Raw genomic sequence first — 62,217 nt, 5'->3', positions numbered from 1 at the left:
GTCCGAGCATTTTGAACACTCGACCAGCCGGACGGACACAAAGGGAGTAAAGATTATAGTGGGTTTCTCGCCGGCACGGATGCGGATACCGTGAAGCCGGGAAGAGGGACGAGGAACGAGCTGGCGGGATTTCTTGTCGCCGTTTCGAAAAATTCAATAAAAACGATTGGAAATTCTGTGGCCTTTGTTGTTGCTTCGCCCTTTTACCTTTATCTTTTTCTTTTCCTGCTTTCGGCCGATTTTCTTGTTGCGAAAGTTTCTGATTTCACAAATAGGCAATTTTCACGAATGTGTCCCAAAAGAAAACCAATCCGACGTCTCGGACCTAATTCGTGTAATGAATGTGATTTGATCGGCATCGGGCTGAAAGGGATGAACTGAAGATATCCAGAATGGGGCTGAGATTGGGTGAAAATTGCTCTCCGCCTTCGAGATTTATGCTGCACATGCGGTGGCATGTGTGGCATGTGTGGCATGCGGTAACGACGCTCGAAGGCGGTCTCCACTTTGCTACGAAAACAATTAACATATGATTCCGAAAAGGAAAGCTATCTGGGGGATCATCATCTGGCCTCCATAATTTATACGATTGTGCGGTTTGAGCCGAAAACTCCAATTACAATAATTAAAGCCCTGGCGCACCGTTTACCTTTTCTCGCCTCACAAAAAATGAGGAAACCACACGCATGTGCCCCCCATTTCCACCAGCTCCATTTTCACTTTTCCGCATCTGAAGGTCCCAAATGGGCGGAGCCCATATGAATACCAGTACCAGCTTAATACGCCGGCTTTTAGCGCATTAAATGAGCATTTATAAATCATTTGGGCCCATGTGAGTACTCGCCAAAGATGCGAAAGTGGGCAGCTCAGTGGCAATTAGACATGCAGCATTTCCCCCAGGTAGAAAGGCCCCCCTCACATGTGGCATGCTTCCCATGTGATGTTCGGAACAATAATAATGAATATTACATTTCAGGTGCTGCGCAAGTTACAACTTCCTCGACGAGGAAGTCCACCCGCTGGTGAACAAATAAAACAGACATAACACAATATTTACCAATTTTACGAGATGGTTCCCCAAAGTATGATTATTATTCAGCAGTAGGACAATATGTAGCTTAGCACATCATTTTCTTATAAATAATTCAGTACTTGTTTCGAATAAAAACATTTACCGGAACGTCCTACAAAACAATTTCTCCTTTCAGTTGAAACTAATAAAATGATAATATATTTCCATATAATAGGATCTACAGTTGGTTTTGTTTTAATGTTTACAGCTCTGTTTTTATTGGGCAGTAATCACAAAAAGTTATCTTATTGATAAAGTTGCTTCAAAATTCATTTACAAGTTTATATTGTTGTCCTGCTTGTTCTAGCTTAAAATACAGTCAGGAAAGTGAAATATTTTTAAGTGTTTCAGTGCTGCACAATTGGATCTTCGCGAACCTTCCCCAGAGATATTTGTAGAATCGTCGTCATGGAATCTTTAACTTCCTATCAAGGTCATTGATATGTTTTGAAATGACCACCAAACTATGAGCTTCGTTTTATGATGATCTACATTTTTATTCACTGACAACCCCTAAAAACTTTATGAACAGAAACAATACTTAAAGTAAATCAAAATGTATCTCGTGGGTTGCATGGTGTTTTTATTCAAGTACTCGAATCTCAAAAACCATCCACAGTATGTCGATTTCCAATCAAATTGTGCTGGAAAAAATGCCATTCATTTGCGATTAATAAAAGCTTTAGAATTAAACGAAGCCAATAAATCTAGCGGACACATGGAAGGCCTCACACCACAGAATTCCGCTCCCTTCAACTTGTTGAAGTTAACTTGAATCTTTTGCTGGTGTATTTGAATGAATTAATCCAGTTCAGTCGGCTGCATCTAAAGTGTCTCACCGGGCAATTTGTCGTTGACATCGAAAAAGTGGCGCAATTCATTGACAGCCTGGCCTTACTTTGTGGTTCCTGAATGTTTTTCCTGGCCCAGGGGCATAATTAAATTTACACTTGGATAGATTAATGGCATAGGGTACTTTAAGCGGTGGCGGAATATTGATTATGTGCTCAAAGGATTTTCCTAAACCACCGGGCTGAGGTTATTGCGAACACTAAGTGGGTTAATATGAACTTTTGCTTTTAATACTTTCATTTTCAGGTGACTGTTTTGGATGTTGAAGCTGGTACAAGTAATCCATAGTACTTTAACACTAGCTAGTAAGTGTAATATGGTAAATGTAATATGGAAACCATATATGGTTTAATAATATAATATTATAATATGGAGAACTGGTAGGAAAAGCATGAATAACCAACTAAAACTGCATGTTCTGCTTATGAAAACTGAGTATCTTGTGGAATTGATGGTGACTTGTTATAGGAATTAGTTTAAGATACGAAAGGTGGAAGCAAAGGTGCTACTAAGGACTCTTCCCACCTACAAAGTCACATAAATTCCAATCGCATTCACCAAACTGGTATGATTAGAAACTTGAGCTAATTAAAATAAGCCTGGAAATGTATAGAAATGTTCGCAGTAATGAGTTCGTAATGCTGTTTTCTTCGAGCAGTACGATTTTGCTCCACCATAGAACCTGACTTAGGAACTTGGGAACTCAATCAACTGGTTAAGTGGCACATCGATCATCCATCAGTCACTCGTAGCACTCGCAATGGACGGACAGCCGTGTGATTGCTAATTAAATTTCATCTGGCGGCCACTTGAACTTGTCGTTGTCGGTGGGCTAATTTATTGTTATTATGTAACAAATGGTAAGCACGTAAATGGCTGTTTAAGAGCATCCAAAACAAATTGCCCGAAGGACGTGCCCAGTTTTTCGACCTGCCGGGCCAAACTTCCAAGTCGAAACTTTTGGTTCCAATTAAAGGCAGTTATGGCCAAGTTTTCCCCCTCGGCTCATTTCCATGTGTGGACCTTTGGCACAGGTTGTACCGTGTAATCAATCTGAATTCATTAATCACCAACAGTTGGCGGAACCATATGCATCCGATCAAAGCAACTGCAGCGAATGGGAAAATTATAGAAATGAGTAAATTGTAAGTTTAGATTCATACTCATTTACGCAACAGTTGGCCGCTTCCGGCTGAGAACTTAGGCGTCAAGAAAACAAAGATATCAATTACCAGATGCTAACTTCGGCACTTCCCCCGTTTTGCATTTCCAGGCCATAATTTCGCAAATTTGCTTAGCAAGTGTCAATGGCGGTAACACTTTTGGCGATCTAATTGAATTCATCAGACTTAATTCGGTCGTGTAATCAAATGAAATGCCGGAATTAAGATCCAATTAGTGTGGCATTATGAATATGGATGGCATCCGCAGTGCGCAGCCCGAGTCTCAAGTTGTACCGCTCCCCAGTTGCCTTATTTTTTGCGTGCCTGACAAAAAATGCGAAGTCCCAGAGACCGAAAAAAAGTATCAATTTACCAAAGGTGGAGGGCAGAAGGAGCGCTGCGTCAAGGAGACGCCGGAGTTCTTCGACGGACTCAAGACGAGCGAAATCATCGAGAATCCTGAACCGGAAACAGGAATAATAACTGCGAGATTGCACTGTGGGAACAGGGGTTGCCGAAAACGAAGTTCTTGATTGAAGGATTCACTTTTATGAAACCTTCATTAAAACGGCTGTTCTTCAATGTCGCACTTTGCATCTTAATAATCCCAGTCGAATGAGTTATTTACTTCCATTTATGATTCCTATTGCAGTGGTGTCTTACTATCGGAAGACTCTACATGTAAGGTATCCTAATTGTTTATAGTTCTCCTTGGCAGGACTCCCCCGCACTTGCTACAGTTTTAATGGTGATTGATGGCTCCACTGCAATAATTGCAGCTGGTGTTTCAAAAAACATATACAAAAGGGTTTTATAATGTAAAATCCGAAAGCAAAGGTATCATAAATGGTAACAAGTGATGTTTATTATGGCTTGAATGTTACATGAAGTATAATTACACATACTAATGATAGCTGTTAATGGGTTGTTCTTACACAACAGAGATCTAATTTTTGAATCTTTTCAGTGCGCAATTCTCGCAGTGTAGCAGTTCGGCATTAGGAGGGGGAGTCCTGGAGGGGTTTGCCATTGAGTGGATCTGAGGACTGCGGAGAATTGATTGATTCGAGTGGCAGGGCTACTCAATTGTCTCAAACTGGCGGGGATTTGGCTTTCGCCTTCGCTCTCGCTCGGCAAAATGCTCGTCAATGCTTAAAAGTCACTTTGGCAAGACAAATGAGTGGGGTTTTGGCCATGCGGCTGGGCTGCCCTGATGATGCCTAATGGCGCCAGCTTCGGTGGCTGTTGTAATTAGTTGATTACACAACTGAACTGAAGCGAAGCTCCTCTCTGCGATGGGTTTTTCTGTTTGCATTGCAAATGAAGTTGCCACCGTTCTGTCCGCAGTCCGTAGTCCGTAGTCCGTAGTCCGTGTGGCGCTCTCAGTGGGTCGAGGGGTTCTGGGTGGCAGTTGGGTGGTTGGGTGGTTGGGTGGCTTGTGGTGCCCCTTGTGTGGTGGTGTGGTGCGGTGTGGATCGATGTGGAGTGATGCAGAAGCTGATGCTGAGACAGCTGCATGACATTGCTATTTGCAGGCTGCTCAGCCGACTGAACGAGTGAGTTTTTTCCCGCTCCCTGGCCATAATGATGTCGAGTGTTGGTTGGGTCGAGAGTCCACACAAGCGCAAGGAATACGCCAAACGACCACACAAAGCACTTGGGCTTTTTCTTGTGGTTATGTTTTTACCTTACAAACTCTATAACCCGAACTTTATCAGCTCGATGGCCTGAAATGTGCACTTCAAAGATTTGGGTTCTGAAGTTTTTCCATTTTGAAAGTTTTCAAATTCAAATTATACAAGAAAAAATATAAAATTTGATCATTGTTCAGTACGGGCTTTTCAGGGTTTAATTTATGCAGGCCACAGTCTTACTAATAATAAAAGCTCATGCCTTAAAAAGAACTTATCTCTATGGTTAAAAAAAAGTTTTGAAAAAATGGTATAGAGCCTAAAAAAATTGTAATTATATGTAAAATTCAAATTGTACCCTGGACAATGCCGTAAATAAACAATGCTTAATCCTTAGAAATGCTTTCCAATTTTATTTTTTGTCATAATAATAATGTCCCTAATAAGTAACGGTTAAACAGAACACGTTTTGCTACTTATTGTTTCAAAGTTTTTGCTTTTTTTTCATATAAAAAAAGCGACAGCAGGAATGGTCACCCTATGTCAATCCTTTTTTTTTCTTTAAAAAAGTTTTTTCTCGTCTTACATTTTTTTTTACTGAGTAAAGAAAAAATTGAAAAAGGTCCTCATTTTGTTGCCAACTTTGGAAGTAGGACTGTATTTACGCAGGAGCGACTCATCAACTGAGTTGGGCCTGAGTTTTTTTTTTTTGTGGGCCTGCTTATTGAATTATCAGCATGCCGCAGCGTTTTGAAGGGCTGTTTTTGCCAGTTGGAGAGGGGCTGTGGAGAGGGAGGGAGGGGGTTCTTCATTGACGACTATGTGAACCACTCAGGCGATGCCTTTCTATGTACACTGTATGTACAAAAAAGCCAGAAACCGCAGTGACGAAGGCAGTAACGAAAGCAACGCGCAGCCAGTGAGCCGTGCGGTTTACATAGGCGATAAGTACGCTCATGTACACACACACACACACACACAGTCACATTCGCCCGCCCACTTGACGTCCAAGAACAACAAGGCTGGGGAAGAGGAGTCGCTGAGCAGTTGCACGAAGGGTGCTTTTGGCCACTGGCGCGACGGAAAGTGTATAAGGCGAGTGAGTGGCAATGAAGCGGCAGCAGCGGTACTGCCAAAGGCAGCAAATGAACCTAATTTGATAGCGCACACAGACAGCTGTACCTATGCAAGCACATAAGCTCGTATGTGTGTGTGCACACACACATATACACTTGGAGGCAACAACAAAGGCCACGAATATATCACGTTGTTCTGGCAACGCGCTCATTAAATACTCTTTCGGCCGACGATTTCGTTACGTTACGTGCGGACATTGGATGGGAATTTAAATTGGTAATGCGACCGTTGCCGAACTCTGGGCTCTTGTTGTTATTGTCGCTGTTGCTGGTATTTTCCAACGTTAACGTCCTCGACACTATCGCCGCACACTTGAGCACATAGCACACACAGCGTACATGCAGCCACATATGCACATACCTACCTACCAAATGCTGTACATGGCACTTTGTACATACAAAGTCGCATGTGCCTGTGTATGCACAGCGAACTGCAAGATACAAGATACTCGGCCAGCGGCGCTGTGGCAAGGGGTTTCGAGGTTAACAGGGTGCTGGCTGCCGAATCGATTTTGAATGGCATTTGCGGTTTTGTGAACACATATTGTAGTGGAGTTATCTAATAGTTATAATAAAAAAGTTTTTTCTCATATAAATACTGTTTAAAATCTAATTCAAATGAATTATATACACCCAACAAATCCGACAGAACTGCTTTTATATTTATTTATTATATTATATCATATATATTTATTTATTATTTATTATATATTTTATTATATATATTTACTTTATTTATTTATTACATATTTATTATTTAAAGAAAATAATTTTGCATTAGGGAAATGTATTCAAAATAGGTTGAGAATGGTGAATCACGTTTCAAGGGATAAGGACCACAACCCTCTGAGGAGATCCCCTCTGGTCGGCGCCCCTGTGCCGCACTCAGTGTCCCATGCCCATGCTACATGCTGAAATATGTATTTTCGAGGCGCACAAGCTGCGCACATAGTGCCCCCGACCCCCGTTACCCCTGCCCATCAGCCTCTGTGCGTTCCACTCTGCAGCGCCCCCACCGCTTGCCCCTTGCCCCATCCCCGGCACAGGCACAGGGTATTTGCGTCTGCCTCTCCGCCTCTGCTTTTGCTCTGCCTCTGCCTCTGCTTCTGGCTGTGGCTCTGCTGTCGCTCTGCTGGCGTCGTGGCTGCCTCGACCGCTATTTTTATGTACCAGCACAAATACATGCACATAAATTGTTGCCGTGGCAAAGGCAGCAGCAGCAGCAGCAGCGGCAACACAGCACAGGCAACAACAACTTTCTGTTCCTGCCACATCCAGGTTGGAAAAAAGCAAAGCAGGGTTGCATGCAACATGGAATGGACATGGACATGGATGGTTTTTCTTTCCGTCTTCCCACTCTCTCTCTCCTTGTCTCCCTCTCTCTCTCTCTCTCTCACTTTCTGCGGCCCCTCTCCTCACGCATATTCCGCTTTACTCTGGCCTTTCTATTGAGCAAAGACACTTTTCCTTCTTCCCTCTCCTCCTCTTCCTCTTCCCTTCCCCCCTCGCTTGCTTTCCTCCCTCTTTCGCCTGCACTTCCGCTGCAACGCTGCTGCAGCTCTGTTTGTTGTTGTTGCCGATTCACACATTCCTAATTGAATTATCACGCAGCAGATGAGAAACATGTACCATATCACGCTAACCCTCATCCGCACCCGCTGCCCCGCAGATCCACTAAAACTTATTTATAGACTCCGAAAACTAATTAGAAGAAGCGCAGTCGAAGTCTTCGCTTGGCGTCTACACTTGGAATTAGAAAACTTTTTCTCACTTGGATCGTTCATGACCGAGATACATCCTTCATTTTGAGTGGATCACGTAACAAAGAAGGCAATTTCTGAAAGGATTCGAGACTAATTTTCATAATTGCCTGCCATGCACTGGCAAAAATTTCATGTATGTAGTTCTTGGACCCACAATGATCTGTTTTTAAAAGCCATACAATCGCCAGTTAAAATTGAACAATATGACAAGGGAGCATTTATATTTGTCGCCTAACATGCCTTGAATAGGTCGAGCAATTTGTCTGAGTGTACAGTTTAATGCGCTGCCTGCGCTGGCGTCGCTGCTCGCATCGACGTAGGCGTCGAGTGTCGGGGTTTTAAATTCGAGAAAGGTTTTCGGTTTGGGTTTCGGTGTCGATTTATATACCGAAACGCCCATCGAAACGCACAGCGTTCAACAAAAGCCTCTCATTTCCATTTTATGTACATTTTTCAGTGCTTCGTTTTGCCCCGTTGTTCGCTAACGAAACAGGATGAAGACCCCGCACTGCTGGTCCAAAAAGTAATACCCTCCCGGCAGCGACGTCGGCAGAGCAACCCTCCCTATCACACAGAACACACGCACACACACAGATATAACGACATCGAATCGCACTTGGGCTTTTCAACTAATTGTATCGCCTTTGTTGTATATAGGAATTTTCACCTATGTACCGTAGTATGTAACCTATGTACATATATGTTGGCAGTGCCCGTTTCCAAAACGGCTTCATTCGTTGCCAGCTAACCGCTGTGCGCTGCGAAAAGATACAGACACTGAGATACGGATACACATATACGGGCACGGATACGGATACGCATAGAAGACGAGGCTCAGATACTGCGACAGCCCAGAGGCGAAATTTTGTCATTCCACTCGTCTGTAGAAACTGATAGTCGTCCCGTCCCCGTTTGTTATTGTTGCTTGGGCCCCGGAATGTCGAGCATTTTCACAGTTATTCCGAGGGTTGGCGGTAAAAAAAGCAAAAGGAAGCTGGGCTGGGCATCGGCTTCAATGGGATGTGGTCTCCGATAGCATCAGAGTTGCCGTTTAATATCTCTTCTCCGTTCCAATAAATGCGAGATTTCATGTGGCACTGCTGCCGCTGTGTGTCCGGATTACGAGTGTGTGAGTGCGCTTCCTTTGCAATAGCGAAATTAAATTACAAGAATTTATATTGGCCGAGGGTTGTACGCCCGGGGGGTGGGTCTTGCCATGTCCCACAACCCATGCTCCTTGTATGGCTTTAAAGTTATGACTCTGTCGTTGCACAGTCTGAAATTGACAGTCGCTTGGAAAGCTGGTGCTTACACTTTGGGGTGTCTGACATTCAAATACAAACGGGTTTATTAAAAGGGGTAATGTACATGGTCAGGTAGAATTATTAAATTGGATGGCTTTCTTTAATCTACAAAGCTATTGAAGATCTCATCTTTGGGATTATTGCCTCTTTCCTTGCTGTCGTAGATGTTGGTTGTAGAGATTTTCTGTTGGTACTGATGTCTTAATTAGAACCATGCATTAGAACCATATAAAATTTCCAACTTTCAGCTGCATATGTACATATTGTACATGTTGCAATGCACTCAATGAACTTAAGAGTTGTTTTTAAAAAGAAAACAACGAAAATGTTTGGACAAAAAGAATTGTAGAGCGCGTTTCGCCTTAAACACTTGCTTAAACTTTAAAAGAAAATTTGTTACTTCAAAATATTGTGTGAATAAAAATATATGTTTAATTTTGTATAGAATTGGACTTTATTTAACGTAAAACTCCTCCTTAGATAACGCAGTATTCAACCCGAGTTCGCCCTTTTATCATGGGTAGACGTTAAGCTAAAATAGTAAGTATTTTCCTAAATCATAGTTCCCAAGACCTATATTTAATACTCCTAATAGTATCTAGTAGTATATGTAAGTAGTACAGTGCCTTCGTCACTACTTGAGATCCCGTCCACAATGATTAAAGTCTAAAAAGACCTCCGAGTGTTAAAGCTAAATTTGTTTACAAATATTCTGCCTATGCTGTTTTGACTTTCGTTGGATCCAGTTTAGATGGAAGTGTGTAAGAAGCGACGGCATTTTGGTGAGCGGCCTACCAAAACCAGTTTGGAGCGGCAAGATTCCTCTTTGAGATTCATTCACATGAAAGCCAGTAAAAAATGATTTTAATCTCTGAAATACAGCTTGGACAATAGCGAAATCATCAAGTCCTTGAGGCCTCTCGGGGAAAATGAACTGGTAAATGAAAAGCGATAGAAAACGCCTTGTCTTGGCCACTTGCCACTTTCAGTTGGCCACGTCCACAGGCTGGAATCTGGCCACAGAAGACCAATAGAGTTCGCGGTCGGGAGCGGCTTCATTTCCAGTTAGCCAATGAGAACAGAGCACTGCCGACGACGGCAACAAACGACCAATGGCAAACGAGCAGTGAGGGCGAGCGCGAGCGAGAGCAAGCGAGTGCGGCCGGGAGGAAAAAAAGAATAAGATATTCGACCCTGGGGGTGTATCTCTACATTAAGTCTACACACCATGTAGAGAGTCAATCGAAAGCTCTGGAAAAGCTTGCAAAACGAAGCATAACTTAAGGTGTAAAGAATTTTTCGTTGTATGAGCGCAGTGTCCTTTCTTGTCGAGATCTTTTAAGTAGTATACATAGGAAATCAGCCTGGTTATAACTTCTCACTAGAATAAATCGCGCTAAAGATAAGCTGAGATCCACGTTAACCAGCATAACCAACAATATACGGGGATCTAGAGACTTTAAAGTTGTCTGCAAACCAGTTTACCAACTTCCTCAACACTGAGCTTAACTACATACATGAAACGCAAGCTATTGATGGAATAAAACATCAGTACTAATAATTATTAGAAACATACTTTATTTCTACCCCTTACTCTATTGATGGCTAAGCCCTGCTGTTGCTGGCTCAACCCTCAAATCCAATTTCTCATTTCTCATTTTTCAATTGCCATGACGAGTCCGAGGAGCTTTTGCGAAGGCAGATATTCCAGCAAAATGCGATTCATATTAACAACCATGACCAGCGATTGGCCGAAGCCTTGGAGACCTTTAAAGTGGCGGTGACCCTTCCTTAGCTTTGAGTCTAAAGGACTTGATCAATCTACAATCAGGAGTTAAGGTAAGCGGATTAAGCATTACAGTAGTAAGCATTACATTGGACCAGGATGTATTGTTCGTAACTGTTGTCTCTTGACTATTGGACTTGCCGAAATCGGTCGACTGGAAGTCGTAAGACGTAGTGACCCCGGTCCATCATCAACTGACGTGTCCTTGGGAGTCCTTGCAGGTCTGACTATGGAAAACAGGGTTGTAGCGTAGGATGGAAAGATCCTTTGCTTACAAAAGGACAATGGTGGCACGTCACTAGCTCAGGGCTCATGAAAATCCTGTGAAAATCGTGGTTACGGGCGGAAACTGGCCGAAACAGTCGCATTCACGTGGTCACCGATCAAACCCACAGCTCTGATTACCTCAAATTCGCTCTAAAGCAAATATTATTTTCCTAAATAGTTGTATTTACCAAGCAAAAATAAGAAGCTGTCTTTCCATTTTAGCGGGGGACGTTTTAATGATACAAGATGATTTATAAATTAGCAGGCAGCGGAATCGAAGGACTACAAAGTTGTCGAGTAGCAGCAGCAGCTTAGCCCTTGACCAGGACCTCATAGTGGTCGATGCGGACCTCCTCGCCGCCGAAAGGTATGTAGAGGCAGTGATGGGACTGGTGAATCTTGCCGGGAGTGAGGCTGCCGTGGTGGTGGGCACGGCCGATGAACAGGGGCTCTCCATCGGAAGTGCGACCGCAGAGTACGGCATTGCCGGGCACATTGCCATGGCTGTCGTGCACCCATCCGTATCCGTATCCGGCCAGCAGTTCGTAGTCGTGCTTGACCACCTCACCGCCTCCGTAGGGCACATAGGCACAGCCCTTGTTGGGGATCACCTGGTGGATAGGTGGAGAAATTTAGTGAGTTGCCATACAGTAGCTATAGAATTGCAGGTCCTCACCTTGGCTGGCAGCAAGTCGCCTTCGTGGTAGGCGCGACCCACATAGATCTGATCGCCATCGGCGTCGTGTCCGCCAACCACGGTTCCGGGAACAATGCCGCATCCGCTAGAGGCTACCCATGTTTCCGGCTGGACTAGCACTTCATAGGCCTCCAGACGGTGCTGCAATGACATGAGAATTTGGTAGGTCAGAGATTAAAGTGATGTTTTAGAAATTGTCGTATCGCAGGCACTCCTGGTGCGATTCGTCACTACGTGGACTTTGGACGCTATTATGGAGGGGATGAAGGGCATCCATCACCATAGCAGCAAAGTGAGGGTTAGACCTACCTCGTGTCCGCCGTAGGGGATGTACAAGCACTGGTGCGAGGGATGGATCTTGCCGGGGGTGAGGCTGCCCTGGAAGTAACCACGGCCCACGTAGAGGGGCTCACCCTCGCCAGTCTGGCCCACTTGGATGGCGTGCGGCGGTACAGATCCACCGCTGGACGGGATCCAGGAGAAGTGATCACCGACAAGGACCTCGAAGTCGTGCTTGCTAATCTCCTGGCCGCCCCATGGAACATAGGCCTGCTGCTTGCCGGGCACCACCTTCGCCGGCAGCATCTCTCCATTGTGGTAGGCGCGGCCCACATAGATGGTGTCCTGGTCGGAGTCGTGGCCGCCAATGACAGCTCCTGGGGGCAGGGATCCGTAAACGTTGCTGCTAATCCACGTGTAGTCTGCGAACAAAAATATATACATACATATATATATAGAGCAGGGTCAGAGGCGATAAGTTAACGTGGCTGCGAGGGCCAACTGTACCCCATTAATCAGGCACAGTGGGGTAAAATCGCTGGATCTGTGGAAAGCTACCAAAGCTCCAAGGGATTTCGGCTGTCACCTGCGCGGAGTATCGATGACACTTGGCCACTTGGCCACTTGTCACGACTAATTGCGGCACTTTGCTTTCGTTTTTGCCGAAATTATCTTAGTCACTAGCTTTGCACTTCAGTTCTCACCTCCCATGTTGTGTTTGTGTGGGTTTTATGTGTTGATTTAGGTCTGGAACGTGGTGCTATATACTATACTCGCTGGCTCCGCTGTGTTGGGGCTGACTTCAACGACTGGTCTCTACTAGCGCATCGGTTGCGCCTTAAAAGCTGTGGTGCTCTCTTATCAGTAAGGGTAGTTAGCCGGCATTGATAAGATATCTAGTCACACTGCTTGGAACCGTTGTGTGTGCTCCAAAAACGGATCCTCATTTCATGGACGGTATTCGTCATTGCGACCAACTGTCAGGTGTATCTGAAACAAACGTTTGGAAAAAACAATTAAAATTTTTTGTTAAACAGGAAGGGCAACGTCAAATACACACACAATCGATCTTTTCGCTGCATATGTAATTTTGTACTTGCGGCTTTTATCTATAGCAGTTGCCTAGGAATCTTATCGCCGGTATTCAAAAATAAACTTCATCAATAAGTTCGCAAAAGAGTAAAGGTACACGTATGTGTATTGCTTCCATGGATCAACTATAAGCGCTGGAACGCTTTTCTAGAACAAAAATAATACCTAGCATGTTGTGGATTATTTGAGAATCCTTTGAAAAACGTCTCGTAAATAAGTAACTATGTAATATGTAATTGTAAAGTCTGAACATGAGTCAATTGCGGTATAGATATTTTATATCTTTATCGCGTAGCCGAGTCACACTTATTTATACTCTTTAACACAGATATATTCTTTACATACATGTTTATGTCTTTTACTATCATTTAGATTATTTTTAAAAAAGGGGTTATTGCCCATGAGTTCCTAGAAATATAATTATTATTAATTGAGAAATATACTATCAACAAATAGATAACTATAAAATATAGTAGTATAATTGCTAAATAATAAATATTTCAGATTATTTATGTAGGGAATGATCCTATTTCGAAAATAACTCTTATTTTTGGGTATGCCTTATAGCCTCTTCAACGGGGGATTTTTTAGAGCATGGGCGCTTCAAGTAGGCGTCATATTATTTATGGGTTCACTAAATTGGGGTTCCACCTGTTGAGAGGGCAGAACAATGTCATTTAAAAACAATGCACACAGTTCATTTACTAAAAAAAAGTACCTCCTGTTTGGCACAATGATTCATCGTTGATCGATAAAGGGAATGTTTTCTGGAAATGGAGCTTTCGAGACTGGAATTTAAACCTATTGATATCACAGGTCCAATATCAAATGCATAAAAGCTTTTGCGATAAGGGACAGTGACAAATCGGTCTGGTTCGGCTTTTAAACGTCAGGCTATTGCGCACATGTGGTTTAGTGAAAAGGCAAACATCAGACTGTTCGGACGCTTTTTGGAGTCAGGAAAACGGCAGTAAATATAAGATACAACTTTCCAAAGGAATATCTGTTATCATCAATTGACACACAATGGGTAAGTACAATGAGTAACCGCAGATAAGTGTAGAGAAAGTATTGTTCATAATTTTTGCATGTAATTTGACCTGAAAGATTTCAAACAATATCGACATAAAAAATATATTATTGATTCGGTTAAGACATCAATATATTTTTGTCAGATTCATAAATTGTGTGGCATATAAGTCCCCAATTACGGACGAAAAAATCCGCAAGCGCTGACCAATTCGGTTGGCAACGTGATTTTTTCTCTGTGCACATTGGCCGGGAAAAAAGCAAAGTGCATTGAGTGACTTCCACAGTTCTCCGCCTTTCTTTGCTCCTTCCAGGCGCCGTGCAGCCAGGAGCAGTTGTGACCATTGGTAGGACGAGTGCAGTGAGCCCAGGGTGACATCCCTACGCCTCTGTGAAACCCCCAATCCCCGCCCTTGATAAGAGACCACCCAAGCCCATAAGCCGTACTACAGCAAACCAAATATGTACACAGGGAAAAAGCTAAGAGAGTATGGGTTACATATAAGAACCATTAATTTTTATCTGGTAATTATTTTGATTCCAACGCTAACAAATTGAAATTGCAGTTTTCGGATGATAAATATTTACCTTTGGAAAAAGTACAAAGTAAAATAATCTTGGATTGTTTACATTAAAAACAATCTGTCAAAACAATATTCATATAACAAGTTAGGACGTGTAATAAAATAATATTACCGCTGATGCCCTCCGGGTTTCTCTCTGTGTACGGACAGGTTATCTTATCGCGAGGTACCAAACTTATCGCCACTCTGCCTCTCTCCTTGCAGAAAACACCTGGGTGCACTCGTCTCCACACAGCCCCCTGCCCCCTTACGCGGTGATCGGTGGCCATGACTCGGACCGCTCGCCCATCTATGTGGGTCGATCCTTTCACGAGGGCGAGAATCTGCCCGCCAAGGTGATACCGAGCAAGGGATGCGCCTATGTGGCCTACGGTGGTGCGGAGCACAAGAAGACGCACTACGAGGTGCTGGTGGGCCAGGGATTCGCCTGGGTGCCCAGTGCCAGTGGTGGAGTGCCACCGAATGCGGTGCGCAGTGGAACCACGCGTACGGGTGAGCCGCTCTACGTGGGACGCGGACATCATGCCGGCAGCTTGACTGTGGGCAAGGTTCATCCCTCGCACGGCTGCCTGTACATTCCATTCGGCGACCAGGAGGTGCGCATCAACACCTACGAGGTGCTCATCAAGCAGCAGCACGACGTCTGGGTGCCGGCCTCGCCCAGTTACACTCCGCCGGGTGCAGTGATCGCCGGACACGACTCCGACCGTACCCCGATCTACGCCGGCAGGGCGATGCACGAGGGCGAAATGCTGCCCGCCAAGGTGGTGCCGAGCAAGGGCAGCGCCTACGTCTGCTTCGGCGGATACGAGTTCCAGAAGCCCAGCTACGAGGTGCTCACTGGCTACGGCTATGTGTGGACCAGCTGCGGCCCCCACATTCCACCTAACGCCGTGACCACGGGTCGTGCGCGCAATGGAGAGCTCCTGTACTTTGGACGGGGACACTACCAGGGCAGCTTGACTCCGGGTCTGATCTCGGCCAGCCAGCGGTGCCTCTATATCCCCTACGGAGGTCGGGAGATTCGCGTCAACTCCTACGAGGTTCTCTGCAGGCAATAAGCTAAAGGAACGGAACCCTACACATATACCACTTGCATTTATCCCAGATCACAATGTGCTCGATCACAATAAACCCAAGGATCTGTTTGCATTTTGGGTTCCAGCTATTTAATACCTATCCCTTGAAATTTATCATACTGATTTATGGCATCAGACTAAACCAACGAATGGATTGTTAGATTAGACTGATACTAGACAATTTATGAGCTAAGATAGTGGCTTATATTTGTTGTAACCTACTTTTTAAATCCACTTACATGTTTTTTCAAAGACTTTCTACCAATAAAAATTAAAATAGAATTTTAGATCCTTGAAGATTTTAATCTGAACCACCTCTAAATGTCGGACATACCTCAATTTAAGCTAATAACACATAACTCTCTTTCTTCCAGCCTACAAGTGGGTTCAATCCTCGGCCTACTCCTCCCTTCCCGAGGAGGCAGTGGTGGGCGGCAACGATGAGGACGGCGCCATGATATACGTGGGCAGGGCGGAGCACGAGGGCGATATGCTGGTCTGCAAGGTGGTGCCCAGCAAGCAATTGGGATTCATTTCGCAGCGGGGAGAGGCCCTGCCCAAGGACATCTTCGAGGTGCTGTGCGGCCAGAATCTGGTGTGGATGAAGTGCTACGACCATGTGATTCCGGAGAATGCTGTGCTCTGTGGACGCACTTCGCTGGATCAGCCGGTGTACATTGGGCGTGGCCATTACGAGGGTCATCTGATTATCGGTAAAATCTCCTCCGTCCATCGGGCTCTGTTCATCGCATTTCGTGGTGCCGAACGTCGCCTGGACTCCTACGAGATATTGGTGGAGGAGCGTCGAGTGGTACCTGGCTGGCAGCTGCCACCACCACCTCCTCCACTAGAGCAGCCGGAAAAGTGTCCGCTCTCGCCGCCGCCACCACCTTCTCCACCGGCAATGGCGCCGCCACTGTCAGCCAAGCCATATCCCTATCCGAATTTGGCTGCCATGCCATTTCCTGACAGGCCTCCGGCTTACACACCCACTCCGGATCCCATGCCGCCCGTCGATGCAGCGATGGTGCTGCCGCCACCTGCTGTGGGAGTGCCGGTCATGCCACGACCGCCACCGCCTGCAGGTGGAGTGCTGGTCATGCCACCTCCGCCACCATCGTTCACTCCTGCTGAGGTCTCCGTGGCGCCACCACCTTCATTTGTTCCCGCTGAGGTCAGTGCAGTGCCCGTTCCCGTGGGACCGTCGTTTACACCCGCCTCCACCTATAATCCCTACGGGGCGGGATGCTCGTCCTACACTCCGGCCGAATGTGCTGCTCCTCCGGCCTGTGATGCCTACGGCTATGGCAACAACTATGACGTGTGGATATCCGCCGAACCGGGCTTTTATTACTCCCCCGATGCGGTGATTGGAGGTCATGACAGCAACATGGAGCAATTGCTGGTTTGCAGGGCCTACTACCGCGGTGTCCACGTTCCGGGCAAGGCCATTCCCAGCCAGGGATGTGGCTACATAGCCCACGGAGGTCGTGAGATCATTGAGCCCTCGTACCAAATGCTGGTGGGCAAGGGCAAGTACCACTGGGTGCCATCCCACGGCGGAAACGTACCATCCGGAGCGGTTGTGGCCGGCACGACACCTGGCGGAGCACCACTCTACATTGGACGGGGTCACTACCGCGGCAGCTTGACCCCCGGCGTAATTGAGACCTACAACCGATGCCTCCAGATTCCATTCGGTGGACAAGAGATACGTCTAAGCAGCTACGAGGTTCTGGTTAGGAGCGACATTTTCCATGGACAGCAGGCCATCCGCTTGGTTTATTGAACCCATGTTTAATCTGAGAAGTTCGAGAGCAGCTAGGCCATGAAAAATCATATACAGATTATTTATTTATATAGATACATACATATCTTTGAGTAATGTGCGAAATTGTGCACTTAACTTTCAGATGCATTTCAAATTACTAATTAACTATATTTATTCAATGCATCTACATATTTATATAGTAAGGTGAAACTACCTCCGAAAAAACATGTAAATATTGTCCAATATATGTAAATAAACCTACCATTTATTTACGAGCTGAGATACTTATGCACTAATTATATTGACTCACTTTTAAAGTTTGTTTTGAAATAAATGTTTTATTTATTATATGACTTGCGCTTTGATAACATTATTTGTTTTGGTTTGGGTTTGTTATTATGTGTCTTCTACCATGTGTAAAGTATATTTCTTAGGTAAGTAATTATGTCATAAAAACTCCAACTTTTTTCCAAGACGTATATGCAAAATCATAAAGTCCAAACTTCTTCCGCCTAACCCAGAAATTACAATTAGCAGATGATAGCTTAACGATTTGCGGGCACGAGAGTTTAAGGTCAAAATAAAATTGTATCACGTACAGTATAAAACTAAGCTTAATGCGCGGAACTAAAAACGCTGTATTCCCAGCAAAGAAACTCCATATGCTCGAAATCTCCTTGAACCCACATGGGGTTTACGCTTAGACGAAACTGGCATTTCCCACAACTACCCGTTATTGGTCAACACAAGATTTCCTCAAGCGATTCTGGTTTTTCGACGCCAACTCGGATCGGCCAAAGAGAAAAGAGAAGAAAGAGAAAGGCGAAGCAGGTAAGAGTAAATATGAGCGAGTGCGTCATAATCGTACTCTAGATATACACTGTAGGAAATGGAAATATTTTTTGACTATTAAATTTTTTTTTTTATTATTTTTTAATATTCCAATATTTTCTTACTCTAAATCTTTAATTTTTAAATGATTTTTCTTTAAATATGTAAGTGGTTTAAATACTTTAAGTTCAAACTAAATTCTAAAAATGTCTTAAAATCAAATCAAATCAAAGCTAAAATACCGAAATAATTGTAATTTTAATAGTAACATATATTGTCAGTCGAAAATGCTTTGTTTATACGAAGTAATGAAAGCACAATAAATATTTATTTTTAACAAAAATAAAGCCAAGAGTCCGATTAAAGATAATATAAATTAAAGAAATAAGAAATTTGCAACAAATACTTTCGCCAATAGTTGATATACGCCTTTGTCCAAACTCTTGTCCACATCTATAAATATACACGAATTTGAAGAACACTAATCTGGGTTGCCATAGATAACGTAGGTAATATAGTCGCATTGGACTAGGTCCGTAACCAAGAGAACATTTGAATGGAACCGATTTCAATCGCATGCCAAAAATTTCGCAATCTAATGCCAAATGGTCGAAAACAACAGAGCCAGCCGCAATTATCTATTGGAACAACCTTGTCTAAATTGGCCACAATACGGCTTATCTGGCTTGCTAAATAACACATCACTAGATGTGTTAGTGTTTTGATAGTACATTTATATTTTATGGGCAGTAGGAGTGCTTACAACTGTCGATTAGATTGCAGACGAGATCCCTTTGGAAAGTTTTGCTTGGAGATACCCATTGATACCCTTTAAGGCGCTTTCTAACTGATATGGTGAAATACGAGCGATAAACCAGCAGACTGACAGCGAAAGATGTGGAGCATGTCCTCTGAATCACAAAACGACATTATTTGTATTTAATCACACAAAGTAGTGTTTTATATTTGGATTGGGGAAGTCGCTGGGCAGCGTGAGAATGCCGCTACCACGCTTAAGCATCCAGGTATTTCACGGCACTGAAATACCTGAGCGGCGGTATGAATCACGGCTTTCGCACGCGATACAGATACAGATACAGATCTCTGCTCGGTTAGTCCCCCGATCTTACGAATTCAGCTTAAAACCTCGAGAGGGGAAAACCATGCGCGCAAATCTATTACGCGCAGTCTTTTTGTTTGGCCCAAAACCCGACTGCACTGTCCACAGATGATAGTAAACAAATACCGGTTACGAGTGTGATAACAGACTAGCGTAACACCGAATCGATGCGATGGTACCTGCCTAAGCTATCTAATCTGCATCGGCTTTATCGGCCATTATGGCGCTGTTTTGGTTACAGGACTGTAACTGCTGCTTGGCCAGGAAACCAGTATTGTCCGAGTGGATGGACGAGTGAGTGAGTGGCCAGCGGTTGCCAGGGGAAGTGGGAATCCCGATTAGTTATACGATCGACTTGGCTTTATTGCCGCCCGAGACCCGAGACCGAAGACCGAGGACCGAAGACCGAAGACCCGGTATCCGAGATTCTGGAACCGAGCTGTCGTCGCAGCCATTCGATCTTGGGTTAGTCCAGTTCAGATCGCGCACTCGTCGGCTCCAGACGTCTTCTTGAGCACTTGAGCACTTGAGCACTTCCCAGTGCCAATAGAGCCAGTGGAAGCATACATATATATTCTTTCGGAGATCGCGGGTTTCATCAGTTGGTTAAGTGACCACGGAAGAGCGGCACGAGCCAAGTAAGTGCCATGTTGCAAGTGAAGTTCAATGGAATGATTCAGCTTCGCAATACATTCGATTAGTGCGTTTCTGAAGACAAGTGCATAAAATTGAATCCAATCTGAGTAACTGATTGCAGCTGAGTGCAGCTGAGTGGAGCTGAGGAGTGGGCTATGCCCGGTTCCTTGGATATGGAGTGCAAGCCGTTCGCAATTGACAATCGCAATCAACACAAAAATATCTCGCTTTCCAATTGCGCTTAATTTATTAATTTATGGACGCTTTTTCATTCGCGCAATCGAGCTAATTTCCTTAAATTGACTTGGGAAAATTGTTTTTGCTGATTAATCAGCCCTTTGCTCCGCGTCCAATAATTTCTACGATATTTTATGTAATACGTAAAGATACATTAATTATCACACACTTAAGCGTCATAATTGCTGCCATTTTTATCAGCATTACTTATTTTAATGGTATTATAATTACGTATTCTCGAGATGTTGCGATACATTGATTTCCATTTAATTAAGTGCAAGAAAAGTGCAATAATTCACTCAAATTAATGAAAGGAAAAATAACTTGAAATAGTGGTAGTGCATGAACCCAAAGATAAATCTTTAGAAATTTAGTTCATAACATTCCTAATCTTAGCCAGTATTCGTTTTCCGTTAAGATTTATGGAAGCTGAAATATTTTTAAGAATTCAATCATTCTATTGGTAATCTACCCAGTATCTTTCCTTGAGAGCACTGAACTCTATTTATGAATTTGAATTTTAGATAGTAACCAGACTATTATAGCTGAGTTTGCAGATAAAAAGCCACGGCAACTGGTCGAGTTTGTGGTTCGCGTGGTTAAGTTCTTTAATTGCTGGATTCTAAATTATAGGCCCCAATTTAAGGCTAAGATATCAGGCCAGCACAAAGTGTTCTTAACTGATTGTTAACTTTGCTCTTAGGCTTGATTGCTATAGCGAGTATTGAGATACTTACTGCAGTACCGCCTTGTAGATACAATGGACAAGAAGAAGGAGGACTCACAGTTGCCACAAGCTGGTGACTTTCAGCATAAGGAAGGATCAGTTCTTGATAAGACACGGAAGTACAGTTACTTTGATCTGGTGAGTGGCGACTCCTGGTCAGCATCGATAAATGTTCTATATCCCTTTTGCTCTCTCTTCTATATCCCTCCATAGTTCAGATACTCAACCACATGCGAGCGCTACCTGTTGGTGTTCAGTCTGCTGGTGGCCACCGCTGCGTCCGCATTTATTCCCTACTTCATGATCATCTATGGGGAGTTCACATCCCTGCTGGTGGACCGAAAAGTGCGCGTGGGCACATCCTCCCCTGCCTTTGCTCTGCCCTTGTTTGGTGGCGGCAAGCAATTGTAAGTCCTTGATGATAGGTTAGGTATCCAGGTCTGTCTTATAACACCATGTTTCCTGCAGGACAAATGCCAGCGTAGAGGAGAACAAGCAGGCGATCATCGATGATGCGACTGCCTTTGGAATTGGCAGTCTGGTGGGATCTGTAGCCATGTTCCTGCTCATCACACTGGCCATCGACTTGGCCAATCGCATAGCCCTCAAGCAGATCGATCGCATCCGAAAGCTCTTCCTGGAGGCCATGCTGCGACAGGATATCGCCTGGTACGACACCAGTTCGGGCTCCAACTTTGCCAGCAAAATGACCGAGTGAGTTTCGTCTCAAAATGTAACTAATAACCTTATAATCATGATCTTATTACATTATACAAAGTATAAAAACCATATCAATTGAATATTCATTAGCAAAACTAGAAAATTACCCAATCATACTTGCAAGCCGACTTATTACCCTCAATATGACTTTAAATGATTGAACCAATTTATCACTATCGCGATTCCCAGCCAATTTTAGGAAGCCACCTGGGAGTTTCTAAATTAATTAAATATACCACGCCGAGGAATTGCTTTAATTCAATGCATTCGAATTTATTTCAATTGTAAAATTAAAAATTAAAAACTAAAAACTATTTGTGTTGCCCACTGATGTATTCAGTTTCCAACCCTCTATTTTGCTATTTTGGTAATTTTGATTTCTAGAACTTCCCGATTGTCTTGAATTTGCAGAGATCTGGACAAACTGAAGGAGGGCATTGGCGAGAAAGTGGTGATTGTGGCCTTCCTGATCATGACCTTTGTGATTGGAATAGTGTCCGCATTCGTCTACGGCTGGAAGCTCACCCTAGTCATTCTCAGTTGTGTGCCCTTCATCATCGCAGCCACCAGTGTGGTGGCGCGACTCCAGGGATCCCTGGCCGAGAAGGAGCTGAAGTCCTACTCCGATGCAGCCAACGTGGTGGAGGAGGTCTTCAGTGGAATTCGCACAGTGTTCGCTTTCAGTGGCCAGGAGAAGGAGAAGGAACGCTTTGGAAAGCTGCTCATTCCCGCAGAGAATACGGGTCGCAAGAAGGGTCTCTACTCGGGCATGGGAAATGCCCTGTCCTGGCTGATCATCTACCTGTGCATGGCCCTTGCCATCTGGTATGGTGTCACGCTCATTCTGGACGAGCGTGATCTTCCCGATCGCGTTTATACTCCTGCCGTGTTGGTCATTGTCCTGTTCGCCGTGATCATGGGTGCCCAGAATCTCGGTTTCGCCTCTCCACACGTGGAGGCCCTTGCCGTGGCCACGGCAGCTGGCCAGACCCTGTTCAACATCATCGATCGTCCGTCGCAGGTTGATCCATTGGACGAGAAGGGAGACAGGCCCAAGAACGCCGCTGGACACATTCGTTTCGAGGGTATTCGCTTCCGTTACCCCGCCCGCCCAGATGTGCAGATCCTCAAGGGTCTGACCGTCGATGTGCTTCCGGGTCAGACGGTGGCCTTCGTGGGCGCATCTGGGTGTGGCAAGAGCACCCTCATCCAGTTGATGCAGCGGTTCTACGACCCCGAGGCGGGCAGCGTCAAACTGGATGGACGGGATCTTCGAACACTGAATGTGGGCTGGTTGCGTTCGCAGATCGGTGTGGTGGGCCAGGAACCGGTTCTCTTCGCCACCACCATTGGCGAGAATATCCGATACGGAAGACCATCGGCCACTCAGGCGGATGTGGAGAAGGCGGCGCGAGCGGCCAACTGTCATGACTTCATCACTCGTCTGCCCAAGGGCTACGACACCCAGGTGGGCGAGAAGGGCGCCCAGATCTCTGGTGGCCAGAAGCAGCGCATTGCCATTGCCCGTGCCTTGGTTAGACAGCCCCAAGTGCTGCTTCTCGACGAGGCCACCTCTGCCCTGGATCCCACCTCTGAGAAGCGGGTGCAAAGCGCCCTGGAGCTGGCCAGTCAGGGACCAACCACTCTGGTTGTGGCCCACCGACTGTCCACCATCACCAATGCCGACAAGATTGTCTTCCTCAAGGACGGCGTGGTGGCGGAGCAGGGCACGCACGAGGAGCTCATGGAGCGAAGGGGCCTCTACTGCGAACTGGTGAACATCACCCAGCGCAAGGAGGCCACTGAGGCGGACGAGGGAGCGGCGGCCGGACGGCCTCTGCAGAAGTCGCAGAACCTGTCCGACGAGGAAACCGATGATGACGAGGAGGATGAGGAGACCGAGGAGCCGGAGTTGCAGACTTCGGGCAGCTCCAGGGAGAGCGGATTCCGAGCTAGCACGCGACGCAAGCGTAAGTACCAGAGGCCAGAATAAATAATGGTTTTACTAGCCAATATTTCCATCAGTTTCAATAAGACTCACGGATCATTTGCTTTAAATATAAGGAAATAAGGAAATATTTCTATTAGCTCATTAAGCATGATAAATTCCTTATTTGAGTAGAGGAAATGGAATGTCAAAAGTTTCTGAGTTCTACAAAGTAGTGATTCTAGAGAACCTACATATATTCTTATATGGTCCAATATTCATATAATTCACAGGTCGCTCGCAGCGCCGCAAGAAGAAGAAGGACAAGGAAGTGGTGTCCAAGGTGTCCTTCATGCAGCTAATGAAGCTTAATGCTCCGGAGTGGCGATTCATAGTGGTCGGAGGCATTGCATCCGTGATGCACGGCGCCACATTCCCGCTTTGGGGTCTCTTCTTCGGCGACTTCTTTGGAATCCTCTCCGACGGCGACGATGACGTTGTGCGAGCCGAGGTCCTGAAAATCTCCATGATCTTCATTGGCATTGGCTTGATGGCCGGATTGGGCAACATGCTGCAGACCTACATGTTCACAACGGCCGGCGTGAAGATGACAACGCGATTGCGCAAACTGGCTTTTGGAACGATTATTCGTCAGGATATTGCCTTTTTCGATGACGAGCGGAATTCAGTCGGAGCACTATGCTCCCGTCTGGCCAGTGATTGCTCCAACGTTCAGGGGGTAAGTTTCAAGATTAAACAAGACAGATTGCTATAGTCGAGTTCCCCCACCATAAGATACCCGTTACTCAGCTAGTGCAAACAAGAATTTTCAACATCTGGAATATCGGTAGAAATTGGGAAAAAAATAGTAAAATTAAAAAAACTTTTAAGTTTTTTAAAAGCTTGGAAAATATTTTTTTGCACATCTATAGAAATTTACCAGATATATCAAAAAGTGAAAAAGATTAAGATAAGTTGAGTTATGGGCTTTTGAAATTCAGTCTTCGGGGCATTTCTTAATATTCTTGAATTTCTACCATATCATAACATCAGAAAAAATAAAAAAAATAAAATTCTAAATTTGAATGCAGATTTTTAGAGAATTGCTCCAGAAACATTTAGAGGTATGCCACTTCAAAATCCGATTAAGATAAGTTGAGTTATGGAGTTTAGAACTTCAGCCTTGGGGCATTTCTCAACTTTATTGAATTTCTACATCATCACATCAAAAAAATTGCAAAAAATTAAAAAAAAAATTAAATTTTAAATTTGAATGCAGATTTTTAGAGAATTGCTCCAGAAACATTTAGAGGTATGCCACTTCAAAATCCGATTAAGATAAGTTGAGTTATGGAGTTTAGAACTTCAGCCTTGGGGCATTTCTCAACTTTATTGAATTTCTACATCATCACATCAAAAAAATTGCAAAAAATTAAAAAAAAAATTAAATTTTAAATTTGAATGCAGATTTTTAGAGAATTGCTCCAGAAACATTTAGAGGTATGCCACTTCAAAATCCGATTAAGATAAGTTGAGTTATGGAGTTTAGAACTTCAGCCTTGGGGCATTTCTCAACTTTATTGAATTTCTACATCATCACATCAAAAAAATTGCAAAAAATTAAAAAAAAAATTAAATTTTAAATTTGAATGCAGATTTTTAGAGAATTGCTCCAGAAACATTTAGAGGTATGCCACTTCAAAATCCGATTAAGATAAGTTGAGTTATGGAGTTTAGAACTTCAGCCTTGGGGCATTTCTCAACTTTATTGAATTTCTACATCATCACATCAAAAAAATTGCAAAAAATTAAAAAAAAAATTAAATTTTAAATTTGAATGCAGATTTTTAGAGAATTGCTCCAGAAACATTTAGAGGTATGCCACTTCAAAATCCGATTAAGATAAGTTGAGTTATGGAGTTTAGAACTTCAGCCTTGGGGCATTTCTCAACTTTATTGAATTTCTACATCATCACATCAAAAAAATTGCAAAAAATTAAAAAAAAATTAAATTTTAAATTTGAATGCAGATTTTTAGAGAATTGCTCCAGAAACATTTAGAGGTATGCCACTTCAAAATCCGATTAAGATAAGTTGAGTTATGGAGTTTAGAACTTCAGCCTTGGGGCATTTCTCAACTTTATTGAATTTCTACATCATCACATCAAAAAAATTGCAAAAAATTAAAAAAAAAATTAAATTTTAAATTTGAATGCAGATTTTTAGAGAATTGCTCCAGAAACATTTAGAGGTATGCCACTTCAAAATCCGATTAAGATAAGTTGAGTTATGGAGTTTAGAACTTCAGCCTTGGGGCATTTCTCAACTTTATTGAATTTCTACATCATCACATCAAAAAAATTGCAAAAAATTAAAAAAAAAATTAAATTTTAAATTTGAATGCAGATTTTTAGAGAATTGCTCCAGAAACATTTAGAGGTATGCCACTTCAAAATCCGATTAAGAAAAGTTGAGTTATGGAGTTTAGAACTTCAGCCTTGGGGCATTTCTCAACTTTATTGAATTTCTACATCATCACATCAAAAAAATTGCAAAAAATTAAAAAAAAAATTAAATTTTAAATTTGAATGCATATTTTTAGAGAATTGCTCCAGAAACATTTAGAGGTATGCCACTTCAAAATCCGATTAAGATAAGTTGAGTTATGGAGTTTAGAACTTCAGCCTTGGGGCATTTCTCAACTTTATTGAATTTCTACATCATCACATCAAAAAAATTGCAAAAAATTAAAAAAAAAATTAAATTTTAAATTTGAATGCAGATTTTTAGAGAATTGCTCCAGAAACATTTAGAGGTATGCCACTTCAAAATCCGATTAAGATAAGTTGAGTTATGGAGCTTAGAACTTCAGCCTTGGGGCATTTCTCAACTTTATTGAATTTCTACATCATCACATCAAAAAAATTGCAAAAAATTAAAAAAAAAATTAAATTTTAAATTTGAATGCAGACTTTTAGAGAATTGCTCCAGAAACATTTAGAGGTATGCCACTTCAAAATCCGATTAAGATAAGTTGAGTTATGGAGTTTAGAACTTCAGCCTTGGGGCATTTCTCAACTTTATTGAATTTCTACATCATCACATCAAAAAAATTGCAAAAAATTAAAAAAAAAATTAAATTTTAAATTTGAATGCAGATTTTTAGAGAATTGCTCCAGAAACATTTAGAGGTATGCCACTTCAAAATCCGATTAAGAAAAGTTGAGTTATGGAGTTTAGAACTTCAGCCTTGGGGCATTTCTCAACTTTATTGAATTTCTACATCATCACATCAAAAAAATTGCAAAAAATTAAAAAAAAAATTAAATTTTAAATTTGAATGCATATTTTTAGAGAATTGCTCCAGAAACATTTAGAGGTATGCCACTTCAAAATCCGATTAAGATAAGTTGAGTTATGGAGTTTAGAACTTCAGCCTTGGGGCATTTCTCAACTTTATTGAATTTCTACATCATCACATCAAAAAAATTGCAAAAAATTAAAAAAAAAATTAAATTTTAAATTTGAATGCAGATTTTTAGAGAATTGCTCCAGAAACATTTAGAGGTATGCCACTTCAAAATCCGATTAAGATAAGTTGAGTTATGGAGTTTAGAACTTCAGCCTTGGGGCATTTCTCAACTTTATTGAATTTCTACATCATCACATCAAAAAAATTGCAAAAAATTAAAAAAAAAATTAAATTTTAAATTTGAATGCAGATTTTTAGAGAATTGCTCCAGAAACATTTAGAGGTATGCCACTTCAAAATCCGATTAAGATAAGTTGAGTTATGGAGTTTAGAACTTCAGCCTTGGGGCATTTCTCAACTTTATTGAATTTCTACATCATCACATCAAAAAAATTGCAAAAAATTAAAAAAAAAATTAAATTTTAAATTTGAATGCAGACTTTTAGAGAATTGCTCCAGAAACATTTAGAGGTATGCCACTTCAAAATCCGATTAAGATAAGTTGAGTTATGGAGTTTAGAACTTCAGCCTTGGGGGATTTCCCAACTTTCTTGAATTTCTACATCATAACATCAGAAAAAAAACAAAAAAATTAAAAAAAAAATAAAATTCTATATTTGAATGCAGATTTTTAGAGAATTGCTCCAGAAACATTTAGAGGTATGCCACTTCAAAATCCGATTAAGATAAGTTGAGTTATGGAGTTTAGAACTTCAGCCTTGGGGCATTTCTCAACTTTATTGAATTTCTACATCATCACATCAAAAAAAATGGAAAAAATTAAAAAAAAAATTAAATTTTAAATTTGAATGCAGACTTTTAGAGAATTGCTCCAGAAACATTTAGAGGTATGCCACTTCAAAATCCGATTAAGATAAGTTGAGTTATGGAGTTTAGAACTTCAGCCTTGGGGGATTTCCCAACTTTCTTGAATTTCTACATCATAACATCAGAAAAAAAAAAAAAAATTAAAAAAAAAATAAAATTCTATATTTGAATGCAGATTTTTAGAGAATTGCTCCAGAAACATTTAGAGGTATGCCACTTCAAAATCCGATTAAGATAAGTTGAGTTATGGAGCTTAGAACTTCAGCCTTGGGGCATTTCTCAACTTTATTGAATTTCTACATCATCACATCAAAAAAATTGCAAAAAATTAAAAAAAAAATTAAATTTTAAATTTGAATGCAGATTTTTAGAGAATTGCTCCAGAAACATTTAGAGGTATGCCACTTCAAAATCCGATTAAGATAAGTTGAGTTATGGAGTTTAGAACTTCAGCCTTGGGGCATTTCTCAACTTTATTGAATTTCTACATCATCACATCAAAAAAATTGCAAAAAATTAAAAAAAAAATTAAATTTTAAATTTGAATGCAGATTTTTAGAGAATTGCTCCAGAAACATTTAGAGGTATGCCACTTAAAAATCCGATTAAGATAAGTTGAGTTATGGAGTTTAGAACTTCAGCCTTGGGGCATTTCTCAACTTTATTGAATTTCTACATCATCACATCAAAAAAATTGCAAAAAATTAAAAAAAAAATTAAATTTTAAATTTGAATGCAGATTTTTAGAGAATTGCTCCAGAAACATTTAGAGGTATGCCACTTCAAAATCCGATTAAGATAAGTTGAGTTATGGAGTTTAGAACTTCAGCCTTGGGGCATTTCTCAACTTTATTGAATTTCTACATCATCACATCAAAAAAATTGCAAAAAATTAAAAAAAAAATTAAATTTTAAATTTGAATGCAGACTTTTAGAGAATTGCTCCAGAAACATTTAGAGGTATGCCACTTCAAAATCCGATTAAGATAAGTTGAGTTATGGAGTTTAGAACTTCAGCCTTGGGGGATTTCCCAACTTTCTTGAATTTCTACATCATAACATCAGAAAAAAAACAAAAAAATTAAAAAAAAAATAAAATTCTATATTTGAATGCAGATTTTTAGAGAATTGCTCCAGAAACATTTAGAGGTATGCCACTTTAAAATCCGATTAAGATAAGTTGAGTTATGGAGTTTAGAACTTCAGCCTTGGGGCATTTCTCAACTTTATTGAATTTCTACATCATCACATCAAAAAAAATGGAAAAAATTAAAAAAAAAATTAAATTTTAAATTTGAATGCAGACTTTTAGAGAATTGCTCCAGAAACATTTAGAGGTATGCCACTTCAAAATCCGATTAAGATAAGTTGAGTTATGGAGCTTAGAACTTCAGCCTTGGGGCATTTCTCAACTTTATTGAATTTCTACATCATCACATCAAAAAAATTGCAAAAAATTAAAAAAAAAATTAAATTTTAAATTTGAATGCAGATTTTTAGAGAATTGCTCCAGAAACATTTAGAGGTATGCCACTTCAAAATCCGATTAAGATAAGTTGAGTTATGGAGTTTAGAACTTCAGCCTTGGGGCATTTCTCAACTTTATTGAATTTCTACATCATCACATCAAAAAAATTGCAAAAAATTAAAAAAAAATTAAATTTTAAATTTGAATGCAGATTTTTAGAGAATTGCTCCAGAAACATTTAGAGGTATGCCACTTCAAAATCCGATAAAGATAAGTTGAGTTATGGAGCTTAGAACTTCAGCCTTGGGGCATTTCTCAACTTTATTGAATTTCTACATCATCACATCAAAAAAATTGCAAAATATTAAAAAAAAAATTAAATTTTAAATTTGAATGCAGATTTTTAGAGAATTGCTCCAGAAACATTTAGAGGTATGCCACTTCAAAATCCGATTAAGATAAGTTGAGTTATGGAGTTTAGAACTTCAGCCTTGGGGATTTTTTCTCAACTTTATTGAATTTCTACATCATCACATCAAAAAAATTGTAAAAAATTAAAAAAAAAATTAAATTTTAAATTTGAATGCAGATTTTTAGAGAATTGCTCCAGAAACATTTAGAGGTATGCCACTTCAAAATCCGATTAAGATAAGTTGAGTTATGGAGTTTAGAACTTCAGCCTTGGGGCATTTCTCAACTTTATTGAATTTCTACATCATCACATCAAAAAAATTGCAAAAAATTAAAAAAAAAATTAAATTTTAAATTTGAATGCAGATTTTTAGAGAATTGCTCCGGAAACATTTAGAGGTATGCCACTTCAAAATCCGATTAAGATAAGTTGAGTTATGGAGTTTAGAACTTCATCCGATCAAGAATATGTACTTTATATGGTCGGAAACGCTTCCGACTCTACGAGTAACGGGTATAAAGATACCTTGTGCAGGTGCCACAGAAAAGCTGCTTATACATAAATGTAAACCAACAACATTGTTTCATACTTTAATATACCCTTAGCAGCAATATTAAAAAGCTTGTGGTCAATATTATTTACTTTGACTATTGACTATATATATGTTTTTAAATTTCTAACATTTTTCTATATTCCAGGCAACCGGAGCTCGTGTGGGCACCATGCTCCAGGCCGTGGCCACTCTTGTGGTTGGAATGGTCGTCGGTTTCGTTTTCTCCTGGCAACAGACGCTCCTCACACTGGTCACCCTGCCCCTGGTCTGTTTGTCCGTCTACTTGGAGGGGCGCTTCGTCATGAAGAGCGCCCAAAAGGCTAAGGCATCGATCGAGGAGGCTTCTCAAGTGGCCGTCGAAGCTATTACCAATATCCGAACGGTCAATGGTCTTTGCTTGGAGCGTCAGGTGTTGGATCAGTACGTTCAGCAAATCGATCGTGTGGATGTCGCCTGCAGGCGCAAAGTTCGCTTCCGTGGTCTGGTTTTCGCTTTGGGCCAGGCGGCTCCTTTCCTGGCTTACGGCATCTCCATGTACTATGGTGGAGTGCTGGTGGCAGAGGAGCGAATGAACTATGAGGACATCATCAAGGTGGCCGAGGCTCTGATCTTTGGCTCCTGGATGTTGGGACAGGCCTTGGCCTACGCGCCGAATGTAAACGATGCGATTCTGTCCGCTGGACGCCTGATGGATCTCTTCAAGCACACCTCCACGCAGCCCAATCCCCCACAGAGTCCCTACAATACAGTTGAGGTGAGTCAACTTTCAGACCAGCGCTTTATGCAAGGAAATGCATTTTTTCACCTATCGAAACCCGACACTTAAATTTCATTGTCTTTTCAGAAATCCGATGGAGACATTGTCTATGAAAACGTGGGCTTCGAGTATCCGACGAGGAAGGGTACTCCCATTCTGCAGGGCCTAAATCTTACCATAAAGAAGTCGACGACGGTGGCTCTTGTGGGTCCGTCTGGCTCCGGCAAGTCCACCTGCGTGCAACTGCTGCTCCGCTACTACGATCCCGTATCGGGATCCGTGAACCTAAGCGGAATGCCGAGCACCGAGTTCCCGTTGGACACACTGCGCTCCAAGCTGGGCCTGGTCTCCCAGGAACCTGTGCTCTTCGATCGCACCATAGCCGAGAACATAGCCTATGGCAACAATTTCCGGGACGACGTGTCCATGCAGGAGATCATTGAGGCGGCCAAGAAGTCCAATATCCACAACTTTATTAGTGCATTGCCCCAAGGCTACGACACCCGGTTGGGCAAGACCTCGCAGCTCTCTGGTGGTCAGAAGCAGCGCATCGCCATCGCTAGAGCGCTGGTCAGAAACCCGAAGATACTCATCCTGGACGAGGCCACCTCTGCGCTGGATTTGGAGAGCGAGAAGGTGGTGCAGCAGGCGTTGGATGAGGCGAGATCCGGCCGCACATGCCTGACGATCGCCCATCGTCTGACCACCGTACGGAATGCGGATCTCATCTGTGTGCTTAAACGCGGGGTGGTAGTGGAACACGGCACCCACGAAGAGTTGATGGCACTGAACAAAATCTACGCCAACCTCTACCTGATGCAACAGGTGTCGGGGTGATAATTATTTAGGCTTTAATTTAGTATGTACACTAGGCTAATTAAACATGTTGAAGTATTACAAAAAATAGAGTGATTAGGCCAACTACTACAGTCGGCTGTCTACCAGGGGTCCGGGATTGGCCAGGGCGTTACGTCTCTCCTGGATGGCGAAGGTGAGTTTACGGAATGGACCCAGCGGCAAGCCAAGTGACTTGAGGTCCGACTCTGTGAGCAGCATCAGGGTCTCCAAATCGATCTCTTGCTTCTGAAATCTGAAATAGTAATGGAGTTACATACACAATGCATTCCAGTCCAATTTGGTTTTGGTACTCACACTGGTAGGTATTCTTCCAGGGCCCAGACGGCCAGGAATCGCTGCAAGGCACTTCCTCCGGCCTCTCGGTCGTCGTCGTCATCATCGCTATAGACGTCGTGACCGCCGCCCTCAGAGTCCGTATCATCCGAAAGGTTCAGATATAAGCGACCCTTTCCACCGCCATTTCGTGACTTTGAAGGATTGCTGCCCGCATTGCGCATCGTGGATGTGGAACTGGTGTCCGTGTGTAGCTGGAGCTGACTCAAAGCCGCTGTTACGGATCGACGGAAAGCAATGCTGCCCAACATGGTGGGTCTGTCAAAGAGTCCAACAGGCCTTTGGAGGGTCACTTCCGCGCTTAGTTCCTGGGTTAACTGACCATCCCCGAGAATATCCGGCTGAGAGAAGGAACGTGCCAAAGTCGTGCTGTAGCCACTGCGGTTATCGCTGTGGTCCAACTCATCGGCCTCCATGCACTCAAAAACATCGCTGATCTTGCCGCGCTTGCCGACACTGTCCTCGTTGGAACTGAATGTGCCCACGTACAGCACTTCGGAGTCTCGCTGCAGACCCGTAAGCGATGTAATGGTTCGCTTTCCATCCGGCTCCACCTCGCGCACCTTGAAGCCACCGTCTGTGTCGCTGGAAATCTTGGAGTGTGGACATGTGCTGCTGTGCTGCTTTTGCAGCTGCGAAGGTCTCTTTTGCACCGTTCCCGCTCGACTGGCTATCGTGGAGCCTCCGCTGCTGCTGCTACCGCTCCCAACCAGATCGCTGAACTTTGTGGGAGGCGGCGTATCCCTTGATGTCTTGTTTAGATTGCCCTGGCTGGACCAGATCTTCTGCTTGAGAGTGGACAGCATGTTGCTGGTCTTGCTGGAGCCACTGGGTGGGCTTAGGTCCGAATACTCCGGATCCTGGCGCTGCTGCTGCTGATTCTGACGTTTCATGTACTCCCGCACACGTTTCTCGCAGTTCTTCTCGGCCAATTCTTTCAGGGCCTTGCATTTTTTTCTGTAAATTATAGCAGTATATTAGTCCATGAAGAGATATTAACAGAAATCAGTTGCTTGAGGAATCGTAAAACTGCCTTAACAAAAACAATTCATGCCAAACAGGCGGAAGATATTTCATAAACTTACTTTTCAGTGGCCTCCAAGTTTGTGAAGGCCACATCCAAGTAGCGCAGGATCTCATCCCTGCCATTAATAGCCGCCAGATCCTTGGCGCTGTGCTTATCGATATCCAAGGCATAGATGTTTACCCCGAATTTCACCAAAAAGTCGACGCAATGCAAATGACCCTTGGCGGAGGCCAAGTGCAAGGCTGTGTTTCCGAACTGATCGCATTTGTCGGGGTCACCACTGGAAGGATTATTGTCAGTAAATATAGAAACATCAATTAAACTATTACGCACCCCCTTCCGCACAGCAAACGCAGTGCATCCAGACGGCCCTCGAAGGCTGCCCACATGACCGGCGTCATGGAATCACTGTCCTTGGCATTCGTATCCTTCCGGGTGGCTGCTGCCAGCACATCCAACAGTCCATCTTTGGCGGCTCTAAACGCAAAAGATTGATCCAGAAGGTAAATGAGTCTTGTGTATTCCGTTGGAGATAAGATAGAGCCAAATTAATTGCATGTACTCACTTGTGAAAGCGATCCGATGACATACTCGTCTGTGTTATCTTTCAATCAGGTTGGAAATTCTCGAATCGATCTGAAAGGAATCCAAGGCCAGATGAATAGGCGTTTCATTATAATTTCTATTCCTTCACATCAGACATCTAAGATTCTGAAAAGTAGGTCACATAAGCCCCAACTACAAAACCAGACACACTCACACACAATACTTGTTTTGGATCAATTCAAAAAGATGCCTTTAAAAATGTTGTCCTCCGAGCTGCATAAGATGATAATCTCTGACTTTCCAATCGAAGGAACAACTTCCCATAAATCCGTAATGGAGGCAACATTGGGTTCATTCCCCAAATTAAAAGATTCCGAAATTATGAAGCCAAAGGTCCTGCTTCGGGAACAAAGAATTCAACACCCCTTTAAAATAATCCGTGCCGAAGGACTAGATTGGGTTCGCCGAATTCAAGACATCGAGGAAGAGGCGGAATTAAACTGGGCAAATATCACGGCTAGTACAAATACAAATTCTGGTAATACGTACGACCTTAAAGCCATGATGAGCGCGTGTGAAAATATTTCTGGTTCTGGAAGATTGTCAATCCCAAAGGTTCCTGAAACGGCCTCCCTGACCAATGATTGTGATAAATTAGAGGATATTTTCCCTTATGATGGAACAGAAGCTCAGATCCAGAGCCCCGACGAAGTTAATATCGACGAGCTGGCCTGCTACTTCGAAAATATGGTCGACATACCCAAGAAACTGTCGCTCAGCGCTGAAATGATGTACACCTGATGATAACAGGAATAAAATAAGCTTGCATATTTTGTACTACAGTTTATAGTCATTAACTTGATTTTAAAGTTAGCTCCCCAAAGTAAGGTTTATTCATTTCAATGTTGGGTGATGCTAAGGATCCATAATACATACATATGTATGTATGTATGTACATGCATCGGATTGAGTGATTAAGGTCCTAATTATATTCAATTAAGATATATGTACATATGTATATGTAGGTTACATACTTATTTTCACATTCCACTTTTTAATGTGTTTATCGTGTGGTTGGCCAATTAAAATGAGCCCGAAGATGATCCAAATTCCCCGTTGAGCAGACTGCCCTTTTTCCCAGCACTTGTACTAACTTCACACGTTTCGAATTAATAATCCAAAAAAGAAAAGTGTAGCAGCGGTGAAGAATCACAGGCCCACCAAACACGCACACAAGGAAAACATTACCCATTTACTACACACGATGGAGTTTGGCTTACATACCAACGGCCAACTACCAAGTTCACTCAACCTTGTTGGCTGGTTTTCGAATTGCCCAAAACAACCGAAAATCGAGGCAGTCAACCATTTACTTATTTACCACGGATACACACACTCACTTATTACCAGTTAGTTGTCCCGGTTTAAGACCACTTTTCAAATGCAGGATTTCGAATTGGATTTTCCCACTCGGGCAGCCTGACGACACTTTTCTTTTTAGCAAAACGATCCGAAAGTTTTCTTCGGCGATCGGTAGAATATGCACGTTCCGAATGCCGTTACCCGGAAGCACTTTCTACCGCTCCGACTGCATGCTGTTGAATGAAATAGCTAGCTTGGCTCAAACTTCGGCGCTCACATTACGCACAGTGGTCGAGAAGAGTGCATATCTACAGCTGAGAAGGCATGTGAATATTTATATCAATTAATTAATCTAAGCAAAATTTAAATTTCTAAAAAAAAAGAATATGCAAATATCTGCATTATTCGTATTTAAAAACTGTTTAGAATAATTTTTAATTTTTTTAAATGTGAACTACTGTGCTAAATCAATTTTTTGGCCCACTGTGGCTCTCTCTAACGATAGGGCGTTGCCAGACCGAAATCGTTTCGACTATCGCATACAAGCAACTTAGAGCAGTGCCGCCCTGGTTGACTAGTGCCGCCCTGGTCCGATTGCCAGAAAAAAAACAAGACAAGTGAAAAAACGAGATAAATCAAATTAAAAATATCATACAAAATTGTAGTTAAACAAGCGCTGGAACACGGTAAACTGAAAATGTGAATGAAAGCCATCAATAAAGAGAGACGAGCGCGATTTGGTGGCACCAAATGCTGCAGTTGCAACCTGCACATGTATGTGTATACGCGTGAGTGTGCGTTTGCGTAGGAGGCACCAAAATAACAACAGCAATCGCAGTGACAACAAAGAATCGGAATCGGAATCGTACTTGTTTGTACTCGTAGAAGACGTACTTGGAATCGAAATTGGAACAGCCACTACCATATGCCAGTGGAGGGAATCGGAGTGCCAATGCATAGTTAATAAATTCCCAAGGAGCTATACGACCAGCAGACCTCAATTGCAATTGCACGCCCTTGACAAATCACAGTGTCTCAGCCAATACGAAACTGGAAGCCATCAAGTGCTCCCGTTAAGCAAGCAACTGCAGACGGAGCACGGGGGAGGGAGAAGGACCTGGTGGTGCACCAAGCACGCCCGCACTATGGGCAATTGCCTGAAATGCTTCCAGTCTGCCGCCGAACAATCGATGCCAACGAACGCCTCGTCCCCCAATTCACACAATTCCAATTCCAACGCCTGCCAGACGGCCACCAGCCTTGCTAATTGCTACGAATCGGTGGGCATTAATCCCAATGCCAACGAGCGCTGCGCCTTAGGTGGGTATTCTAAAGTTAATAACCGCTTGGTGATCGAAAGTCTAAGAACCCTTCTTTATTCCGCCCTATGCTCACTAGAAACCGATGAACTGCTCTCTAGCCGAACTCCACTCAAGCCAGCAAAAGCAAACAATTGTGATACTAAGCGTAATAGTTTTAAGTCTTTAGGTTTGCTTAATGGCAGTGCGCCCACCATGAGCGACATCATAACAACTGGTGAGTCAGCTGTTATCCGAGTGCCTTGGCGGAATACTCATTCGATGTTGTATAATCTAATAGCTGTCAAGGAATCAATGGAGGTATCGCACCAGACGCTGAGCAAACTATTCGACGCGTACAAAGATCCGGAGGACGAGGACATGATACTCACGGACGGCATCGAGCGACTGTGCAATGACCTCAACTATCAGCCCGATGAGTTCGCAATTCTCGTCTTGGCCTGGTGCCTGGATGCCTCCCAGATGTGCCGCTTCACCAAGGTGGAGTTCATTGAGGGTCTGCACAAGATGAGGGCGGACACAATAGCCAGCATCCGGGTGCGGCTGGAGCAGACAATCGAGATGCTCAAGGCGGACGCCGAGATGTTCAAGCAGTTGTATCGCTTCACATTCCGGTACGCTGTTCTCTCTGCCGACAACATCAGTTTCTAAATAGCATCTCTAATTTCAGCTTTGGTCTGGAGCCCGATCAGCGCGTCCTCTCACTAGAGATGGCTATCGACCTGTGGAAACTCGTGTTCACTGTACAAACACCTGATCTCTTCTCCAACTGGATTCACTTCCTCGAAAAGCACCCGAATATTCGCCGCATACCGAAGGATACATGGAACATGTACCTCAATTTTACGGAACAATGTGATATACAAAATTACGATGATACCGAAGCGTGGCCCAGTCTCTTCGACGACTTTGTCGACTACGAGAAAAACCGGGCGCTGGTTTCCTCGGGCATCCACGACGATGACAACAACAACGACGATCCCCTGCAGAGCCACGTGAAAGCCGAGGATCCGGGTCTGGTGTCATAGTAGCCAGTCCCCAGTCTCTTCAGGGCCAAGCAACGTTCAACTCGCCAATAGAAATTAAAGAATGTACATTTTCATCTTCACTGACGACTCGCTCTCGCTCTCGCTCTCTCTTGCTGCTACTTAAGATCCCCTGTGGAAGAACAACCTTAAAACACCCGTGGCCACTGAAAACGAACGATGCGGTGCTGGCGCTGCTTGAGGACGGACTCTCCAACTGCCATCATAAGCCAGCTCTTATTATGGCTGGCCAACATTCTGGCCGGAGCAACAACGGACGCATTTGTTTATGTAATTAAAGACTTATCGACAAGAATTTTGGAAAAGCTCAATCATCGGAAACCACATGTGTATATAACTAATTGACTTGAAGGCGAAGCAGAAGGCAGACCGTATAATATTTAGCAATTAATTGATGTATTATTTTAAACAAGATTGCAACATTTTATGGCACTTAACTATTTAAATGCATACAATTACATACTTAACTGTAAGTAGTGGATGTGAATTAAATAAAACCAACTAAAAGAGTAAAGTAATTTGATTTGGTAATTATAGCATTAGACTGATATTCCAGCAAAAAATAAGTAAACATAATAAACCTGCATTTAAACCAACCGCCAATCGCCTGGCCTATCGATAACATATCGGCAGACTGGACCGATAGAAACCCGTCATGCAACCGTGACTCTTGTACATTAAATTGCTATTTTGGTTGGCCTGATAAAATTATAAAAATCATCGCGAACGCAGCCAGCTGGCTATGATTAAGCGTTGAGTGCACCCCGGCGCACCCGACTTGACCGAATCCCCGCGAGGTAAATACGCTGCAGGCCATTATCTATCCAGTGATTCCACGGCGCTGACATTGAAAAACAAACGCAATGCCAGCACAGTGGGCGTGAGCAGGCGGAAGGGGTGTAATCGCCAGGAAGGGCAAGGATTCAGCGCAAGGACACGGTCGATAGGAGCAGCTGGCCAGGGTCCAACGTTCACGATGCCCTGCGAAAGTTGCGGCGTGGAATTCACGGTATTCCGCCGCAAGCGCGCTTGCTTCGACTGCAAGTGAGTAATGCCCTGTGCATATGGTTGTCTCAGGTTTCGGGGACTCACCGAAATTTTGTAATCCCCCATTAGACGCTACTACTGTGCCAACTGCATTGCATCCAGGCGATGCAAACGGTGCTCCGTATTCGCCCAGCGTCCTTTGTCAAGGACAGATTTATTAAAGCTCAAGCCCAAGGACTTGATTTTCTATCTGCAGTCCAAACACATCTCTACTGAAGGCTGTCTAGGTGAGTCACACTTCCAGGAGGTCCCCTGAATAAGGAAATACGGCATAAACTACTTCATACAACTTTTTCAACAGAGAAAGAGGAGCTTGTGGGACTGGTCCTCACCCATGTGGCCCAGGTTGACAGGAGCCGAGGCTCAAACGCCTCCTCCAACAGTCCGGGTCGCGGCCAGGCCAACCCAATCGACAGCCTTAAACAGTCGTGCCAAAACTTCTTTTCCAACCTAAGCGATAACATAAGTGATTCACTAGCCTCGTTTGATTCCAAAGTTACCACAAAGCCGCCGGAGAGCAGGCAACCGGAAGTGCCCACCCACATTTTCGAGCAGCCGCGAGTATCTACGCGTGAGATTCCCACTTATGCCAGTGCCGTTAACGGCGGACCACAACATGTGCATGTCCAACAGCAGGCCACAACCACCAATGGTGGCAGTCGAAGCAGCAGCAGTCCCTCGACTTCCACGCAAGCATCAAATAACCGCGATGTCAGCAGTAGCAGCCAGGCCCAGGTGGCCCATCAGGAAGTGAACCATGAGGAGCAGGAAGATGCGGAAAGCAAGTCCGACTGCGAGTGCTCAGACGAAGAGATTATGGCCACGTTCAGTGAGCGCGTTTCGCTGTCGCTTAAAACCGATACCAGTGGCCGGCGGCCTAATGCTGCCACAGAGCCCAGTCCTGAAGGTCTGGCGACCGCAGAAAATGGAGCTGCAGGGAACACCGCGCCTAGTCCGGGTTGCTCCAAGCCAGGCTCAAGCAGCTCCAAGGCGGATGCCTCCTCGCAGTCAAGTTTTGAGGAGCTGGGCGCCATTGGCGGCATCTCCGACGAGAGCAAGGCCACCACGGACACCAACAGCAGTCACCTAGATCAATGGCAGGTGCTGGAAGTAAACAGGATCGATGCTGTGGAAGAGACGCCGACCACGAGTGCGGCCGACGAGATCTTGGAGGTGACTTTGCGCAGCAGGCCGGCGGTCGAGGGCGACGATAGTCAGATGGGCGAAAGCACTCAGACACTGAACATAGAACACCGCCCTGCCAACCCAAGTCCGGCGTTCATTCCCGCCGTACCGCAGCGCACAAAAAAGGTCACCCGAAGACGATCCGATGGTTACTTGAATCGCCGCTACCATTCCAGCGATGACGAGTCACCTGTGACTCCAGGCGGACCTGGTCTAAGCCTGGGGCTTTCTACGCTGAGTGAACACCCAGAGCACGGCCTGCATCCGCACTCCCATCGCCAGAGCTGCCAGCGCTGCGGTAAAAACAAGACAAACATTCGTCGACACGTTGAGAAAATGCGTCGCCATCTGGAGAACTCGCAAATGTCCGAAGAGGACATCAAACGTGAGCTCCAGGAGTTCCTCACGTACCTGGAGCAGCGCACCAAGTCGGTGGATGTCTCCGATGCGGACAGCCACGCAGTGTCACCTCTCAGCGTGGATGCCATTAGTGTGGCTGCTGGCGGAAGGTCACCGGACATGCCCATCACGCCGACAATCGAGTTCTCGCCAACGCAGGACGAAGATATCCGCTGGGACGATGACGAGGGCATCCATGTATACGCCGCTCCATCGGACTTCGAACCGACAGCTGGCATTGACTCACGATTCGTCAATTTGGAAGACTTTGAGGATTTGTAAGTGCTCTGTTCTCTTAAAAATCGATGAATGATTAATGCCTCCTTATTGATTTATAGAAAAGACTTGGAGGGTTTGACAGTGAAGCAGTTGAAGGAGGTGCTGATGCTGCACCGCGTCGACTACAAAGGCTGTTGCGAGAAGCAGGAGCTTCTCGATCGCGTCAGCAGGCTGTGGAAAACCATGCGCGAGTGTCCGGGTGAGCTTTGGACCTTGCACTGTAATTTCGCCATAATAATGATTCAACCATTTACGCAGCTGTTGAAAAACTCGCCACTGATGAGCTCTGCAAAATCTGCATGGACGCACCGATTGAGTGCGTTTTTCTAGAGTGCGGACACATGGCCACCTGCACGAGCTGTGGAAAAGTGTTGAACGAGTGCCCAATATGCCGACAATATATTGTACGAGTTGTAAGATTTTTTAGAGCATAATGATACGGCTAATGGTAACTGGCCACCACCAGCCGCATCCAGCCCAGGTGTACAAGTGTACAGCAGATCCTGATGATGGGACTACAACGTATATGTTTCCTTAAGTGACGCGAGTGCAACAATAATATTAATTTGATTATTTGGTTTTACTATGTAGTGTGTTGCCAGTATATATGCCTATATATAGTGTACACCCTGATATCGCTTTCAAAGTGTATTCATCTATTTCAAATGTGAAATACTTTTGCTATTTATTTTGTTTGTTCTTGTTGTTTGTATAAAAACGAGAGGTTATCTAGATCAACTAACATTCCTATAAACAGCAAAAAAGATTAAATCTGTTATTAACAGTTGTGAATACTCGTCTAGATGCGCATTTAAACAATAAATATTTTTCAATATCCAGCGCTCTGTGGGCCTAGCCATTAGAAAAGGGGATTTTCCCCATAACAAAGGTCTGGATCATAAAGTCTTATCAAAGACGATTAGGATTGGTCACTAGTTTTATGGCGAATCTGTCTGCAACTGGGGATTTTCCAATACCGTGAAGTATTTTTGGAAAAATTCGATTTACTAGCATAACCAGCAGTCACTATGAAGGAACATAGATCTATCCCAAAGATAACCCCATGCCAAACTAGAGCAGTTCAATTACAACAGTCTTTAATCACGTTAATAATAGTAATCTAGGTGTGGTGACAAGAGCTGGGAAACAGCACAATGACTAGAAGGGGAAGAGAGACGAGAGGCGAACCGGTTGGCCAGTTGGTTGGTTCAGATTCGATGGATGCGCAGGTCCAGCGGTGTCTCCAAGTCCATCTTAAGGAACAAGTCCTCGCTATGGAGGTAGCTATGCTGTCTTTCGCCTAGCCAATAGCTGGGCGAGTATTCCGCATCCTGTTTGGGTTTTAGCGAGTAATCGCTGGGCTCATTGTTGGAGTCATCGTAATAGCGGGCGGAGGAGGAGGAGCTGGTGGACTCCACACTGCCGGCAGCGGGCAGACACGTGTACGCTGATTCGCCGCTGGCCTCCAGCAGACAGGGTACGCTGGGCAGGGTAAGCGGCTGGCTGGCGATCAGGTGGATGCTGTGCTTGAAGGTCTTCACATGCTTTCGCAGCGAGGAGGGATCTGTGTAGCGCTTCTGGCATCCGGCCACCTTGCACATGTACGGCTTCTCCATCGAGTGGGTGCGTGTGTGCTTGAATCGATCCGAGGAGTTCGAGTACGCCTTCTGGCAGCCCTCGAAGCTGCACTTGTATGGCTTCTCGCCTGAGTGCGACCTGATGTGGATCTTAAGGTTCTCCGCCCGCGAGAAGGACTTCTCGCACAGGTGGCAGCGGTGCGGCTTCTCCTTGGTGTGGGTGCGGGTGTGGACGAGCATCTTGTAGCGGGCATTGAATCCCCGCTCGCTGCGCTGACATCCCCTCCAGCGGCAGTAGTAGAGTCCGTCTGTGAGGCTGGCGATCGCATGTCGCTGGGTCACGTGCTGCGCCAGGGCATCCAAGGTGTCGAAAACTCTGCAAGGATCAAAGGATTTCGTTGGTTACTACGGATATAAAGAGGTTTGATTTCGTATCCAAAATTACCCAATATAATTTGACCCAAAATCATATTATCGCTATTGGTTTTTTTTTTATCAGAAGTCGGCGAGTCCAACAGTTCTAGAAATTCCAGCCTGCTCGGGGTTTTTCTTTCTCTGTCGTATGCGTAATCAGTTTTGATGGTAATACGCAGGGGAACTGTGTTTTATATTTTACTAGAATTTCTCAATGCCTTTTTCCCGGCGACTTCAATTTCGGAAGAATTACATTGCTGATTGTTCGGGTCTATTTCAAGTACAATTTGAGCCACAAATCTGAGTTCTGATTAATTTAAACTATATTTAGGTGTTGATCACTCTAATTCTATATTCATGTTTGTTATAAAAACTAAAAATCTCCTTTATAATCTTATTTATTTGATATATAGCATTGCAAAAGAGCTCCCATAAGAAATTTCTTGAATTTTTCCGAACTATTACGTTTGATTAGAAAATTTCTTTCATTTTTCCAGACTGACTAGGTGACTAAGTTTAGTGAAGTTGACTCTTACCTATCGCAATCGGTCCAGTTGCACACGAAGTCGCAGGAGGTGCCGCACTCGCTGCTGCTGCTGCAGGATTTGCTGTCGTCGTGGAACTCCACTGGACTGCGGCAGAGGTCGTCCTGCTGGCCGTGAGCCTTCATGATCACGGACTGGGTGCGCTGGCGATATCCGTATCCTGCGACGGGACGCGGCGGTGTGATGGGCGGTGTGGGAAACCTGATGTGCTGCATCTGCTGCTGGTGCTGCTGCTGTTGCTGCTGCTGGTGATGGTGGTCCGCCAACCAGCAGCCGGAATCCGAGTAGGCAGCTATATACGGCGGTGTGTTGTACGGCGTAAAGTAGCCGACGGGCGGCTCGTAGATTCCTCTGGCCGGGCCGCTGTTGAAGATTGACTTTTGTACTATATCCATGTTTGTTGTGTGTGGTGGGTGCTGATCAAGAAATTTGTTGCTTTCGCTAAAGCGCCTGCCGATCGAATGAGCCGCTCGCCCGCAGAGGTTCGGGTAATATGCGAAACTCGGCGAGCGATAAGGGGTCGCCCAGACGGACAGGGTACGCTTATCAGCTCCGAAGGCTGCAGACGGGTCCGGCGGGGGCGTGGCGGCAGAGGGGAGGGCGACAGACGGAACCAAAACACTGGAGCACCGAAGAGCAGGTGCGTAGCGGAGCGATGGAAAAAATCCGCTGGGGCAAGTGGATCTGGGGCAAAAGCACACACTACGTGAGTGAAACTCCGTGCTGGATGGACTGCGACGTACTTGGATGGGTGACTGGGGGACGACCAGGGTACGGTCTGGGCCCGCTTATCAACGCACAAGTGGAGAGCCAGCCAGCCAGCCAGCCAGCCCACATACTCGTATGTATGTATGTTTGTACACATGCACATGTGTGTGCCCGATGATCGCTCTTTGGGGGGCAAGCCTTATCGCCCGGTGCCGTCTGCCTGCCTGACTTGCACTTCGTACCGCGTAGCGAATTCCCTGCAGCACCCCACCCTGCGAACCGATCCGAGTGCCACTACCACTGCCGGTCCGAGTGCCAACCCTTCAACTGAACAGGTACGTCTTGGAGGCGTGGAGTTGTAATAGTGCACTTAGCGAAAAGCGAGTGGGCTTCTTGGTCTGAGAACCCATCCAGATCTTGTGCCTCAGGATGGCTTGTTCTAGAAGCAACAGGCAGGCCACTATAAGATCGCCTTGCATCATTTCCATAAATAGATTCATTATTAAAACAAAGCCTAGAAACAATAAAGTGTTTTCCGGACTGGGGCTTCTGAGTAGAAAGTAAATAGCCATAGTTTTAAGTCAAGGAATTACATGCTTCAAAATTACATGGGGTCCTTCAATTCTGAACTTAGTAATATATTACTAATCTTAGTAATACTCTTACTAGTTGGATATAGAACCCAACTGATGTGGTGCATAAGGAAAATCACATTAATTGTACATTTTATTGTAGTACACTGCAAATAAACGTGATATATTCGTGATTAAACTTTGTAAAACCCATGATGGTCGTCTATAATTTTATCACTTTATCACAAATAGTAAACCCCCCGCATTTGTATAATATGTAAGCGTACAATACCGAAACCAGAAATTCATTCTTGGGTTTGGCCGCCGGTTTCACCTCAGTGTGTGGGCGCTGCGTCTGGAACGGCGATAAGGTGGTTATCTCACGCCAAGTCAACAGACGACGCCACATGCCGCCACATGCCGCCATGGTTCCATATCTTTTGGCCCAAAACCTGGTGCGCCATGACGCGATTGGCCCGGCGGGAAGCGGAGTTGCGCTCTGCTGGGTGGTGGCTATGGCAATCAGCTATCAGCCAGCAATAGCTATCGTCGTTATCAGGCGGCGGAGGCGCTGTCTGGTCCCGTGAATCACTTGGGGAGCAACCTTCGCTCCAGCCCCAGCACCAATCCCCACAACGTAATCCGTCCCTGTGCACGGGCCAACGAGTGGGGTCCCTGGCTTACGTAAAGAGACAACCTGACATCAGGGACTTTGATAAGCCCTTGCCCTCTATCAGCAGTGCGACAGGTGGAGGCGAACGTGGTTGTGGTCGTGGACTCATTGCCATATGCGCTTCGCAATACCCATTCCCATCCCCGTACCCACTCCAGTCCAGTTCAGTTCCCCCCACCAGATGGCGAATCATGATTTATAAATAGGTAGGGGGCATAATCGGACTAAAACCGCTCGCCCGACCAATCGAGCCGAGGTACAGTCGCGCATGGCGAGGTCAGTTCAGCGGAATCTTCCAAAAGCACGGCCTTGGGGCCGTATCGCCTCCCCAAATCGAAGACAGGCGATGAAGGACCCCAGGCGCAACCTAATTTTTATGTTTTGCTGACAGCGCTCGCCGGCAATTAAATCCGCGCAGAAAATTAGTAAAAAAAAAAAAAAATCCAGATTTTCTGGCTGACAGTGAGTGTGAACTTTGTATGGCGCGAGCGGCTGTCGATAAGCCGGTCCCATTGTCACCCGAAGCACCGCCCCAATCCCCCCCTCACCAGATTGGATCCAAAATCGTTATCCCCCCTCGGACATTCCCAAAGTCCAGAGGCTTCTCGGCGTCCCAGCTTATCAGTGCCAACATGCTGAAAGGAATCAAATACACACGAACATTTGCAAATTTCCGTTGGGGAGCTGAGCGTGTGCGCTTATTAATTTTCCGTGGTCCGAATCTTGGCGTAAATAAAAACAAATCCGCACCAACTAGGCGGACAGACACTCGGCGGCGATCCGGATCGAACCGGATTGGCAGGGTGCAGTCCGTCGGGCGCAATGATGTTCAATATTTCTATCAAATTAACAACACTCGACCGATAACCGGCGGGGTCTGGATGGCTGGCAAAGGTGGCCTGGTGGTCCGATAAGCCCTCGCAGCAGATTCCGATTGGGATCTCCGATCCGATCCGAACCGAACCGAACCTTTCCGTAGCGATTCGAGCCGCTCCAGCTTGACCGGTGGGCGTGCGCCTGAACCTACGGGTTTATCAGCCAAGATGCACATTTGCAGCAGCAGCCGCCGCGAAGATGGGTCCACTGGAAGTCCAGCCGGCTTATCGCGGCAGTGGGAACCCACTGGGAGCACTGATATGACTATGGTAGTCCCGCAGAAGGCTAATTACTTTGTTGCCGCCACCGACAGACTTCCAAAGTCCATGTACCGCCAGTCGTCCAGCCGGGCCAGCCAGTCATCCAAACCAGGGACATGCAACCGAGGCATGGAAGCTACATACAACTACTCACATCCCGGACCGATCCCAAATCGTTTATTACAGATGGCTGCTCGAGTTCGGCAGACTCGGATCTATTATTTATAGGCCGCTTATCGCCAGACAGCTCTGATATGGCCAAAAAGGAAAAGTTATTGTGCAATGCCAACTGGGGGAACCAAGAGCAGAAAAAAAACCGAAAAAAAAACGTAAAAAAACATTCCAGACATTCGTGGGAGCCCACAGAACCCGGAGCGCAGACCTTCCGGCTGTGGCTCTATTTTTATACCCGTTCAATGGGAGCTGCTATTTAGGAGCGATATGCTATTGTCGCTGTTACCACCACTGATACGCCTTGACAATATCTCGTCTAGACTGGGCATTATTATGAGAGGCGAAATTTGTTGTTTCGTACATTATTGTTTTTTGGAAGTTTAGCGGAAAAGTTTCAATGGCACCTCCAGGCGGTGTGACCCAACCAACTACCAATTGCACAACGCTGCTGGGGGCTGTTCCATTGTATGTGACTGGCATTCTTGGCGGGGGTAATTCAGGCGTCTTATCAACTGATTTATATTTACGATTGGCGGGCAGGAAGTGTAGTCAACTTTCAGTCTGAGAATGCCGATAGATAGAGGGCATTATGAAGGTACTCTTGGTCCTTCAACTATCTTTACCTGAGTATCTAACTTTTCAAATTGCTGATTTTCTGTGACATGAAATACTGAAATGACTTGAATATTTTAGATATCGCAATCATTATAATTGAGAACTCGTGCAGGAAGTGAGTTCAACTTTTTGCTCGTGAGTAATTAGCAAAGTCGTTTCAGAAGCAGTCAGAAATATCATTTCATTGAAAACCTTACGAACTTTAATAAAAGAAACTATTTATAATCACGCATACTATAAATATAATTTTTTTAAATATGGTTTTCAATCATTATTTTTCGCCCTATTTAAAAGCTGATGACTTTGTCGTAGAATTAAGAATTATTAAATTGATAAATCACGTTGACAATTGTGTTACAGTTTTAGTCGAAGTAGGGTTTCCTACTCCCTTATTTTTGAGTCCAGTTTAAGAATTTGAGACAAAATTTAGTTGTATTGATGATGGTATTCAGTGATCAAACTGAAATGGTACCCAGTTAGAAATCATCCGGATGACTGTTGCATTAACTTTTATCTAAACTCCAAACATTTATTCGAAAGGGAAACCGAAACGAACAGGCGCAGTACGAGCACACGTATATTCGAATTTGATACGATGGCGGGGAAATCACCTATCAAGCGATCAGTGCAGCCAAACTGACCTTCAAATCATTGGGTGGTGAAGCAGCCTGAAGAGCATGCGGGTGGCACGCGATCACTCCCACAGCGGGTGACCTCCCCTTACAATGAGCACTACTATCGCGGCACAATTGATAAAGCGAACATACGTCTGTAAACTTACTTAGGGCAATAAATTTATTGTGAAAAATTCAGTTCACCGATATACGTTTGAAGTTCGCGCTCACTCGGCCGCCGCATGACGTCTGAGCGGAGATCGGGAATCGGAGATCCCAGATAGTAAGCTGATGGAGTGCGTGGAGTACGTGGAGCAGCGTCCGTGGGGTAGCCGCCGATCCCCCAAAATAGACGTTGACCCCCACGCGGCGCCGTGTCATCGGTATCGCAGGCGAGCCCTGTGTGCACGTGAACCAGAAATAAGTCAGCGATTGAATTTTAAATTTATGCCACACTAAGTTGTTGTACCCACTCAAGCGAAGTGCTCCAGATGGTCTTGCATGTAGGTGACTAGCGACTTCTCGAACAGAGGGCCCACCAAACGATCCAGTTTGAGATTGAGGCTCACATAGAACTGCCGGCAGTAGCGCTTACTCAATTTGCCCGCCAGAACGGATGAGTCGGTCTGACCATGTCCGCCCAGGATTGTGGAGGATACAGACTCGCCGCTGTTGGAGTTACGGGAGGGCATGCTCACCGCCAGCTCCTCGAAAACCTCCGTTCCCTTGGGGTTTATTATCAGCATGGTGCTGCCCTGCATCTTCAGGGCGCGCACGGTGAATTGCGAGGGACCCGCCTCCAAGTGGACGCAATGTGAGGTAAAACCACCGGATTCCTTCGCAGGCACAACATCAGCAATCAGACTCTCCATCAATTGCGAATTTTATGTATAAACTAGCAGTATTTACAGAGAAAACAATGAAATTGCAAATTTGACCAGAGCAGTGTTGCCAGACAATGAAATGATAATTGATTTTTAAAGTAATCGAAAATGTTATCGATAGGCAGCAATAATGAGCCAAGGCGCGAAATTTAAATTTACATCCCCTCAATAGTCAATGAAAATCAGTATCGATTTCGCCGTTCGCAGTGTTGGTTGCATTTATTAAGGCTCTATTTAATGTGGGCGAGTTTTTAATGTTTACGTTTGTTGAGTTAAATACATATATACGATATTTTGTTCACAATTACATTCAGATTTTGTTTTGCTCTCTTCGGCGCGCGTCGATTGGGTTTTCCATTTCTATGTTTATGTTGTCGCTTTGATTTGACCTACTTATTTAAATACACAAAAGGGAAATCATCGAGAGTACCAAAAAAAGGCAATTGAAATCAACGTTATTCGATTTAAAGATCAGTTCCGGTTGTTATGTTAAAAAAAAGTAGATGACATTCACTAATTAGTCGTTATGCTTGAAATGTGAATGGTAATTTACTAATTTCGCTTGCAGTTATGATGTATGGATTAAATATCGGTTATATTTGACGTCTATTGCGCTTTATTTATTGATAATTGATTGTTAAAGTTCTTTGAATTTGTTGGATATCAAATAATTTTGATTAATTTTTTTTTCTTTTTCTTTTTTACTATAATTTGACTAAGATTTGCAACCGCGATTTTTAACTTCCATCCTGATGGTATTTTCTTTCTTATTTTTCGTGTTTTGTTAATTTTGTTTTTCATCATTATCGATTTGTGAATAAATATTGGAAGTGATAAACATATAGCGTTCTTATTATGCGGGACTGGTGCTTCCTAATCCTCATCGTCCTCAGATTCGGCCTCCTGTAGCCAAGTCAACCAGGCGTTTACTTGGAACAAAGCGGATCCTTTGCCCGGATATTTGTCGGAAATCTCCTCCTTCCACAGGACAAATGCCTCCTCCTCGATTATTTCAGATTCGTAAAGATACTTGAACCAACGGCACAGCATGCCTAACGCAAACAAGAAAGCAAATATCAGAAAACTTGAATAGATTGATATAGAAAGATGAGCACTTACCCTTAGGGAAATTTTCATTGTAGCAGAACGTCTGCAGAGCGTAGAGAGCCATCAACTGAAGCTCGTTCTGTCCCAGGAAGGTCTGTAGCATCTGGCTGTAGTTCTCCAGCAGCTGTTGCTCCTTCTGGGTCACAGATTTCTCCGGGTGCTCCTTAGGATCGGAGTTGGCCGCTAGCGTCGTCTCCTTGGTCACGTACTTGACCACCACGGTCATTAGGGCTTGGATGAAGCCCGGGTCCTTGTAGTACTTGTTGTCAACGTTGGCCTTGATCCACTTGTAGAAGTTGTTGGGATTCGGGTCGCTTTGCAGCTGCTTCAACATCTCGGCCTGCACCTTAAGCAGCGGATAAAGGAAAGACAGCTGGCGATCCTCGAGTATCTCGGCCAGTCGTTCCTTGTTGCGGTCAGCCTCCGGCAGGCTGTTCATAAGATCCACTTTGCTCGCCCGGAATTTCTCCTCCAACGCTTCCTTGCCGATGACCTTGACCAGTTGCTGCAGCACGAGCAGGAACAGCGGATAGTGCTGGCCGTTGTCCGTGAAGTTGGCGATATCGGTTAGCTTCAGCAATGCCGGCTCACAAATTGTCTTTGCGAGCACACTGGCTACAAGACTAGCGATTCGTGGATTGAGTGCCTCGCGCTCGTTCATCTTGTTGACCAGCTGCTTGAAAACCTCAACCACGATGTTCGGCTTGATATTTGACTGCTTGCGCAATGTTTGCAGAAGTCGCACAGCACGTTCCAGGAAGACATCGTTTACACGGTCCAAGACATCCATCAGCAGATTGATGCACACATCCTTCAGCGCCTTCTCTGGCAGCTTCAGCTCAAGGAATCCATCTACAAGCCCAGTGAAGCGATCTGGAGTGGCCACAGGTGAAGCTTCCTTCACCTCCGAATCTTCAACTGGAGCAGCATTGGCCTCCTCTGTCTTTGCCTCTTCAATATCCTTGATCTCAGCATCAGTGCTTGCCTCCTCCTCCTCGTCATAGTAGAAATTATCCTTAAAGTACTGGCTGGCCTTCTTGGACAGTTCCTCCTTGTTGGGACCCTTATCTTTCTTTTGCTGTTTGGCAGACCCAGTAGCGCCGGCCGGAGTGCTTGGTCTCTCCACGGAGCCATTCTTGCCCTGATCTTTACCGTCGTGCGAGCCCTTTCTGCCCGCCTGACCGTCTGTATCCAATTTCTCCACTCCTGATGCAAAGTTCGGCGATGAGGAGGTGGCCTTCAAGCCCCTCTCTTGTTGCACTCCCAGAAGAGTTCGATTATCAACATATTCAGCGGAAGGTGTTGACGAGGGACGCGTTGGATTAATCAGATGGGATGTTGGCGTGCCCAGCATAGGGTAATGGGAGTTCGAGAGCTGGCTCTGATCCCTGCCCTGCGAGTTGCCTTGGTTATTGTTGCTGCTGCTATTGGGCGGTGTTGACATGGGCAACGTGGCCGGCAACTTTTGGTTTTGGGAGGCCGCTCGGAAGAGCAAGGAGTTGGCTGCCGGGCGCATTTGCAAGTTCTCCACCGCATCCTGGTTCGTGGTGATCAAGTTGCGTTTGAACCTCGGTGCCAATTCCTTACTACCCAGCAGCTGATTGCCCCCATACTGTCCGTCATTGCGATCCCTGTCGCGATCGTTATTCCTACGTGAATCATCGCGGTCCCGGTTGTTAGAGGATCCTCCGCCATTGCCGCCTCCATTCTGGTTGTGCTTATTGTAGCGATTGCCATAGTTAGCTCCGCCGCTACCGCCTTGGTCGCGATCCCTGTTGCGATCGCCACGATTGTTGTACTGGCGATTGTCGCGGTCTCGATCACGATTGCTGGTAGCGAACCTGAAATACATCAAATAAATCATGAAATTCGGTATTGCATTGCCAAAGTAAATAATACAATTTGACTGTTATCTACTTTGAAAATTAAATAGTTATATTTAGTTGCAAAACAATGTGTTTACGCTACTCCCACGACGTTCAGAATACTTACGGCGAGACAATCGGAGAAGCTCCCGTAACACTCAGTCCGCTAAACATGTCATTGTAGCCGCCAGGCTGGATATTTAGATGATGGAAACGGTTCATCCAGCTGTCCGAGTCGCGATCATTGTTGCGCATATCCCGGTTGCGATTGGGGAACGGTGTGCGTATGATTGAGTCATCGTCCGAGCGTATTTGCTTTATGGGGACGGGGCCTTCGGTGGTGCCCAGCTTGCGCGGCACCCAATTGTTCTGCCGCAGCTCAATGACGTCCTTTAGCATGAAACGTATCCGTGGTGGATATTCAGATGATTTAGACCGACGTTCAAGCTTCTCAAAGTACTGGTTCATCAGCTCTTTGCCCTGTTCTGAATCCAGATTCTTGCCGCAAGTCTTGAGCAGTTGAGCCAGGCATTCCATGTCCTCGCACATTTCCTGCGCACCGGCCGTACGCTTCTTCTTCTTTTCCAATAGCTCCATGATGCACTGATGCAGCACGTTCTTCGACAGCATGTCCAGCTTGTTGAGCTCTCCGATGAACTTGACGTTGCCGAGCATGCGCTGTTTGGCCAGATGGCGGCGCTCCTCCTCGTCGGCCTCATTTTCGGTCGGAGGTCGGTTGTCGTTCTCGTCGCGCTTTAGTCGGTTGTTGAACTTGTCGCGGCAGACCGCGATCAGCAGGCGTAAGAAAGTGCACGAATTGTTCGGTTCCTTTTCAAATGACGGGGCTTCCTCAGAAAGTCGCTTGCAGAGCTGCGCGTACATAGACGAGTACTTCGGCTCGTCCAAGGCCTTGTCGAAGATCAGCAATATCACTCCGTTCAAAATGACAATCGAGTTAAGATCCAGCTTCAGAAGTTCATCGCTCAGTTCCTGGAACTTCTCGGGCGTTAGCTTGTTCAAAATACCCCTCACACGCCGGAAGACGGCGTCGTTCTTCTCGCTTTGGGTAAGTCCATGCTGTGGACGCAGCGATGGTGGTATCCAGCGTCCGGTGATCGGTGGCGGAGTGCTTGCCTTTCCCGCCTGTGATCGTTCCTGGTGCTGTTGAGAATAAGGAGTTGCTCCTCCTGCTGCCGACGCTGATCCAGAGTTCAGAGAAATGTTCGAAGAATTGGAATTAGAGCCAGAGATCTGAGCAGACGCATTGCCGTTGCGAAGATTGGGCGTGCGACTGGATGGGGTGCCCCCGTAACGATCTGCCTCAGACCTGCCGTAGCTGCGAGGTCCTCCGCTGGCTCCTGCCCCAGATCCGCCTCCTCCGTTCCGCTCGAGGCTGTTGGTGTTGTTATAGCGCTGGTGCGATGGTGAATCCTCGTAGCTGTCGCGGTAGTTGCTGCTGTATCCGCTACTCACGCCTCCATCGTTTCCACCGCGCGAAGCCCCATACGACGACTTGCTGTTGGTTGAGCTCGCTGCAGATCCGTTGTAGCCGGATGAGGAGTTGGAGTTGCTGCTGTTGCCGTTCCCGTTGCCGCTGCCGTAACGTGGCTGTGGGCCGTTGCTCCCATTGCCGTTCTCGTAGTTGCGGGCGGAGCGATAATTGCTGCCACCGCTTCCAGAGCCGACTGCCCCAGATCCTCCTCCTCCCACGGAGTTTGAGTTTAGTGATCGGTTGTAGCTGCCATCGGAGTTTGAGTGATAGTTGTTGCGACTACCACGATGCGCTCCGCCTTGCTGATCCTGCTGCTGGTATCTACCAGAGGAGGAACTGCCGTTGTAGCTGTCGGAGTTGCCGCTTAAGCCTTGACCCAAAATGTCACTATTCTTTGGATAGTAACGCGACGACGACGAGTCACCCTGGTAAGATCGTCGAGGTCTTGGGCTCACCTCACTGTCGTGTTGCCGAATTTTGGCGGAATTCTTGCTATAGCCAGTTGAAAAGTGTCCGGTCTGTCCACCAGATGATCGGCTGCCGTTTCTGCCGCCCTCGCTGTTGCCGCTTATGGCCGGAGATCCTCCGTTGCCGCCGGCGCTCTTGTATCCTGAGCCGTTAGAGCCGCCCTTGCGGTAATTGCCGCCCTGCGAATTCGATCCCGACGATGGCGAGGAGCCCTTATCGATCTTCACCAGATTCTTGAGGTTATTGAACGTATCGGTCGCTGTGGTGATCGGCAGAAGATTGGGACTGGTGTTGAGCAAGGTTTTGCCGACCGAGGGTGTCGGTGGGGTTTGGCCACCGCAGCTGACGCCGATAACGCCGCCGCCTCCGCCACCACCGCGATTGGTTGGCTGCTCGTAATTGCGCTCGATCTCGCTGGGATTAGCCGTTATTACCAGTCGTAAATCGCTGCCGCCGCCGATGCTCGTCGTATCACCGGTGCTGGTGCCTCCCTCAATGATGATCGCTTTACCGCCCCGGAACTGATCTATGATGACGCCTGCCTGGTGCCCGTTGGTGACTCCGGACCAACGCTGCGGACTGTCGTCGTAAGAGTGCAAAAGGGGAGCGGCGTCGTACGTTGATAGAGGAATGGTGGATGCTTTTCTGGATCGACTCGGGGGCGAAATGGGTGCGTGCTTGGGTGGCACGGAGTGGGCTACTCTTGGCGTCTTGGTTGGTTTCCCCGTTTCCTGGGGATCTGGATCCTAGCTAAGGGCCTTAGATCCTCGTCTGCTCTGTGTTTCTGATGATCCTTGGGGACACTCGACGAAACGCACACAAATCAAACACACACACGCGTACGCACACAGAGACAAGTGGTTATGGGTGGTTGGCTATCCTGTTTAAGGTTGGTCTGCTACTGTTCCTTCCGATTTCGGTTCTTCCTGATCGGTTCCTTTAGGCTAGAAGTAACAAGTCCTGCGTGGTAACACCTGGGATTGGTCTCTCCGTTTCGTTACGTCACACTGGGTATGGCCTTGCGTTTAGGGAATCCTGGAGAGAAACCGGATGGGGAAACAGGAAAAGCCGAAACCGTGGCAAGTTAATAAAAAAAAAGTGATAGGAAAGACTAAAATATATAGGGTACACGAAAATGAATGTACGATCAGACGAATTAACTATTTTACGTACAATTGTGACAAAAATACAAAAGAAAACTGATTCTGGTGGTGTGAGTGTGGGGTTATTTTAATGGACGTTACTTGCAAATCTCGTACGATTGTTTTTGTTTACACTCGATTTCACTGCGAGGCAGGCACAATAACAATAACATCACATGCCAGGCAAACTGGAAAACATGCATTTAATGGAAATAACCTCGGGTGAGCACCTTCAAGTTTATTCCACTTCCACTCTCTCCCGCCAATTGAAACGGCACTGCCGCATTCTCCCCAATCACATGTGTGTAAGTGTTGGTGGCATTGCCATCGAGCATTAAGTGCTTGGAAGATTCTAATTAATCACAATTTATACAATGCCAACCAGCTTTTTGCCGTTGCTAAGTTTTATTTATGCCTAGTTACTTTCGCTTGATTGACTCATTTGTTATGGCCTGGCATTCTTTGTTCCCGCTTTCTTTGTTTGGCACTCTCTCTCTTTCTTTCCCCCTACAAACTCAAACAACACCAACACAAGTGCACCGAAGAAGAACTAGAAGCTGCGTCCGTGTGTCAGTGTCCTTTCTTTGTGTTGAGGTTTATGGCCTCAGCTTTGGGGATCTCCTCTCTTTCTCCCTCTCTCACGCTTTCCAGCCAGCTGGCCATCCTGCTCGCACACGATGCTGGTCTTCTGCGCCACAGAATTAAAGTCTCTTGACCCCGGGAAATAAGCACTGGCGCAGCAAGCAGGGGGTTGCAATTGCTGATTACCTGAGTCACTTCTCCATTCCGCTCAATTTGATCCGCTTGGTTTAATTGATTGGCCATAGGATGACGACGTGCGAAACAACCCTGCGACTTGTCTTTGTGCGAGTACCACAGAAATACACACAAACTTTGGCCCTGCAATAATGTAGTCTTTCGTTCGGGGAAAGCCTGAGCCCAACTAAACACCCCCAATGCGAAAACCCACCCTTTGCTGCATTGAGGCGTCGACCCCGACCCGAGAAATGAGACCCCCTTTTTCCGCCCAGACCCAGTTGTGGATGATTTTGACCTCAATTCGAGCGTTCGGCTCGGCTCTTGTGCACAAGTGTTTGTCGCTGTCTGCATATTTAACTGGCCAAGTGGCACACCCACATTGCCAATTGTATTTATTTTACCACTTTTTCGGGGGCTTCAAGAGCAAATATCTTGAGAAAACCCATGAAAAGGCACTCTTCTTGTTTCTCCCCGATAGTGACGAAAGCACGCACACATACACGCATTAGGGCAGAGTGTGTGTGTGTATGTAGGAGATCAGAGAGCAGCTGGAGGGCACACGCCAAAAGTGAAGCTGTGGAAATTGAATGGAAGAAAAAACTCCAACGCCAAGAGAGGGATGTCTCCAGGGGAGGAAGGGGGCACTGCAGATAACTCAAGCAGCGGCAGCGGGCAACGTCAACACAGCATTTGAGATTTTCCGACGTGCCGCCGCCATTTTGTGGCGCAAATATGTGTACCTACACACACAGTCATACGGACAAAACTTTCTTTGTGTTTTTTTCTCTCGAGGTGATTCATGCGAATTAACGTTTTGATTGACGAATTTCGACCCTGCTTGCTCTTGAAAATTATTACCGCCGTCTGAGTAACGATGGCATCTAGGTTGGTTTCGCACTTTTATTGATTTCAATGCTTGACTTTTCGCCGTGAAGAAACGAGGACGTTCACACAGCCACACACACTTATACACACACAATCGAATCGGTTTTCTCTTGCACATCGTGGAAAATGTATAGGGTAAAATACGGAAAATCCACTTGCAACTCAGCGGACTTTCCGTTTTCCCTCTAAGGACAACGAAACAAATCTTGCAAAGCCTACTTTTTAAATTATTTTTACTAACCTTTTCTTGAGTAATTTCGTATAGCAAATCACGCAAAGGTTCCACGAAATAGAGCTGGAACAAAAATCGATGTTTGTGTGGTACTATCGGTGTAGCCAGAAGTTGGTAATATCGATTTTGCGAATGCAGCAATCGATTACATTCATTGCGAATGGTGACAATTATTTTTGGTAGGTAACCTAGCTAAAACATTTCCAGAGTAGCAAGTTCACATTTCACGGTGGGAAACTTAGGAAAATGTCGATGACTTGAAAAGCTATCAAACCAGCTCGACTACACAGCAGTGCTGTATAAGGTTTTTTCAATTGAGTGTTGACAAATGACAACTGCCCGCCAAATTTAAATTGTTATTTAAACAGTTATATTGTACAAAAAAAAAGCTATACCTATAAATTTCAAAATTTAAAAAGTTTTTACATTGATTTTATATGTTGGTACTTGTTACGTTTGATTTCAATGGACTTTAAATTGTAGTTTTAAGATTATTTTCCCAGTCTTTATGAATATATTTAGCGAAACATAAGAGTGAAGCAAAGTAAAATTAAAGCAAATAAAAATAAAGACAAAATACAATTATTCATTACTACTTTACTTATAAGGGCACTAGTTAGAACCCAGTTTTGGTAAAAGTGCTACTTCCTTGGTATTACTGCTATTTAACAGCATATCTAATATATTTTGGATTAAACTAACAGTTTCTTTTGGTCATGCAAATATTTTACGATTTAGGTCCCAACTTAGCATTTTTTATTATCGTACTATAGAATACTGAGGAAAAGTGTATTATTAAATATTTGGGTCGGTCTTCAATTAATGAATTTTATAGTTGGAAAGATATAATAAAACTCGAGTATCTAGAATTGGATCTTGGGAGCATACATTTGTTAATTATAACTAATTACTAAGCCCACAAGCAAGGACATCATTCTGCTGCCTTACATTTCAAATGGTTTTCGTCAGCGTTTACAGGGGTATAATTTTATTTAATTGAAATGACCGATCGTTAACAACCAGTGACAGATATAGTTTAAATATTGCGGCACACATCAACATTGTAGTCCGTGCCCTAGGCCGCACTATCGCCCCGTTTGATGTATGTATTTTCCTGGCGTTATCAACGCAGTCATCTACAACCCTTTTCCCCCAACTCCTTGCTTGTTTTCCACACACACACACTCACACACGCACACAGTCGCACTCGCAGGATAACCATGAAGAACTGGGAAACCGAACAGAAGAACAATTTAATTAGTGATGACATGTTGCCATTTAATTTTCTTGTAAAAAGCGTAATTAAAAATGTTCGGCTCGCAGCTGGAGCTGCTGGAAGCGTCAAGGTGGAAGGATAAGGACGCGATGGCAAAGGTGAAGGCAAAGTAAAAGGATTCGTAGGTAAACAAGCCAGCAACGATCATATATCGGTAGGTTGGCTATAAATCATATTGCGACTGACTCCGGCGCATATTAGGGCCTCCTAAACGATGAGATAATCTATGGTCGCAGCGACAACAAAATGCGGCCACCGGCAATAAATTTGGAAAATACAAAACATTCTGACAATTTTCCGTGGCACATGTGTGTGTGTAGTAAGTTTGTGGGACTATCCTGGCTGGCTGCACACATCGAGGACAAAGGCCACAGGACACAGTAGTCACGTCAACACTTTCAACTCTTTGGGCTGCCTTTTGTTTCGCCCTTCGTCGTATCCTTTCGGCAATAAAAATTCCGTTTGCTATTTATCTTGATTGTCCCCAAGTCGCCATCGCCATCGCCATCGCCATCGCTATCGCTATCGCCATAGCTATATAGTCCCATTGTCGGGTTTATGTGCAGGACCTAGTCCAAAGTCCAAAGTCCGGACACTTGAATGTTGGTCGCCGTCGCGATGCCTGGACATTTTTTGCTTAATGAAATGTACATAAAACTAAATGAAATTAAGTTTGTGGCGTGCTCGTGCCAAGTCCGATGGCCCACTCCACTTTGTATTCTAAGCCGTGGCTGCGTGTTTATTACCGCGTCGGACATAAAACGCAAACAGAGCCTTTTCCGCGCTCAAAATGGCCGACAGCGAACCCTTTTCCCGGAAATCGCAATCCCTATCGTCCGTTTCGCATTGAAAATTAAAGCACTCGATGAAGGGGGCGGGGCGGAAAGGGGCGTCGCAAAAGCTCATAAAGTCGAAATTAAATAATTTGTCTTCTTAATTTTCAAATAAATTCCTCATCATACGAGAAAAAGGGAAAGCCCGGTCGGGTGGGGGAAAACACAATTGCCAGGCACTAAGCAGTTAGCAGTAGGCAGTGAGCAGTGAGCAGTGAGCACCCCTCGGCAAAGGAAAAGCCGACAGGATGGCAAGTGAACTCGGCCAGCCAACCAGAAGCGTGGCGAAATGGCAACCAGCACCCCAGCATCCCCTCGCATCCGCAGGATAAACACTTGAGGAGCTGAGTTTTATTAAATTCGACCTACGCCACCCCATGAATATCCTTGCGCCCTCGCCCTCGCGACACTTTTCGTATTGTATTTTTTAATATGTTTGCTCATCCGACCGACCGACCGACCGACCGAGCGACCGTCTGTCTGTCTCTCAGTCACCCGGCACAAATAATCGTGTACACCATTAATCCTTATTTCACGGCATTGTATCGTCCTTCGCCCCGCCATCCCCGCGCACGTCTAGCCTCCTTGAGCATCCCCTCGCGCAAGGACAAGTGGCATGTAAGCGATTATCGCAAGGATATCGCAGCATATCACAGGATATCGCAGGATATCGCAGAAGTGAGGTGCGGGGAAAAACAATAAATGTAAAAATAAATAAAAGGGTGTCAATGACTTTTGATAATAGGAATGATTGTCCAAAAATGCTCAGATAATATAATATTCGATGCGAATGCACTGCAAGAAAAACCCGCTGGCAAAAGCGTAACGAATTTATAGGGAGCTTTTACTGTCAGTTAGGGTAATGAACTAAAGAGTAAGTGAGTAAGATTATAAGATTATAGACGGAAGTAAAGGGAATTTTCTTTTCAATAATTGAATTTAAAGTTAGTTATATGGCTTTTGTTTTGGAAGCGTTTTTTACCGATTGAATCTATCTACTGAGTATATTGTTTATTATCGATAAACTATTGATTATTTCGATACCCCATGATAAGCTAACCGATAGCAGAAAATATTGAATTGGAAGTGGGACCACTAGAACTTTTCTGCCAGTGCTGATGAAATCTCGTTCCAAAAAACCAATAAAGTCCGAAGACAGCTTTCGGCAATCACAAAACGATTTGGCGTACACGCACAGAGCCCGTGCACCCCGTACACCCCGTACTCCCCCAAAACTCCCAATATTCGCAGAGCTGGGTGCTGACTCTATATATCTCTCTTGTCCTTTTCAATAGTTTCAGCACGCTTTACGCTTGGCCTAATTGCCGGATCCGGATGAAGCTGCCTGGCCTTACCCCCCTCCTGGACCATCCCCGCACCCCGTGGCCACGCACGCTCTGTTTTCCGACTGGAATGTTGGACTTTTCGACATATACAAATTTCGGCAATGCGACTAAGGGACGGGGTAGTGAGCGAAATGAAAAATGACAACGCAGGGTCGTCTGTCCTTCGTCCTGCGTCCCGCGTCCCGCGTCCTGCGTCCTTCGTTCGCCGTCCAAACGTCGAGTGGAGTGAAGACCGCACGCACTTTTGGCAGCAGGAGCGGAATCAGGACTCGCTCTATGCTGTCCCCGTGATCCTTTCACTGCATATCCTTTTGATGCCGAGGGTGCGAAACGTTTGAATGCGAAATTAAATGATAAAAGCTAGCAGTGACACACGCACAACACACACCACACACAGCACACACAACAACCCAGTGGCTGAAGGTCGAGCACCTGTTTTATTAAAAAGCAAATAAGGGAATTTCGAGTGGTGGGGGACGGAAGGAAAAGGACCACCGCAGACAGCAGAGGGCACTGCGTCTGAGGCATTGTTAATAGTCGGATGATGTGGATGATGGTGATGAGCATAGGGGGTGGGGATGTGCCGAGGAGGACGGCGGATGGCGGATGGCGGTGGTGGCTGCATGTCCTAGATGAGCTGGATGCCTCCTTGCGCCTTCACCCCCCGCAGCAATGCCGTTCCTGCGGACTGTCAAGTGGTTGGCGTAGCATAATAATTGTGCATATTTGGCTTTTTAATAAAATCTAATCGTCATGGCATCGGGAGCTCATGGACACCCGGCCACGCAAGGGGTGGCGCACAGTTCAGGGGGCGGCGGCAATGAAATTTTAATTAAATTTACCCAAACAAACCCATCCGATGAAAACCCATCCATGAAATCCGATGAAATGGGGGGCACTGAGGCGGATCAGCGTTCGATATTGATTGAGCACCGCAAATGTCTGGCGCTTTATGAAATATGGCTGCAATGACCAATTACCTCTATTTATGGCCAAATAATCTTGGCTTTTAGCGCTTAAGCCATCACTGGGGGATTTAACCGATGGACAAGTTGAGTGGCAAATCGGGCCAACACAGTCGCACTTCTCGTAATGGTGCTAGAAGGATATAGAAACTTACAACAATGGTTATTATTTGATAGTGCAGGTCCCCAATAAATTTAAAACCATTTTGAAGCTGTCAACAATTGTGAAATTTGATTTTTTCACATTACATAATGGTGCGTAAACAATTTGGCCTGCGGGACCCAATGAAATGCCAAACATGAAACTTTGCGAAATGAAATTCAGTTTTTCTTATCGAGGCAACCAAACAACCAAACAACCCAACAACCAAACAACCACACCGGATACTGAGGCAAACGTGATGATGCATTTAAGATTCTTCCGATTGGTCATTATCGTCTGGCATTTAATGTTGGCCTCGTCTTCGACGGACGGCGTTTTTGATTGATCTACTCATTGACGTTGCTGCCCCAACCACTCTGGTTCACTCTGGGCCACTCTGGTCCGCTCTGGTCCACTCCATCCTGCCGCAGCTCCTCGGAGTCCTCCGCGGCCTCCTTCCCCCCTGGGCTTCTGGAGAAGGAGGCCCCAGAAGACACAGATGGCGGCAGTCGATAAGCGAAGTGGCGAGCGAGCAAAAAGTGCAATGGCGTTGACAAAATGGATGATGGGGCCCAAGGTTGCGCAAGTGCATCTCGTTTTTGTGCAAAGGATCGCGGTTCAAAGGGGCAGCTACCGAACGACTTGATAGAGTTGTACGGCGAATAGATCGCGAGATCTTCTGATTTTATGATTATGGGCGAGGAAATTACTTGTACGGGTATATTGAAAATCCAGGGGCTTAGTGCTTCAAGTAAATGTGTCTTTTAGCAATGATTTTGATATAAAAACACACATGTTTATAAGGTATATAAACAAGTTTTTGGACTCCTACCTTTGCAGAACGAAATGAGGTATCGTGCATAGTCGTATACAAATAAGTTTGATTTTCTTGCAACTCATTTCCGTAGAAAATAAATGTTGTCATTAGGTTTGGAATCTGTCACATCGAAATGGAATGCTAGTGCTTTCTGAGCACTCCCGAATGACCAATTTTTCTAATGATTATAAGAATTCTGATTCCCCACCTCTGATTTATAACGTTCCTCTCTCTTTCTTTCATCGTATCCGTCTCTTTCTCCGAATAGACGAAACTGATCATCAAAAATGCGCGACGTCCAAAGCGTTTTGCAACTTGCCGCAGCAGCAGGGGCAACAACAGCGGCATCAGCATCTTGCAGTTGCATACCCCGGCGTACACA

The 62,217-nt window shown here is 44.9% G+C and overlaps 11 protein-coding genes across 19 annotated transcripts; 6 read left to right on the top strand and 5 right to left on the bottom strand.

The window, feature by feature from the left end:
* Positions 1 to 11,184: 11,184 nt before the first annotated feature.
* LOC6546612 lies at positions 11,185 to 13,199 on the bottom strand. 2 transcript variants are annotated; one of them, XM_001975792.3, is made up of 4 exons: positions 12,655 to 13,199; positions 11,981 to 12,372; positions 11,651 to 11,812; positions 11,185 to 11,585 (listed from the first exon to the last, which is right to left on the bottom strand). In XM_001975792.3, exons 1-4 carry the CDS (start codon positions 12,659 to 12,661, stop codon positions 11,286 to 11,288), a joined length of 861 nt encoding a protein of 286 aa, XP_001975828.1. In that variant the 5' UTR covers positions 12,662 to 13,199; the 3' UTR covers positions 11,185 to 11,285. The 2 variants fall into 2 exon arrangements, with proteins under 2 accessions (XP_001975828.1, XP_026836117.1); XM_026980316.1 differs by lacking the exon at positions 12,655 to 13,199 and having other exon boundaries at positions 11,981 to 12,602.
* Positions 13,200 to 13,952: 753 nt separating this feature from the next.
* LOC6546613 lies at positions 13,953 to 16,021 on the top strand. 2 transcript variants are annotated; one of them, XM_015156999.2, is made up of 3 exons: positions 13,953 to 14,072; positions 14,386 to 14,418; positions 14,860 to 16,021. In XM_015156999.2, the coding sequence occupies exons 1-3, from the start codon at positions 14,069 to 14,071 to the stop codon at positions 15,714 to 15,716; spliced, it is 894 nt and encodes a 297-aa protein (XP_015012485.1). In that variant the 5' UTR covers positions 13,953 to 14,068; the 3' UTR covers positions 15,717 to 16,021. The 2 variants fall into 2 exon arrangements, with proteins under 2 accessions (XP_015012485.1, XP_001975829.1); XM_001975793.3 differs by lacking the exon at positions 14,386 to 14,418.
* LOC6546614 lies at positions 13,953 to 17,852 on the top strand. The gene is made up of 2 exons (XM_001975794.3): positions 13,953 to 14,072; positions 16,109 to 17,852. Exons 1-2 carry the CDS (start codon positions 14,069 to 14,071, stop codon positions 17,521 to 17,523), a joined length of 1,419 nt encoding a protein of 472 aa, XP_001975830.2. The 5' UTR covers positions 13,953 to 14,068; the 3' UTR covers positions 17,524 to 17,852.
* A 2,054-nt stretch (positions 17,853 to 19,906) lies between these two features.
* LOC6546615 (multidrug resistance protein homolog 49) lies at positions 19,907 to 32,120 on the top strand. Its single transcript, XM_001975795.3, has 8 exons — positions 19,907 to 20,094; positions 21,033 to 21,194; positions 21,270 to 21,463; positions 21,525 to 21,770; positions 22,188 to 23,746; positions 23,997 to 24,442; positions 30,582 to 31,190; positions 31,281 to 32,120. The coding sequence occupies exons 2-8, from the start codon at positions 21,090 to 21,092 to the stop codon at positions 32,028 to 32,030; spliced, it is 3,909 nt and encodes a 1,302-aa protein (XP_001975831.1). The 5' UTR covers positions 19,907 to 20,094; positions 21,033 to 21,089; the 3' UTR covers positions 32,031 to 32,120.
* Positions 32,028 to 35,599, bottom strand: LOC6546616 (Usher syndrome type-1G protein homolog). Of its 5 annotated transcripts, none has more exons than XM_001975796.3 (6): positions 35,358 to 35,599; positions 33,978 to 34,047; positions 33,745 to 33,888; positions 33,470 to 33,691; positions 32,346 to 33,341; positions 32,028 to 32,283 (listed from the first exon to the last, which is right to left on the bottom strand). In XM_001975796.3, the coding sequence occupies exons 2-6, from the start codon at positions 33,998 to 34,000 to the stop codon at positions 32,118 to 32,120; spliced, it is 1,551 nt and encodes a 516-aa protein (XP_001975832.1). In that variant the 5' UTR covers positions 34,001 to 34,047; positions 35,358 to 35,599; the 3' UTR covers positions 32,028 to 32,117. The 5 variants fall into 5 exon arrangements, with proteins under 5 accessions (XP_001975832.1, XP_015011632.1, XP_026836228.1 ...); XM_015156146.2 differs by having other exon boundaries at positions 35,365 to 35,599; XM_026980427.1 differs by having other exon boundaries at positions 32,105 to 32,283; positions 35,352 to 35,599.
* Positions 34,041 to 34,799, top strand: LOC6546617. Its single transcript, XM_001975797.3, has one exon. The coding sequence runs from the start codon at positions 34,069 to 34,071 to the stop codon at positions 34,756 to 34,758; it is 690 nt and encodes a 229-aa protein (XP_001975833.3). The 5' UTR covers positions 34,041 to 34,068; the 3' UTR covers positions 34,759 to 34,799.
* Positions 35,600 to 35,834: 235 nt separating the features above from the next.
* Positions 35,835 to 38,191, top strand: LOC6546618 (DCN1-like protein 3). Its single transcript, XM_001975798.3, has 4 exons — positions 35,835 to 36,639; positions 36,718 to 36,855; positions 36,919 to 37,252; positions 37,309 to 38,191. The coding sequence occupies exons 1-4, from the start codon at positions 36,096 to 36,098 to the stop codon at positions 37,664 to 37,666; spliced, it is 1,374 nt and encodes a 457-aa protein (XP_001975834.2). The 5' UTR covers positions 35,835 to 36,095; the 3' UTR covers positions 37,667 to 38,191.
* Positions 38,192 to 38,310: 119 nt separating this feature from the next.
* Positions 38,311 to 41,429, top strand: LOC6546619. The gene is made up of 5 exons (XM_001975799.3): positions 38,311 to 38,728; positions 38,801 to 38,958; positions 39,033 to 40,593; positions 40,654 to 40,793; positions 40,853 to 41,429. Exons 1-5 carry the CDS (start codon positions 38,661 to 38,663, stop codon positions 41,026 to 41,028), a joined length of 2,103 nt encoding a protein of 700 aa, XP_001975835.1. The 5' UTR covers positions 38,311 to 38,660; the 3' UTR covers positions 41,029 to 41,429.
* Positions 41,430 to 41,674: 245 nt separating this feature from the next.
* LOC6546620 (zinc finger protein GLIS2 homolog) lies at positions 41,675 to 47,875 on the bottom strand. Of its 2 annotated transcripts, XM_026981074.1 has the most exons (3): positions 47,650 to 47,875; positions 43,122 to 43,493; positions 41,675 to 42,547 (listed from the first exon to the last, which is right to left on the bottom strand). In XM_026981074.1, the coding sequence occupies exons 2-3, from the start codon at positions 43,343 to 43,345 to the stop codon at positions 41,803 to 41,805; spliced, it is 969 nt and encodes a 322-aa protein (XP_026836875.1). In that variant the 5' UTR covers positions 43,346 to 43,493; positions 47,650 to 47,875; the 3' UTR covers positions 41,675 to 41,802. The 2 variants fall into 2 exon arrangements, with proteins under 2 accessions (XP_026836875.1, XP_001975836.1); XM_001975800.3 differs by lacking the exon at positions 47,650 to 47,875 and having other exon boundaries at positions 43,122 to 43,655.
* LOC6546621 lies at positions 47,786 to 48,600 on the bottom strand. 2 transcript variants are annotated; one of them, XM_026981075.1, is made up of 2 exons: positions 48,092 to 48,600; positions 47,786 to 48,021 (listed from the first exon to the last, which is right to left on the bottom strand). In XM_026981075.1, exon 1 carries the CDS (start codon positions 48,492 to 48,494, stop codon positions 48,096 to 48,098), a length of 399 nt encoding a protein of 132 aa, XP_026836876.1. In that variant the 5' UTR covers positions 48,495 to 48,600; the 3' UTR covers positions 47,786 to 48,021; positions 48,092 to 48,095. The 2 variants fall into 2 exon arrangements, with proteins under 2 accessions (XP_026836876.1, XP_001975837.1); XM_001975801.3 differs by having other exon boundaries at positions 48,096 to 48,600.
* A 98-nt stretch (positions 48,601 to 48,698) lies between these two features.
* LOC6546622 (eukaryotic translation initiation factor 4 gamma 2) lies at positions 48,699 to 56,598 on the bottom strand. Its single transcript, XM_015156145.2, has 4 exons — positions 56,466 to 56,598; positions 51,606 to 54,473; positions 49,626 to 51,454; positions 48,699 to 49,558 (listed from the first exon to the last, which is right to left on the bottom strand). The coding sequence occupies exons 2-4, from the start codon at positions 52,358 to 52,360 to the stop codon at positions 49,380 to 49,382; spliced, it is 2,763 nt and encodes a 920-aa protein (XP_015011631.1). The 5' UTR covers positions 52,361 to 54,473; positions 56,466 to 56,598; the 3' UTR covers positions 48,699 to 49,379.
* Positions 56,599 to 62,217: the final 5,619 nt, after the last annotated feature.

This window comes from Drosophila erecta, unplaced genomic scaffold, assembly GCF_003286155.1.
Source record: "Drosophila erecta strain 14021-0224.00,06,07 unplaced genomic scaffold, DereRS2 tig00000092-arrow-pilon, whole genome shotgun sequence".
Classification (NCBI taxonomy): Eukaryota; Metazoa; Arthropoda; class Insecta; order Diptera; family Drosophilidae; genus Drosophila; species Drosophila erecta.
This window is presented reverse-complemented; position numbering and strand designations above follow the sequence as displayed.

Coding starts and splice junctions, on each gene's coding strand:
- LOC6546612 (XM_026980316.1), bottom strand. CDS start 12,394: ATGTATATATTTTTGTTCGCAGACTACACGTGGATTAGCAGCAACGTT. Junction 11,813..11,980: donor TCCCCTACGGCGGACACGAG/GTAGGTCTAACC, acceptor ATGTCATTGCAG/CACCGTCTGGAGGCCTATGA. Junction 11,586..11,650: donor GCGACTTGCTGCCAGCCAAG/GTGAGGACCTGC, acceptor CCTATCCACCAG/GTGATCCCCAACAAGGGCTG.
- LOC6546613 (XM_015156999.2), top strand. Junction 14,419..14,859: donor AGGAGCAGTTGTGACCATTG/GTAGGACGAGTG, acceptor CTCTCCTTGCAG/AAAACACCTGGGTGCACTCG.
- LOC6546615 (XM_001975795.3), top strand. CDS start 21,090: ATGGACAAGAAGAAGGAGGACTCACAGTTGCCACAAGCTGGTGACTTT. Junction 21,771..22,187: donor TTTGCCAGCAAAATGACCGA/GTGAGTTTCGTC, acceptor TTGAATTTGCAG/AGATCTGGACAAACTGAAGG. Junction 31,191..31,280: donor GTCCCTACAATACAGTTGAG/GTGAGTCAACTT, acceptor TTGTCTTTTCAG/AAATCCGATGGAGACATTGT.
- LOC6546616 (XM_001975796.3), bottom strand. CDS start 34,000: ATGTCATCGGATCGCTTTCACAA. Junction 33,889..33,977: donor TCATCGGATCGCTTTCACAA/GTGAGTACATGC, acceptor TTTTGCGTTTAG/AGCCGCCAAAGATGGACTGT. Junction 32,284..32,345: donor CTGGAAGAATACCTACCAGT/GTGAGTACCAAA, acceptor TTACTATTTCAG/ATTTCAGAAGCAAGAGATCG.
- LOC6546617 (XM_001975797.3), top strand. CDS start 34,069: ATGAATAGGCGTTTCATTATAATTTCTATTCCTTCACATCAGACATCT.
- LOC6546618 (XM_001975798.3), top strand. CDS start 36,096: ATGTGTATACGCGTGAGTGTGCGTTTGCGTAGGAGGCACCAAAATAAC. Junction 36,640..36,717: donor CAACGAGCGCTGCGCCTTAG/GTGGGTATTCTA, acceptor TATGCTCACTAG/AAACCGATGAACTGCTCTCT. Junction 37,253..37,308: donor TTGTATCGCTTCACATTCCG/GTACGCTGTTCT, acceptor CTCTAATTTCAG/CTTTGGTCTGGAGCCCGATC.
- LOC6546619 (XM_001975799.3), top strand. CDS start 38,661: ATGCCCTGCGAAAGTTGCGGCGTGGAATTCACGGTATTCCGCCGCAAG. Junction 38,729..38,800: donor CGCGCTTGCTTCGACTGCAA/GTGAGTAATGCC, acceptor ATCCCCCATTAG/ACGCTACTACTGTGCCAACT. Junction 40,594..40,653: donor TTGGAAGACTTTGAGGATTT/GTAAGTGCTCTG, acceptor ATTGATTTATAG/AAAAGACTTGGAGGGTTTGA.
- LOC6546620 (XM_001975800.3), bottom strand. CDS start 43,525: ATGGATATAGTACAAAAGTCAATCTTCAACAGCGGCCCGGCCAGAGGA. Junction 42,548..43,121: donor AACTGGACCGATTGCGATAG/GTAAGAGTCAAC, acceptor TGATCCTTGCAG/AGTTTTCGACACCTTGGATG.
- LOC6546621 (XM_026981075.1), bottom strand. CDS start 48,494: ATGGAGAGTCTGATTGCTGATGTTGTGCCTGCGAAGGAATCCGGTGGT.
- LOC6546622 (XM_015156145.2), bottom strand. CDS start 52,360: ATGTACGCGCAGCTCTGCAAGCGACTTTCTGAGGAAGCCCCGTCATTT. Junction 51,455..51,605: donor GCTTCTCCGATTGTCTCGCC/GTAAGTATTCTG, acceptor GATGTATTTCAG/GTTCGCTACCAGCAATCGTG. Junction 49,559..49,625: donor CAATGAAAATTTCCCTAAGG/GTAAGTGCTCAT, acceptor TGTTTGCGTTAG/GCATGCTGTGCCGTTGGTTC.